Source organism: Carica papaya, chromosome 2 (assembly GCF_054855325.1).
Source record: "Carica papaya isolate Zhongbai chromosome 2, ASM5485532v1, whole genome shotgun sequence".
In the NCBI taxonomy this organism is placed as follows: domain Eukaryota; kingdom Viridiplantae; phylum Streptophyta; class Magnoliopsida; order Brassicales; family Caricaceae; genus Carica; species Carica papaya.
The window spans coordinates 9627387-9689612 of NC_142310.1; the positions used below are offsets into that span (position 1 = coordinate 9627387).

General features: G+C 33.5%; 3 protein-coding genes and 1 long non-coding RNA gene across 5 annotated transcripts; 3 read left to right on the forward strand and 1 right to left on the reverse strand.

Moving 5' to 3' along the window:
- Positions 1-33511: 33511 nt before the first annotated feature.
- LOC110824107 (phosphate transporter PHO1 homolog 3-like) lies at positions 33512-37702 on the forward strand. Its single transcript, XM_022054645.2, has 13 exons — positions 33512-34446; positions 34529-34892; positions 34996-35044; positions 35145-35216; positions 35396-35525; positions 35637-35757; positions 35857-36115; positions 36216-36320; positions 36413-36457; positions 36555-36704; positions 36794-37072; positions 37172-37308; positions 37401-37702. The coding sequence occupies exons 1-13, from the start codon at positions 33843-33845 to the stop codon at positions 37498-37500; spliced, it is 2415 nt and encodes an 804-aa protein (XP_021910337.2). The 5' UTR covers positions 33512-33842; the 3' UTR covers positions 37501-37702.
- A 595-nt stretch (positions 37703-38297) lies between these two features.
- Positions 38298-42104, forward strand: LOC110823951 (fucosyltransferase 2-like). Of its 2 annotated transcripts, XM_088213234.1 has the most exons (3): positions 38298-39105; positions 39564-39912; positions 40469-42104. In XM_088213234.1, the coding sequence occupies exons 2-3, from the start codon at positions 39663-39665 to the stop codon at positions 41911-41913; spliced, it is 1695 nt and encodes a 564-aa protein (XP_088069360.1). In that variant the 5' UTR covers positions 38298-39105; positions 39564-39662; the 3' UTR covers positions 41914-42104. The 2 variants fall into 2 exon arrangements, with proteins under 2 accessions (XP_088069360.1, XP_021910150.2); XM_022054458.2 differs by lacking the exon at positions 38298-39105 and having other exon boundaries at positions 39185-39912.
- Positions 42105-43242: 1138 nt separating this feature from the next.
- Positions 43243-44920, forward strand: LOC110823934 (Arabinanase/levansucrase/invertase). The gene has a single exon (XM_022054438.2). The coding sequence runs from the start codon at positions 43315-43317 to the stop codon at positions 44764-44766; it is 1452 nt and encodes a 483-aa protein (XP_021910130.1). The 5' UTR covers positions 43243-43314; the 3' UTR covers positions 44767-44920.
- A 135-nt stretch (positions 44921-45055) lies between these two features.
- Positions 45056-46554, reverse strand: LOC148268746 (uncharacterized). The gene is made up of 2 exons (XR_015816948.1): positions 45897-46554; positions 45056-45504 (listed from the first exon to the last, which is right to left on the reverse strand). It is a non-coding gene; the product is annotated as an uncharacterized LOC148268746 (long non-coding RNA).
- Positions 46555-62226: the final 15672 nt, after the last annotated feature.

Below are 62226 nucleotides of genomic sequence, written 5' to 3' on the forward strand. Positions count from 1 at the left end.
GATGTCTGCGATTAACTTACTAAACTAAATTAAAAGTAGCAACTTTGCTAAGTTGTAATTGAATCAATTTTGTTTTCCAAATATTGAGTATGGTTAGAATTCTTCTGCAAAAACTTCATTTTGTTCTTTTCATAATTATTGTAATTAAGCCTCTAATGTCCATTTAATCTAATTCAGTTATTCAATTAGATTTGATGATACGTTTTTTAACAGAGCATCCTCTTGTGCCAACCATATCATTAATAATTTGATGATACGTTTGAATTTTCTGAAAAATTTAACTTAAATCAAACCTACTATTCCAAAGTTTTAAGTTTATCTTGTTATTTTTCAACCCAAACTGATCCACTTTCAATTTGGATTGAGACTTATTATTAATGATTTTATATCTATTATAAATTATTTATTTCTAAAGTAAGTAAGTAAGTAATTAAGATTTATACTCAATAAGATAAAAAATTAAAATATGTATTGTAAGATAATTTTAATGGTTAAAATAATTCCTACAAAATTAATTAGGCCAAATACTATTTAAACCTCTGTATCATTATTTTTTATTCAAATTTGCCCTTATATAATTTTTTTTTTTTTTTCTCTTTTGGTCATTCTACTTTTAAAAATTATTTGCATTTCATGTCCATTAATTTCTGTAAACATTATTAACACATTTGTGGCATGATATTAAATTTAACATATAATTTCATTTGATCATATGTTTTTTCAAGATAAAATTTACATGACATATGACATGTAAGAATAATTTAATTTTTAATTGTTTTTAAATAAAAATTTCGAAAAAATTAAAAACTTAAAATAAATTTCCAATATTAATCCCAGTTCAAGTATCGGTTACAAATGGTGGCAACTGCAACTAGATCCGTGCCAGCACCGATATCATTAGCTGCAAATACTCTTGAAGAAAAATCTGTAGAAAGGGAAAAGCAGAAGGACTGCACGAGTGTCGTCTCCATGGGGAAAGCCCAAGACATGAGTTTTGTCACGCACCATACCATGTCTTATAAAGTAATGATCGGAGCATACTTACTTAAATTACATAAACTCGAGTTAAATAAAATAACTTAATTTTATTAATCATAAAAAAATTAAAGAAATGTTACATCTCTTAAATGTAAAATATAAAAATATGTATGAGACTCTAAATTTCCTTATTTACATTACTAAACAAAAGTACGAAACAGTAACCTTAATATCAAAGTCTAACTTCAGAAATTTACTCCATATCACCACTCACTCTACAATAATACCTTTAGTACCAGGAGGGTGATAGGGAGAGGTGAGATAAAATATCCTAATAAGTGATATTATGAAATCATAACATAATACATGCAATATATATAGTTTATTTATACACAACAAAATATATATCGTATAATCTTTTTAAAACATATACGAATCAGAAGACGAAAGCACAAATTAGAAAACAGATTCATGTTGTATACTTCATCACTATTATGTAGGATCAATTGGTTACCATATATTTTGCGTAGGCACAGATACTTATCATTGGTTCTCTATGTACTTGAACACGGAATGACAAACATGAGTACTTTAAGAGCAAATGTGAAAGAAGAAGTGAAAGAGAAGAAAACGGATGTAATGTTAAGTTCTAAATATATATATGTTTCAGAATGCAACATTTACTTAATTTTACAAGCAATTAAAAGTTGATAGCATTTTGATCGTGAAGAAAAATTTATCACAATAAACTTTCGTACTCGATTGGTGATATTCAATATTTTTACTCATTTACCGATTAAATTTGATTTGTCCACCAGCTTCTTTACCTTTTCTGTATACGGCTGCAATTCTCAACCAGTGAGTTGTGAGCTCTAACTTTCAGATGAAATTGGTAATATCTTGTTAAGAATAATTTTGATTGATGTATATTTAATTGAGTATTACAATTATATATATAGTTTTTCTTGAACGGAAATAAAATAAAAAATTAATTATAATTAATTGCAAATTATATAATTTTATCATTTAATTTGATTTACTTCCTTTTTAATAGCCTTATTTATTTCTACTTTAACATTATGATTTGTTTCCTCTATAATACTATGATTTCTTTCCTTTTTAACACCTTAATTTACATTTTCTTTAATATCATGATTTTTTCTAAATCTCTTCTAATGACAATTAATTAGCAATATTTTAAACCGTGTTAAATAAAAATATTTATTAAAAAACAATTTGAGAAAATAAAGATTAATATAATACAAAAAGAAGATACAAAGACCAAATCAGAAAATTTTGAAGAATGGAAGGGTTATTTTACAATTTTTCTCATGTAGACACACACACACACATAACAATCCTAAATTTGAATGTATCTGAAGACATAATCAATTTTTTATATGATGTTACTGATAAGACCTCAATGCAAATAATCATAATAAACTTTTTATTTTTAGATTTTTAGATAAAATTTTAGAATTGATTAATAATTAATCTTAAACTACTAAAGGGCTTACAAGCCTTTCATTAGAAATTTTCAACAACCTTCACGATTCTTTTTATTTCTAAACTTTTAGATAATTTTTTTAATCAGCTAATGACTAAAACAATTAATTTCAAAATTCTCAAGTATATTAAAACCGCAATCATTTTTCCCCGCCATTTAATTGCTACTAAAGTTTAGTTTTTGCTGAAGCAGTATAATTAAATCATTTCCTTAGATTAGTTAATGTGTGTATATATATATATATATATAATATAATGCCATAATAAATGTTATCGATGCCACAAACTATGGTTGTATCCATGGGCAAAGACCAAGGCATGGGTTTAAGCGGCAAGGAGAGTAAGAGTTCACACCACTACTCTTCCAAGCGACTTTCCATCTCTCTTTGAGGCTTCTACTGACAAGCACAAGAAGAAAAACAAGGGCCAAATCCTTGCCCTTGCTGAGTTCACGTGTAACAGCCCCGGAAATTTAAAATGGAATGTATATTAAAAATATCAAATACGGAAGCGAAGTCAAAAATTCGATTAACATTCCTTACACTAAAACCAAAAACGTGCTCACAATATAAAAGATCAAACTACCTAAAGGAGAAACTTGAAAGTAAAAGCTACAAATATGACTATAGAGTCTTTAGGCGTCCCCTTTGTCGTCCTCTTGCGGAACCGGCTCGGGAACAATGTCTTCCTGATCTGAAATGATTAAATAAGGAATGAGCTACACTAGCCCAGTAAAGACATCACGATATCTCACCGTCACGGAGGTAAAGGTGGGTAGAAAACACAAAAAGACCAATGGAGCATAATTTACAACAAAACCTTTTATCAATAATAAAACTTTTACCATTCACTTACCTCGGTGAAATTCATAAGACAATATACGAAAACAATAACATCATCATCATCATGAAATCATATATAAACTATATAACGTAATACTTATCAAGCCTTTCGTAATTCAATCGTTACACAATATATTTTCCTCATTTACCAGCCCACTAGTATCCATGGGGATCCATAGGGGTTCCGCTACCCGTTAACCCTTAACACTTGAAATTATATTCCAGGGCCGTCCCCATACCCCGTCCGGTATGGGCGCCAAAACTATAAACCTCATTACCCCGTCCGGTATGAGGGTGAAACGGGCCGTCCCCATACCCCGTCCGATATGGGCGCCAAAACACATAAGATCTCCATACCCCGTCCGGTATGGGAGACCACAATTCCGGTAGGGTTCCCTACGGATCCGGTCCGTCCACCATCTCCCAGGATATCTAGTCAGGCTGACCACATTATACAATTACTCATTTACATAATCTTTCATTCTCCTTTCCCTCAGTCAGCATTATCAATCCACATACAAACAAGCAAAACGGTAATTTATGCCAAACAGACAATATATAGCATCAATATCCCAGTCATTCAATCCATAATTAGTAAAACAGTAAAATATGCACACGAAACTATAAAATGAAAAATATTAAACCTCATACTGCATTTAAAACTGTAAAACAGGCCAAATAACAGTTAACCGACAAACACACTAGACTCGGGCTCCATTAGCGACTTTAAGCAATTTCACACATTCGTTGGTTCATGAAATACCGTTTTATCATTTATTGAACTTTAATACCGTGATAGAAAATAGGGTGAGGGGTCCTTACACGTTTCGGGGTCTGAACACGGCTTCACAGTGCGCTTACAGGCTGTCCCTAATTTTCCCTGAATTTTTTCCGAGGAACTGAAACGCATTACTGGTACCTGCACGTGTTCCAAAAAATCTCAAATTAGGCTCAGGGCCCCTTTCGGCCAATATCGCATTTCTGGCACGGCGGCGATTCGCCTCGGTTTGGCCGTTTTCAGCCGTTTCCAGTCGAATTCGGCCACACTTGCATCAATCCTTGCAATTAAACAACTCTAGAGCCCTCGGGGGGCAAAAAAATTACGGAAAACCGAAGCTTACCGGCGGCGGTGCTCTCGGGTGCGGCGGCTCTCCGGTGAAGTTCGTGTTTTGGTGATTCGGCTCCGATCAACTTGTAGAGAAAAGAATGATGATCACGGTGATATAAAAATTGCATTAAACGGAGGCCGGGAAGGGCCTCATCGGAGGCAAAAACCGAGGGGCGCGGCGGCGCCGCTGGGCTTCGGCCGGGATTTTGGCTCCGATTTAGCCACAGGAGAAATCAGCGTGGAAAAACGAGTCGGGGGTATGAAATTTACCTCGATCGGCGGTCGAAAATCCCTCCGGTGCGGCAGTGGGTGGCGGCGGCCGGCTTCTGGTTCGTCTTCTCCGGCGAGGGCAGGCGGCTAGGGTTTGTGGTCTGGTGTGTGGGTCTTATTTATACCCTTTTGCCTTTTGATCTCAGCCGTCCATTTTGATTTAATCTGGGCCGTCCGTTTTTGATTGAATCTGGGCCGTCCGTGCGATTGCATCTGGGCCGTCCGATCGCACGTTCGATCTGGACCGTCCGATCGCGCATACGCGGATCGCCAACGTGGCCCGTCCCGGATCGACGTGGTCTTGCCACGTGGCAGATCCCGGTTGGCCGGGACTGCTGACTGGGTCTGCTGACGTGGCTGCTGACGTGGCCCCCCCCCCTTTTTTTTTTCTCTTCTTCTTCAATTTCCCGGGCGCTACATCACGACATTTGGCTCTTCTAAACCCTTGTCATGCCCCGATCATCTCACCCATAAAGAGCTCCTCTACAGTTCATGCCAAAGCTCCGCTGAGAAGTTCGATGCTCATGGCTCCGTGGTAGGTTTAAGTCCTATAGTTGCAACAATATTGATTTGTCGAATTTTAGATGAGAATGACTTCAATTTTTTTAAAAAAACTTTTATTAAAAGACAGTAAAAGTATAAATTACTTTACTAAATTTAATGTGAAAAATTATTTAATAAAATAATCTCACCAACTAAATCTGGTGACACATAATAAATATATTAACGATGTTAATAAATATTAATTGATAAAGAACTAGTGTGAATAACGGTGAAAGAAACCAAAAAAGCAACAAAAGTCATAAAAGCTTTAAAGTAAAAAAAAAAAATACATAGACCAAATTAGTATTTAAGCTAGTTAAATATAAATTAATTAATTTTTTATTATTGTAATATTTACTAATAATTTTACAAAATAATTTTTAAAAAAATGTTATGTCGATTTTGTAGTCCGTTGTAAATCACAAGCAAAAGGATGAGCCGATTGTGCCACATCCTTAAATATGTATATGTATATATGAAAACATTGAAATAATGCAAACTTTTATATATACATACAATATAAGGTTTAGCGGTTTTAGATTAAATTCAAAGTAAATCCACAATACTTCGTGGTCATTAGATAATTAATTATATCTCTATTTGTGTATGTATATGTTTTGAATTCAATAAGATGTTACCGGTCTCATCTAAAAATGAGAGCTCCTAACTCTTTGGTTGAAAATTACACCCATATGCAGAAAAAAGTGAAGAAGCAGGTGCAACAAATCAAAATTCAACCGCTAAAGGAGCAGAAATGTTAATCACCAATCAAGTACAAAAGATCTTAAGACAAGTTTCTCTTCCAATTAAAGTAATGTTGGTTTTGACGATCTCATTTGAATTTATTAAAAGCTGCATTTTTTAATCAAAAGACAGGGAAGGATTTGATAGCAAAGATGAAAAAAGAAGTAAAAGAGAAGAAAACAGGTATAACGTTAAGTTCTGAATATATATCTATTTCAGAATGCAACATTTACTAAAATTCACAAGCAATTAAAAGTTGACAACATTTTGACCGTGAAGAAAATCTACCGCGACAAACTTTCGTACTCGATTGGTGATATTCAATATTTCTACTCATTTACCGATTGAATTTTGATTTGCCCACCAACTTCTTCACCTTTTATACATACGACTGCACTTTTCAACCAGTGAGTTGTGAACTCTAATTTTCAGATGAAAGTAGTGATATCTTGTTAAGAATAATTTTGATTGATGAATATTACAATCATATATATATATATAGGTTTTTTTAGAAGGGAAAGAAAATAAAAAATTAATTGTAATTGATTGCAAATTATACAGTTTTATCATTTAATTTGATTTACTTCCTTTTTATAGCCTTATTTATTTCCGCTTTAACGTCCTGATTTTTTTTCTTTTTTAATACTATGATTTCTTTCCTTTCTAACAACTTAATTTTCTTTTTCTTTAATATCGCGATTTTCTCTCCCCAATCTCTTCCAATGACGTGGTGTTAAAATAAAAGAATTCTTACTCATCGAAGACGAGTCAAACTCCACGTGGCTCATCACATGACATTAAATTAGCAATATTTTAAACTGTGTTAAATAAGAATATTTATTCAGAAACAATTTGGGAAAATAAAGATTAATATAATATAAAAAAAAGAAATAAAGACCAAAGGAGAAAATTTTGAAGAATGGAAGGGTTATTTTACAATTTTCTCATGTAGACGCACGCACGCGCGCACACACACACACACACACACAACAATCCTAAATTTAAATGTATCTGAAGACATAATCTATTTTTTATATGATGTTACTGATAAGATCTCTATGTGAAGTTTTAAATAATCATAATAAACTTTTTACTTTTAGATTTTTAGATAAAATTTTATAATTGATTGATAATTAAAATAATTAATCTTAAAATTCTAAAGTGCTTACAAGTCTATCATGAGAAATTTTCAACAATCTTCATGATTCTTTTTACTTTTAAATTTTTAGATAATTTTTTTAATCAACTAATGACTAAAACAAATGATTTCAAAATTCTCAAGTATGTTAAAACCGCAATCATTTTTTATGCCATCTAATGCTACTGAAGTTTAGTTTTTGCTCAAGCAATATAATTAAATCATTTCTTTAGATTAGTTAGTGTATATATATATATATAGACATCGAGCTCCAAGATCTAAAACGCAACGATTTATATGTCTCCCAATTTCTCTACAAAGCCAAAGCTCTAGTTGATGAACTTGCCTCAGCCAGTCGTCAACTCTCCCTTGCAGAGTTCAATGCGATTATCTATCGTAATATTGGACAAGAATTTAATGGAATCATCATTGCACTCAACATGAAGCTTGAACCAGTTCTATTTCATGAGCTCCATAATGAGTTTTTTGCCCATGAAATTCTGATAAAAAGCATTCAGGATTCCCCCATCACCAACATTGTTTAAAAGACCCCTTATTCCATTGGTGATATCAAATAACCTCAGCTATCTTCCAATTACAACAGGTTCTCTCAATCCAAACGCAAAGGACCATGCCAGATATGTGATTACAGAAACCATACGGTTGATCACTGTCGCAAAAGATACACTCCAAGATAACCTGTTCCAACACAAGCAAACCTCACCTATGCTAATTCAAGAATGAGGACTACTGCTTCTCATTACAATATGGACTCCTATCAAGGTGCTCAATACTTACCATGAAATCCCGGATACAACAGCTTTCCATCATATTACTCCAGATATTGTCTCTCTCAGTATCGTCAATGAATATATTGGGGGTGACCATCTAAGGGTTGACAATGGCCAAAGTATGCAAATTACTCACTCTGGTAAAACAACTTATCATTATTATCCTCATAAATTTCAATTAAATAATGTCCTACATGTCCCAAAAATTATATAACCTTTGCTTTCTGTTCACAAATTCACAAATGATAATCACTACTTCTTTGAGTTTTGGCCGTCACACTTTCTTGTTAAGGATCAGGTGACTAGGAGAATCCTCATACGAGGACCCAGTGAAGACATAATCTATGTACTGCGTCCACTAAAGAAACAAGCAAATGTTAGCACCATTTCAAGTTTTGATGAGTAGCACGCTCAATTTGGACATCCTCATCACCATGTGGTCTCCTCCATTATCAAGTCTAACAATTTGCCAAGCTTGAGCTCATCCTCTTCAGTTCTCTGTCAATCTTGTCCTTTGAGAAAACTATCTAGATTAAGTCTGCACTCTGTTGATCATAAAAGTCTGGTTTCATTTGAGTTAGTTCACTCAGATGTCTGGGGTCCTGCACCAACTCTGTCCAGTCAAGGTCCTCGTTATTTTGCTATCTTTGTTGATGATTTCACTCGGTACACATGGGTGTATTTTGTTAAGAATAAAAGTGAATTAATTTCCAAATTTCTTTAGTTTAATACATACATTGAACGCCAATTTCACACTAAAATTAAATCACTTCAATCTGACTTCGGTGGTGAATATCAACTAGTTAATTAATTCTGCAAATCACATGGTATTAATCATCATCTAGCTTGTCCTCATACATATGAACAAAACGACCTGTTTCAATGAAAAATTCGTCATATTGTGGACATGGGTCTCACTCTTCTTGCCCATGCTAATGCACCTCTTCGTTTTTGGCAATTTTCTTATGAATCTACAGTCTTCTTAATCAACACTTTGCCTACCTCTGTTTTACAGATCTCTTGTCCCTCTAAGAAGCTATTTGATGTTGATCCTCCCTATCATACCTTTAAAATTTTTGGCTACTTCATATTCCCTCTGCTCCCCCATACAATCGTCACAAATTTTCTTACAAATCAAGTCCTTGTGTATACTTGGGTAACTCTCCCTCTTATTCTGGTTTTTAGTGTTTAGACCCTTCTTCTGATATAATCTATATCTGCAGACATGTTAAATTTTAAGAACACATCTTTCCCTTCAAATCCTTTGCAGTTGTGCCCTCATCAACTTTTACTGGTGCAACAACTGCTTCTTCTCCATGGTTAACAGTTGGTACACACTTGGGATCCTTAGGTATGGATAACTCTAATCCCTTATCTCTTAACTCTCCTACATCACCTCTGTCGTCCCCCTCTAAGACTCCTATTTCAACCATACCTCATCACCTTGAATCCACTGCCACATTAAATTCTTCAGACTCATCCTTATCTCATTCTCTACCAACTATACCGCTAACTGTTGATCTTACTGAATTCAATGTTAATAATAATCACACTAACTCCCCAAAACATAGTCACCCTATGACCTTGCACCATTCTACTATGACGAAAAAATATGTCACCTTTCTTGTCAAACATTCCCTCAAACTGGATTATCTTCAAGTTGAGCCTCTCACATACAAACAAGCCTCCCTCTGTCAAGAATGGAAAAATGCTATGGAGACTGAGTTTGATGCACTCCGAGCTACCAACACCTGGATATTAGTTCCTAGTCCAAGTCATACACATGTCATTGGCAGTAAATGGGTTTTTCATGTAAGAAGAAAACCATATGGGAGCATTGATCGCTATAAAGCTCGACTTGTTGTAAATGGTCTCTCACAATAACTAGGTATTGATTACAATAAAACATTCAGCCCTATTATCAAAGCTTATGTCGATTGCTGCCTCTCAGAATTGAGACATTCAACATCTTAATGTCTCAAATGCCTTTCTTCATGGCACCTTACAAGATGAGGTTTACATGGAACAACCGCCAGGCTTTATCTCTGTTGTTCACCCATCTTTTATTTACAGGTTACAAATGTCTTGATATGGCCTCAAACAAGCTCCACGGGCCTGGAACTCGCCTGAGTCACTTCCTCATCTCCATTGGTTTTCACATTTCAAAGGTTGATAACTCACTCTTTATTTATCACCGTGGCACTGACAAGCTCTTTCTTCTTACTTATGTTGATGATTTAATTCTCATAGGGAATAATTCAGCTCTCTTTACTAGAATTATTATATCTTTCAAGGCTGAGTTTCCAGTACGCGACCTTGGTAAACTTCACTATTTTTTAGGCATTGAAGTCAGCTATGAGAAATATGGTCTCCTGCTCACTCAAACAAAGTATATTCAAAGCCTGATTTCTCGAACAGGCCTCGAAGATGCCATGCCATGTCCTTCCTTGATGGTTGGCTCTCCTATCTTATCCAAGTCCATGGCCGACCCCCTTTCAGATGGTACTATGTATCGTCATGTTGTCGGTGCCTTACAATATGCCACCATCACCAGACCAGACATCAGCTACTCAGTCAACAAACTATGTCAGTTCATGCATTCCCCAACCGAGACTCATTGGAAAGCAGTTAAACGCATTCTGTATTAGCTCAAGCACACAACTTCTCTTGGTATTCTGCTATATCGCGATAAAACACTTGACTTCCAATACTTCAGTGAGAGTGAGTGGGGCGGGTGTCCTGATGATCGAAGATCGACCTGTGGTTATGCTATCTACTTCGATAAGAATCTGGTCTCTTGCGTTACAAAGAAACAACCTACCATTGCCCGTTCCCCTACAAAAAATGAATACAAGACTATAGCTAACACCACCTCTGAGTTGCTTTGGTTATAAAGACTGATGCGAGAAATTGGCTTTCTTTCATCCACTCAAGCTACTTTATGGTGCGACAACATCAGTGCCGTTTATATGTCTGCCAATCCTATACTTCATGCTCGCACCAGGTGTGTTGAGCTCGACTATCACTTCGTCCGAGAGCAAGTGGAAAATGGCAATATTAGTGTTCGTTTTTTGCCACCAAAGATCAACTTGCTGATATTTTAACCAAGCCCCTTCTTCGTGATCATTTCTTGTTCATTCGCGATAAGCTTCGTCTACAATCTTCGAAGCATGGGCTTGCCAGGTGGTGTTAAGGACTCCTATTCGTCATCAACTACTCTCCTTATGCTTATCATATCACAGACTGCAACTAACCTCTATATCTTCTATCTTTTCTCCTCTATCTCTTCCCTATAGTTATCCACATCACAAGCCACACTACATCTCTACCTCTTCTATTTTTTCTCTCTTATCTCCTCCCTATAGTTTTCCATATCTTAAGCCGCACTACATATGCTATATATCATAATAAGGAAATATAACAGATTATTTTCACTTAGCTGGTGTAGACCTAACAAGCAATATTTTAAAATATGTTAAATAAGAATATTTATTTAGAAACTATTTTAAAATATAAAGATTAATATAAAATAAAAAGAAGATATAAAGACTAAAGCAGAAAATTTTGTAAAATGGAAGGGTTATTTTACTATTTACTCAAATATAAACACACACACACAACAACCCTAAATTTGAAAGTATATGAGGATCTAGTCTATTTTTATTATAATGCTACTGATAAGATCTCCATATGAAGTTTCAAGTAGTCATAATAAACTTTTTATTTTTAGATTTTTAGATAAAATTTATATTTGATTAGTGATTAAAATAATTAATCTTAAAATTCTAAAGTGTTTACAAGTCTTTCATATGGAATTTTCAACAATCTTCACGATTCTTTTTATTTTTAGATAATTTTTTAAATTCTAAAGTGCTTACAAGTCTTTCATATGAAATTTTCAACAATCTTCATGATTCTTTTTATTTTTAATTTTTTACAAAAAAAAATTCAATTAGCTAGTGACTATAATAATTAATTCAAAATTTACAAGTATATTAAAACTTATGGGTACCGAATCCACAAAAAATAATAGTCCTATTCAACCAACAAAATAAAATTGCAGTAGTAATAAACAGGGTTGAATCCTCAAAAAATTGAGAATCGCTTTTCTTCTGTGACCAGTGAATGAAAAGTAAAGATAGAGGGTTTTCTTTTAGTTTAGAACGATAAAAAGAGATGAACTGTTAAGCTCGATTTTAAATAAAGAAACATTTTAAATAAAGAAACATAAGGTACTTGAAAATAATTAGAGAAACAACCAAATGTAAGAATTATCCCAGTTAAAGAAGTAGCTAGATTCTAGTTATGAAATTAATCATAGATGCAATAATTGGTTTTGCTAAAGCGTGACAAACTAGTTTTAGTTGTCGAAAATGCTCCGACAACCAATTCTTTCTTAAACCTAAATCAACTAAGAAACGTTCATTAGTTGATTTTTGTTGATAGATAATCTTGAAAATGTTCCTACAATTTAATTAGTCAATAGCCTTGAGAATTAAAAGAACCTGGTTTTAGTTGTCGGATTCAACCGTGAACCTCGCTCAACTAAATTAATTATTCTCTTAGTTCAGAGACCAATTTACCACTGGGTATCAAAGCAACCCAAATAATTACGGATTTGGGGTGTTCAAATGGCAGTATGCTGCTGTATCACATGCTTAACAGGCTCTGTTCAGACAGTTAACAAACAACAAAAATAATATGTGCATAGGAATAAAAAATACTTAACTTTAATAAAACCATAATTGAGCCAACTAGATCTCGCAATACAAATTGGAATTTCGTTGAATCTGTAAATGAAAAAGAAAGTTATTAGCCACTCATGGTGGGCTTAGTACATAATAGAGTTTTTGACTATTGAAAAGAGAATAAAGGAAGAAAACTTCAGAAAGCTGCAAACATGGCAGTGAGAGACGGCCAGGATGCCTTCTTTTATGATTTTATGTTTATTTTAAACCCAAGAGGATTAGGGTTTTCTTTTTGCGAACGTAGGGATCTTTTTTAATGGTCTCGACTTCCTTCTAGCTTTCTAAAATATCTCTTCCTTGATTCTTGGTTTTCTCTTCTGGATGCAACAAGATTTCTTCTTTAATTTCAAAATTGCACCTTTTTCAAATATGCTGCTGCACGTGTCTAAGCTTTGGTCGAGACTTAATCGAGTGTAATTGGCATTCCCTGTGTTGGCATGGTGTTAGTTGTGCTCAAGGGTTACCTGTCCTTCAACTGCTCTTCTACTTTCACAGGAATATAAGCCTTGCTAGAGGTATAGTTGGGTGTACCTAAGATCTATAGCCCTTTATGATGCATTAGCCTAGGCTAAGGCTTGATTATGTGCAAGCCAAAGTTTGTTGTTGCTACTAGGTTTAAGCCTTGAACGTGACTTATACCATATCTGACAATGCTTCATGAAATCTACTCTTTTTTTGCTGTTTTTCTAACTTAAGGCTCCATTTTCTATCATGTATCAAAACGAATGAAATAGCTTAAGTTAAATGGCGAACAACTTAATTAAGTACTCAAAAATGACAGTACAGACATTTTTACACACCATCAAACTCCCCCACACTTATCATGTGCTTGCCCTCAAGCATATCACAATACAACCAAATGAGTCTCAACCATGCACCCTCAACCCCACTGGTCTCAATAATTCTTACACAAGCTGCACATTATATTTCAATTGTAAATTTGCAAAGAAAGTCTCTACCAGCAGTTTTAAGCTTGAGTTTCATGGAATCACACCAAGGAATTGTTACTCTGAACAGTGTCCAAACATAAAATGGAAAGGTTTTTGTAGGTTTTTGAACACGTTTTTATCTTGTAATGAAAGCCAACAACTAGGGTAAAATCCACACTAAACCTATCTAAATATAAAGCTTTAATGTAAATGGGTTTTTTTTAGAGTAAAAAATTAAAAGAATTACTTCTCGAGCACTCTTTCACTTACTTGAAATGTCACTAACCTTTTAACACAAGGGAAAACATCTGTAATTAATGCACCAAGTTACTCAACTGGTCACAGTTTCACTTGGCTACTAGCACTACTCATAGTCGATTGAATAGTACTTTTATGGCTATCTTGAAGTGTGGTGGGTGTCGAATCCATCAAAAATAAATTCTTAATTAACTAATAAAATAATATTGTAGTAGTGGTAAGAAATGTTGAATCCACAAGGAATTAGAAACCAATTTTCTTTCTTGACCAACAAATAAAAAACAAACAAAAATGGGGGTTTAGAGAATCCAATATGCAAAATATGGAATAAACACTGAGCAGAATAATATTAAATAAACTTTTGGCTACAAATTAGAAACTAAAACAATTATAAGAAGAATTCCTAGTTGATGAAATAGCTAGCTCTATTATTGTAATTGATCACAGATGCAAGAATTCGTTTCACCCAAAATATGACAAATCAGTTATAGTTGTTAGAAACATTCCGACAACCAATCCTCCCTTATTCCTAGACTAAACAAGAAACATTCGTTAGTTGGTTCTTTACTACTAAGAAATTCTAGGAACACCCACATGATTTAACTTATCAACTGCCTTGAGAGCTAGAAAGACCTAATTCAAGTTGTCGGATTCATCTGTGTGAACTGATCAAGTAGATTACTTACCTCCTCAGTACGAAACTAATCGCCACTAGGTTCTGGAACCACTCAAACAATTACGGATTAGAGGGGTTCGGCTAGCTGCTTGATGTTTTTCCAACATTCAATGGACCCTATTCAAATGAATTCAAAACAACAATTATATATAGGTGCAGGAAGTAAATAAATACCGACTCTAAAATAAAACTCAAATTAATTCGATTAGATCTTACAAATATATTGCTGGAGTTTGCTAGATCTATGAACTAAGAGAAAAAATAAATCAGCCACTCATGGTGGAGTTTTTAACACAAATGAGTTCTTGGTGTAGAAGAAAAAAGAAAGATAAAGAAGAAAAATTACAGAAGCAGCAAAAGCTGCTGTGTGCGAATTTGGGAAGAAGAGAGATGTTCGATCTGCTTGGCGGCCGCATTCTTTATAGAAAATGAGCTAGGATTTGTTGATTAGGATCATTTTTCTTATTTTTGGCTTATTCCAACTTTTTAGAATATTTTCCCCTTAATTTTAGGCCCCAGACCTTGGCTTCAATGACATCTTTTTCCAGATTTAAAAAGTGCATGTTTTCATTTAAATTTGCTACTGTGCACGACTCTTAGCCTTGCCCAAAGCTAAGTTGTCTATGGCAAGACCCAAGCCTTGCCCAATTCTTGTTTTTAGGATGATGACTTTTTTCACGAACTCTTCCTATTTTCATACTATTTTTCCTTGTTTCGTCCTTATATCATGTCCTACAATAAAACATAAGAAATAACTTGGATTAGATAGAATACCATCAGGTTTAATATCTCAAAAGTGGGTAATAATGATGTCATTTTTAAGTACTATCAAACTCCCCCACATTTATCTTGTGTTTGCCCTCGAGCATTAGATAATACACTCTATCATTCTCCATCGCTTTACTTTCAATTCACTTACTCCTCATCATTTCATCACAACTCGTATGTTACACCTCAACCCTCAAGTTGCAAAAATAACCATCAACTAGTAATTTATAAGCTTGAGTTTCATGGAACCACAATAATGTATAACGACTTCGACAACATCCAAACACAACATGAGAGAGTTTTGCAAATTTAGCACATAAAAATTTCATTGAGGGGAATAGTCAATACATAGTAGAATAGCCACTAAACTTATCCAAATATAAGGATTCATGCAATTGGTTCATGCCAAAAACAGTAAAGCTTGAACACCTTTACTTGCTTGAAATGTCACCAACCTTTTGAAGCGAGGGCAAACAATTGTGATGAGTGCACCCAGTTACTCAGTTAATCACAGTTTCAAGTAGCTTCTAGTGCTATTCGTAGTCATTTAACTAGAAGAGTAGATTATTATTCGTGTTCGCTTCTTTTTTTTCCTTTCAATGTGAGTACATTTTACGCTCTCTCTCACTTTTACTCCAACTATTTTTCAAAATGAATGTATTTTACGCTCCATCTCACTCATCACATGATAGTTAATTTAATTAATTTATTTAAAACACATAATTCTGAACAAGTTTTGTAAAAGAGTTCTCTTAAGTATTGATATTCACTCAAAAATAAGAAAAAATTAATTTTTTTAGAATAGGCAACTCTCAAACAAGTCATGTTCAATATATAATCAAAGATAACCATTTATAGTGTGAAAATATGTAAAACAAGCTACAGTTCCTAGGAGATGGTTATAAGTACAAATGACTTTTGAAATGCCTCATTAGAGTTATTTAAAAATAATAAAGATAGTTAAGAAGATTGTACTAAAACAAAATTGTTGAAGGTGTATGTGTAACTTGGCAAAAATTAGGCAAGGTCTAAATTCCTAGAACAAGATGCTAAAACGAAAAATTAGCTATCTAAGATGCAGAATGTAGAATGCAGAATACCTCTCCCCCAACTTAAACTACCCATGGTCCCCAATGTAATGTAAATAGTGAAAAATAAAAATGAAGTGATAGATTAACTCTCCTAGTTACTTGACTTAGAGGTGGGGTGCATTGGGAAACATCACATTTTGAGAGCTACCAAATGTGTTGCCAAGTGATATAAGCCTTGGGCAAGGTTTGTTCAGCTGTTCCAGAGTTTGGCTTTTTTTTATCCTAGCACCTGAATTCCTTGTCCATGCATCATAGAACTCATATTAACTAAGAAAAGAAAAATGTTATAAATAAATTGACATCACTAATGCAAATAATGAAAATAAAAAAAAATGAAGAAAAATGGATGAGTTGCCTCCCATCAAGTGTCATTGTTTAATGTTCTATGCCAGACATTGTCAATTTTTAAGCACTCAAATCAATTTGTCTTCTTATAGCATGCATAGCTCATTAGAACTTATCACTGGAATGATCTTCTATCCTCCCAAGAACACATATTTCAAATGTTCAGGCAACCATTTGGGCTTCAGTTTTGGTGCCTACAAAACAGAAGGTAAACATTTTGTATCAGAAATAGAAAGATCAACACACGATTCATTGCTCCTTTGAGGTTTAAGTGTCTTCAATTCGAACACCATATGTTGTGGATTCTCTTCAGCAACAAGATCATCTTCTAACATTTTTGAGCTGTCCACATCAAAATCATTAGAAAGCATAATGTTCAACTTATCATCATGGCTTCAATTAAAATATTTTTGACTTAGAGAACCTACAGTATCCACTCCATACACACAAGACACATCATTAGGATACTTCATGTCATCATAAACATTACATCTTGCCATTTCTCCATCAAATTCCATAGTGAGTGTACCATCCTGCACATCTATCTTTGTTTTGGTTATACTAAGAAAATGTCTTCCTAGAAAAATATCGGAGGGGTTAGATGATTTATAATCTTCTATGTCTAACACATAAAAATTAGTAGGAAAAATGAGATTATCAATTTTAACAAGAATAATGGATCTATCAACTAGCTGAATTATAATACCTAGTTCTTTTAATGGACAAGCAGTTAACCTTGAATAAATGGATAAAGGCATGACATTTATTGATTCTCATAAATCACACATGACTTTCTTTATTTTTAAAGTGTATATCTTGTAAGAAATAGCAAACATACCTTGGTCCTTGCATTTGGGGGGTAGTTTCCTTTGAATTATACATGAAATACTTTTCCTCACACTTACTCTTTCATTGCAGCTCAGCTTTTCTTGTTGGTGCACAGCTCCTTTAAAAACTTTGGCATATCGAGGTACCTACTTAATTATATTGAGTAAATGAATGTTTACATCAACTTTGTGAAAAGTTTCTAGAATCTCCTTGTCTTCTCTTTCTTTCTTTAATTGTACAATTCTTTGTGAAAATGGTGGAGGGATTATGAACGATGCTTGCTCGTTAGAATCTGGGTTTGTTTTGTGTATTTTGCCATCAACGGAAGCTTCTGATTCTATGTCTTTTCATAAGCCTTGCCTAAGGCTTAATTGACTTGGATTTTTCAGCAACTCTTTACCACTTTTCAACATGATAGCACTTATATTTTGTCTTGGATTGATCTTAGTTTGAGATGGTAATTTGCCTTGGAATTCCAGCCTACTCATAGATGTTGCTAATTGGCTCGCTTAGGTCTCCAAATTTTGAATGCTAGTTCTTGTCTCCTGTTGAAATTATTGGGTGTTAGTAGCAAGTGATTTAACAATTTCTTCAAGAGATATATCTTGCTTTGGAGGTGCTGGTTATTGTTGTAGAGGTGGTCTTAGCTGATATAGTTAAAAACTTTTTTTGTCTTACTCCATAACTAAAGTTAGGATGATTCCTCCATCCCGAATTATAAGTGTTGGAATAGGGGTCATATCTCCCGTGCAGCTGGCTAGACAATCCTCAAATCGTATTAATTTACTGCTGGTCATCATCTTGAAGTGTAGGACATATGTCTGTAGGATGCCTAGGATGCACACAAATCCCACAAACCTTTACTCGAGGGTTATTCTTTGCAGTCATATTTTTCACCAAATGAGTTCGTTTAGAAATTTGAGACTCAATGGAAGAAATACTGACCTTATTCACTCTTTGAGGGGTGTCACAAGTGGAACCGAATTACTGGAAAGTGGTAGCCATGATTGCTATCAATTCTCTATCTTGTCGAGGTATTTTATTCACTTACTACATCCAACATTCTTCTTTCTGTAGGCAGCAGTCCATCATACAAATAATGAATGAGGGATTATTCAAATATGTCGTATTGTGGGCAGCTTGCGTATAATCACTTGAACCTTTCCCAATAATCATGGAGACTCTCTGACTCTTTTTGTTTTATTCCACTTATTTCCCTCCTTATTTCAGCAACTCTAGAGGCAGGAAAAAATCTATCTAGAAACATTTTTATCATATCAGTCCAAGTAGTAATCGAATCAGGAGTTAAATAAAACAACAAATCTTTAGTTGTATTATTTAGAAAAAGGGGAACGCCCTCAATTTTATTTATTCTCTAGAGACTCCTTGCGGCTTTATGCTTGAGCACACAATATGAAATTCCTTGAGATGCTTGTGCGGGTCTTCATTCTCCAATCCTTGAAACTTGGGCAGCAAATGAATAAACCTAGATTTTAGCTCAAATGCAACTTCCAACGCTGGATAAGTGATGTAAAGGGGCTGCTGGTTGATAGGCAGTGCTGCCAACTCACTCAAGGTGTTCCTCGGCCATCTACTTTGTTTCTGCTTCTGTTTCGATTGTTATGTTGTTTTCTTTAAAAATTGTACTATGTTGACACATTATCTTCTTTAACTTAGTTTGTTTCCTTAGACTCTTAAAAGTTTTCTCAATTTCTAGATCGTAAAGAATAGGTTCTCCATGATCAGATCTAATCATAAAAAAGAAAATAATTAGTAAATTCTCAATTCTCCAGCAACGGTGCCAAAATTTAGTGCGTCGAATCCATAAAAAAAAATTTGTAATTAACTAATAAAATAATATTATAATAGTGGTAAGAATAGTCGAATCTACAGGGAATTGAAAACTAATTTTCTTTCTTGACTAATGAATAAAAAGCAAACAAAAAAAGGGGCCTAGTACATAAAATATAAAATAGACACTAAGCATAATAATATTAAACAAACTCTTGGTTGCAAATTAGGAACTAAAACAATTATAAAAAGAATTCCTAATTGATAAAATAACTAGCTCCAATATCGTAATGGATCATAGATACAAGAATTCGTTTCACGCAAAATATGACAAATCAGTTATAGTTATCAGAAACGTTCTCACAACCAATCCTTTCTTATTCCTAAACTAACCAAGAATCGTTCCTTAATTGGTTCTTCGCTGTCAAACAGTCTTAGAAACATCTATATGATTTAACTTATCAATGACTTTGAGAGCTAGAAGGACCTGATTTAAGTTATCGGATTCATCCGCGTGAACCGGTCAAGTAGATTATTTATCTCCTCAGTGCGACACTGATCGCTACTAGGTGCCGGAACCACTTAAACAATTACGGTTTGGAGGGATTTGGCTAGCTATTTATTATTTTTCCAACATTCAATGGGCCATGTTCAAATGGATTCAAAACAACAATTATATAGGTGTATGAAGTAAATAAATACTGGCTCTGCAATAAAACTCAAATTACTTTGATTACATCTGATAAATACATTGCTAGAATTCGCTATATCTATCAATTAGGAGAAGAAAATAAATCAACCACTCATGGTGGACTTTTTGACACAAATTAGTTCTTAGAGAGTAGAAGAAAGAAGAAAGATAAAGAAGAAAATTTGTAGAAGTAGCAGAAGTTGCTATGTGCGGCTTTGGGAAGAAGAGAGATGTTAGATCTGCTTGGTATCCACCCTTTTTATAGAAAATGAGCTAGGGTTTTCTTCTTTTGTTGATTAGGATATTTTTCGTTGATTTTTGGCTTATCCCAAGCCTTCTAGAATAATTTCCCTTGATTTTTGACCCCATATCTTGGTTGTAATGATATCTTTTTTTAGATTTGAAAAGTGCACGTTTTTATTTAAATCTGCTATTGTACGTGACTCTTACCCTTCCCAAGGCTAAGTTGTCTAAGACAAGACCCAAGCCTTGCCCAAGCCTTGTTTATGTGTTGATAACACTTTTCATAACTCTTCCTCTTTTCATATTGTTTTTTATTTTTTGGTCCTTATATCTTATCTTGCAACAAAATATAGAAAATAACTCGGATTAGATAACATACTGTCAAGTTTAACATTTCAAAAATGGGTAATAATGATGTCATTTTTAGGTGCTATCAAAGTGTTACCAACCTTTTGACGCCAGAACAAACATTTATGATGAATGCACCCAGTTACTCAGCTGGTTACAAATTCATTCGACTAGAAGAATAGTTATGATTCGTGCTTTTTCTCTCTCATTTTTTTGATGAATTTAAACATGCAAATTCAGACAAGCAATTGTGTAAGTTCCTTAGGAACTGACATTCACTTTAGGATTAAAAAAAGTAAGTTGAATGCATTCAAAAACTAGTTATGTTAAGACATATTAACAGAAATAGTTCTTCATGGTGTGAAAAGATAAAAAGCAAGCCAGAAATCCTAGAAGGTTACTGAGAATGTGATTTAATTCTTGAAACATCACAGTTAAATTGTTTTGTAAATAATAAAGCAATAGTGAAAAGATGGGGTTAAAAACAGTTGAAGGTGTATTCATGTGTGACTTGGGCAAGACTAAGAGTGTGTATCAACATGTGTTCAAAAGAAAAATGCTATCCAAAATGAAAACTTGAAAGTGCAATATATGCGTCCCCCACACTTAAATGGCACATTGTCTCCAATGTGATGCAAGTAAGGTAGCATGAAAACCAGAAAATAAGAAATGAAAAAAAAAACAAAATAAGAGAAAAAGAAAGGAGAGAATACTCCCATGGTGTTGGCTACAGCTGGGAGACATTGGAGGCTCATCTGGTGCGTGATCGGGGGGTTGCTCTCATTGTGCAGTGGAACATGTTTTTTGGGTGGAGCCTATGTAGTTCGGGTGTGGTTGATGATACTTGTGCAGTCATCTGGGCATATTGCTTTTGACTCATTTTTCTAATATTTGAATGTACGACTGTTTAGATCTAGTCGGAGAGAGGAGATGTGAAGTGTGGAATTAGGGTGAGAGGTTGCGATTAAGGCAAGGGGTCAGAGGGTGGTTATAAAAGTGAAGTGCAGTGGAGTAGGTTTAGGATTTAAATTTAAAATGGGTGCCAACTGTCACGAGCCCAGACCAAGGCTTAGTGGATAGTTCACAAGAGGGATTCTTTATTTTTTATTTTTTATTTTTATTTTTTATTCACGTTGAAGCCTTGGGAAAGGTTTATAAAATATTGAACTCTTATGTTGCTATGGCAAAAGTCTTGGGCAAGGCTTGCATCCAATCCGAGAAAAGGCTGTGAAGTTATTAACCCTTTGGTGAGGCATATGCTAACCCTTTGGCAAGGTTTGACTTGTTGCTATAGGCTTTAAGCAATGATTGGGTCGCTGCTCTTTGCCTTAAGCAAGGCTAATGTGGTCTTTATAACCTTCTGATCCAGTGGTCTTGCGTGGTTTCTTCGACAACCTGTAAACGAGGAAGAAAATTTTAGTTAGAGTGATCGAGAACCCGATTTCAGTTAAAGTGATCGATGGTACTTTTTAAAGGGGGTTGCCACAACCCGATTACAGAAATGTGTTCCCCTGTCACTTATCATTACACGTGGCACTTTGAATAGGACAAAATTATGGGTTTTGATGAAGTTGACAATAGTTTTGTCATCATCAGTTCTAGTGGCCTTAGCTTCCACCCACTTGGAGACATAGTCCACTGCAAGTAAAATATATGAATTTATAAAGGAGGATGGAAAGGGTCCCATGAAATCAATGGTTGCATGATCGATGTTGTCACTAATTTCTCCTTAAGCATATCAAATGCTTCTCTGCAGGATGCATCAAATTTAAATGTTATTTCTTTTTGCAAAAGCTTACACAGAGGTTATGTGATTTTGGAAAAATTCTTAATGAACCTCCTGTAAAACCCGACATATCCAATAAAGGACCACACTTCTCATACACTAGTGGAGGTAAGGTAGTGATTTAATCACATCTATTTTTTCCTTATCTACCTCAATCCCTTTTGAAGATACTTCCCCCAAGATTAATCATTAATCAACCATAAAATGACATTTTTCGTAGTTCAAGACACGGTTGGATTCATGGCATCATTTTAGCACTTTCATGAGGTTGTTCAAGCATTCATCAAAGGAGTCACCATAAACTGTAAATCATCCATGAAGATCTCTTTAATGTGCTCCATAAAGTCATAAAAGATACTGACCATGTACTTTTGGAACATAACTGGAGAGTTACAAAGCCCGAAAGACATTCTCTTGTAAGTAAAGGTGTTGAAAGGGCATGTAAAGGTGGTTTTCTCTTAATCTTCAAGTGCAACTGGGATTTAATAAAATCCCGAATAACCGTCCAAGCACCAGTAATGTGTTTTCCCAACCAATCTCTCGAACATTTGATCAACGAAATAGAGAGGAAATTGGCCCTTTCTCGTGGAGGCATTCAGCTTCTAGTAATCAATGCAGGCCCTTCATCCATTCTGTACCCTGGTTGATACCTTCTCACCATCTTGGTTTTCTATCACTGTTATCCCAGTTTTCTTCGGCACCACTTGTATTAGACTCACCCACTTGCTATCCGAAATTGGGTAGATGACTCCAGCATCAAGCAATCTTAAGACCTCCTTCTTCACAACCTCCATCACCGGTGGGTTTAAGTGCTTTTGTGCTTGTCTGCTATCTTCTTCTATAAAAATTCTGTGCATGCAAATGGAGGGTGTTATTCCCTTAATGTTTGTTATGATCTACCCAACTGCCTCCTTGTGTTCTTGGAGCACTTTAGTTAGTCTTTCTTCCTCTCTCTCTTGCTTAACTTATTAGAGATTATCATGGGGAGAGTTTCCCTTTTTCCCAGTTCAGGTGTCCAGACAATGGCTTTAGCTCTAACTTGGGTGCCTGCAAAACAGAAGGCGAGTCTTGTGTGAGAAATAGGAAGATTTATTATGGGGTGTTATTTTTCTGTTGTTTAAGTGACTCCAACTCTAACATAGTCTCCTGGATATTCTTATCAATGATATAGTCTTCCTCCAGAATACCTAAGCTGTCAATATTCAAACCATTACAGAGCATAATATTCAACTGATCACCATGACAAAAATCAAAATATTTCTAATTTAAAAAGTCTATAATGTCTATGCCTTATAAACAAGATAAATCAATAGGGTACTTCATAGCATCATAAACATTAAACTTGACTATCTTCCCATCAAATTCCATGGTGATGGTACTATCTTATACATCTATTTTGTTTTTTATAGTACTGAGGAATGGTTTCCCTAACAAAAGATCCACGATGAATAGGGGGATTTGTCATCCTCCATATCTAACATGTAGAAATCAGTTAGAAAAATAAAGTTGTCTACTTGGACTAGAACATCTTATAAAACTCATTTAGTGTAAATGACTGATATGTTGATTAGCTGGATAATGATGCTAGTTTCTTTAAACGATCCGACATTTACTTTGGAGTATATAGAAAACAAAATCACATGTATGGATGCCCCAAGATCACACATGGCTTTCTTATACCTAATATACCAGTTTAACATGATATGACAAACATACCTTGGTTTTTACACTTGAGAGATAGCTTCCTTTGTATGATAGCCAAAACAATCTCCCTCACACTTACTCTTTCATTGCAGCTTAACTTTCTTTTGTTAATACACAGCTCCTTCAGAAACTTAACGTAACGGGATATCTGTTTGATCACCTCAAGTAGGGGAAGGTCACCTCAACCTTGCAAAAATTCTCTAAGATTTCTTTATCTTCCCTCTCTTTCTTTATTTTGGCAAATCTTTCCATGAATGGTGGTTTGACCATGAACGGTGCTGGCTGATCAAATTTTTATTTTGTTTGGTAGATGTCTTCATCATTGGTGGCCTTAAAAACCTTGTCCAAGGCTTTTGACTCAGTGCCCTTTCATAAGTTTTGCCCAAGGCTTACCCAGCGAGAATTATTTTGCAGTTCTTTACTACTTTATAGCATGACTACACTCATATTTAGTTTTGGATTTACTTCTGTCTGAGAGGATAGTTTACCCTGGGACTCCAATTTTCTCATGGACATCGCTAGTTAGTTCATCTAGCTTTTTAGATTCTAGATACTGGCCCTGGTTTCCTATTAAAATTGCTGAGTGTTAGTGACAAAGGATGTAACTATTTCTTCAAGGGACATACCTTACTTTGGGACTATCGGTTATTGCTGTGGAGACGACTTTGTTTGATACTTCTGAAAGTTCTGCTGCCTCGGTCCATAACTGAAGATTAGGTGGTCTCTTCATCCAGGATTATGTGTTATAATACAGGTTGTATATTCTCTGAGGATGGTTTTGGAATCCTCCTATTACTTTAACATGCTGCTAATCATCTTCTTAAAGTGTGAGACACACGTGTTGGGTGTCCCAAGTGTGTAAAAATTCCACAGACCCTCGATTGTTGAGCGTTTTCTACAACTATGTTCTATACCACATGGGTCAGTCTGGAAATTTGAGATTTAATGGAGGAGATACTTACCTCATTCACCCTCTTTAGGGTGTCCGATGTAGCTCCAAATTATTGTGAGGTGGCTGTCATAATCGATACTAACTCCCTAACCTTTTGAGACGTCTTATTTACTATGGCACCTCCATTGAACGTGTCTACCTTTTTTTTCTGAGAGAAGTAATCCCTCATAGAAGTAGTGGATGAGTGACTGCTCTGACATGTCGCCATTGCAAATAGCTTGCGCATAGCCTCTTGAACCTCTCTCAGTAATTATGAAGGCTTTTGGTATCCTTTTGCATGATCCCACATATCTCTCTTCTTATTCATGTAGCTTAGAAAATGGGAAAAAATTGTTCAAAAATGATGTAACCATCTCAGCCCATGTTGTGATCAAACTGAGAGTTAGGTAAAATAGCCATCCTTAGCCACATCATTCAACAAGAAGGGAAATGCCCTTAGCTTAATCTGTCCCTAAAAAATTTCTTACAACCTCATACTTGAACACACCACGTGGAATTCCTTAAGATGCTTGTGTGAATTCTCGTTTTATAACCCTCTGAACTTGGGTAATAGATGAATTGGTTCAGACTTCTGCTCAAAAAGTATATCCAAATCGGGACAGGTAATGCAGAGAGGCTACTGGTTTATAGGTGGAGCAGTCAACTCCCTCAAGGTAAACTCTTGTACCATCTATTCTGGTTCTATTTTGGTCCCAATGATCGAGCTACTTCCTGCTGACACACTTGCCTCCTTAGCTTGGTCTGTTTTCTCAAGCTTATGGTGATCTTTTCTATCTCTGGATCATAGAGAAGGAGTACTCCATGATCAGACTTGGTCATAAACAGAAGAGAACATAGTTAGTTACTTCAATTCTTTAGCAATGATGCCAAAATTTGATGGGCGTCGAATCCACCAAAAATAAAAAAGTCATATTCAAGCAACAAAATAAAATTGCAATAGTGGTAACCAGAGTCAAATCCTCAGGGAATTGAGAATCACTTTTCTTTTGTGACTAACAAATGAAAAATAAAGACAGAGAATTGGTCTTTTACTTTAAAACGATAAAAAAAGATGAACTGCTAAGCTAGACTTTAAATAAAGAAACAAAAGTTACTTAAAAATAATTAAAGAAACAACCAAATGTAAAAATGATCCCAATTAAAGAAGTAGTTAGATTTCAATTATTAAATTGATCATAAATGCAATGATTGATTTTGCTAAAACGTATCATACAAATTCTAGGTGTTGGAAATGTTCCGATAACCAATTCTTCCTTAATCGTAAATCAACTGAGAAATCTTTGTTAGTTGATTCTTGTTAATAGAACTAGGTTCTTAACAATCTTTGTTAGTTGATTCTTGTTAGTGCTGGAAATGTTCTTAAGGTTTAATCTATTAACAACCTTGAGAACTAGAAGAACCTAGTTCTAGTTATCAGATTTAACTGTGTGACCTGCTCAACCAGATTGCCTCTTCTCTTATTCTAAAGACTAATTTACCCTTGGGTATCGAAGCAGCCAAACAATTACGAATTTGGGGTGTTCAAAAGGCAGTATGTTGCTATGTCGCACGCCTAACGACCCCTGTTCAGATGGTTAACAAATAGTAATAATAATATGTGCAAAGAAATAAATGAATATTAAAATTTAATAAAACTAAAATTAAGGCAATTAGATCTCACAATACAAACTGCAATTTTGCTAAATTTGTAACTGGGAAAGAAAGTAATCAACCACTCATGGTGGGCTTAGTACATAATAGAGTTTTTAACCACTAAAAAGGTAAGGAATGAAGAAAACTTCATAAAGCTGCAAGTGTTGCAATGTGCGATAGCCAAAATTCCTTATTCTCTAATTTCTACTCTTTTTAAACCCCAAGAGGATTAGGGTGTTTTTTGCGAAGATACGAATTTTTTCTAATGATCTCGACTTCCTTCTAATTTTCTAAAACATCTCTTCCTTAATTCTTGGTTTCCTCTTCTGGACACAATGAGATTTCTTCTTTAATTTCGAAAGCGCACCTTTTTTCAAATCTGTTGATGCATGTGTCCAAGTCGTGGTTGAGACTTAGTTGAGTGTAACTTGACACTCCCTATGCTGCCATGGTGTTAACTATGCGCAAGGGTTACCTGTGCATGGATCGGTCTTCTACTTTCACGGGAGTGTAAGCCTTGCTCGAGACTTAGTTGGGTGTACTTGAGACTTGTAGCCCTTTCTGATGCATTAGCCTTAGTTGAGGCTTGATTGTGTGCAAGCCAAAGTTTGCCATTGCTATTGGGATTAAGCCTTGACCGAGGCTTATACCATGTCTGATAGTTGTTTCACGAAATCTGCTCTTATTATGTTGTTTTCCTGATTTTGAGCTCCATCTTCTGTCATGTATAAAAATAAAGAAATAGCTTAAATCAAATGACAAACAATTCAATTAAGTACTCAAAAATGGACGAAGAAGGCGTTTTTACGCACTATTAAAAACCTCAATAATTTTTTCTAGCTAGCTAATGCTACTAAAGTTTAATTTTTACTCAAGTAATATAATTTAATCATTTCCTTGTCTTAGTTAATATATATAACATATAATGCCATAATAAATAAAATAAAAATTATTTTAAAAAATAAATAGATGCAATTTTTGTTGCTTAAAAGGTGCAAATTTTTTAGGTTTGTTAAGATATTTGAGTAATAATAGGAACTTAGAGGACCATTACCATATTTTAATGTTTTTTACATTTAAAAAAACTCTATTTAAGGAGCCTAGTTACTGAATTCAAGTGAGTGTGATTTTCAAATATTGAACAAAAGTTCAAGATTCATTCACTCTGTTTCATTGCTTTAGTTCATAACACTCTCTGTTTCATTGCTTTAGTTCATAAAAATGTTCATAATAATGGTATCAGAGCCACCAATTGGTTTTAAAGAGTGAATTGGCACATAAGGAAAAAGAGTGATGTGAGATATGAGTGGTACAACAATATCATTATTTTTGTAGTACTAAATCAATGGTAACCAAGACTTATGTTCAACTAGCATTTCCTTGCTTTGATGGTCACTATGATCATTGGAGAATGCTAATAGAGAATTTTCCTCATATCCAAAGAGTACTGACAAGTCATCTTTGTAGGAATTTTTAAATCAGCAGCTGGTACGACATTAACTGATGCACAAAGAACTAAATAAGAAGCACAACGGTTAAAGGATCTCAAGACAAAGAACTATTTTTTTTCAAGCAAGTGATCGCTCAATCTTGGAGACTATTTAACAGTTATGAAGCCTGATATCACGTATGTTGTAAATCTTATTAACATATACATGGAAAGTTTAAAGGAGATACATCTTCTTACTGCAAAAAGAATTTTTTAATACTTGCAAGGAACTGTAAATTATGGTTTATTCTACAAGAAAAAAAAAAAAGCAAACTTAATTGACTTTACTGACAGTGATTATGTTGAATTTTTGAGTGATAGTAAAAGCACGTCTCGTAATGTTTTCATGGTAGACTTAGGAGCAATTTCATGATTGTCAAGGAAGCAACCAATTGTGACTTTATTAACTACAAAAGTTGAATTTGTAGCAGCAACAACGTGTGTCAATCAAGTAATTGGTTGCGCAAGGTTCTTGAATAAATTCATTTATAGCAAAAGATCAACTCCCATTTATTATGACAGCAGTTCAACAGTAAAACTCTACAAAACTCCTGTTATACATGGGAGCAATAAACATATTGATGTAAAGTTTCGTTTTCGAAAAGACCTTATAAAAGATGGAGTAATTGTTCTCATCTAATGCAGGACTGAAAATCAAGTTGCTGATGTATTGACCAAGTCACTCAAGTTGATATCATTCGTAAAGTTCAGAGAACTACTTAGTGTATGTTCTTTTGAAGGTCAAACAACTTAAAAAGTGTTTAGTAGGTTGTATATATTAAACTGAAAAATATATTTTCAAGTTTAAGGGAGAGATTGTTAAATGTTATTATTTTTTTATTTGTGTTCCCTATTTTGTTTGTCCTAGGTTTTGGTACATGAAGTAGTTTGTTGCTTAAAAAGTGCAGATTTTTTGGGTTTGTTAAGATATTTGAGTAACAATAGAACTTAGTGGGCTATTATTCTATGTTAATGCATTTTACATTAGAAAAACTCTATTTAAGGTGCTCATTTACTAAATTCAACATGATGTAATTCTCAGCCTATTGAGTAAAAGTCCAAGATTCATTCACTCCGCTTTATTATTTTAGTTCATAATTATTTCATTGCTTCAGTTCATAAGAGTGTTCATAATATTTATTTCAGTTCATAATATTTTTTAGATATATTATATATATGAATTTTAATTTTTATAATTTCTTGTGTTGTTTATATACTGTAAATGAAGCATCCAATATAAATTCTAACAATAAAACTGTTTAATGATAAAAACAAAAGAGCACATATCCAAAACGTATTTTAGAATTTTCAATGCAAGTGGTTAATGTAAAGATACCTCTTGTATAAATTTGTTTATTTTTTTTAACATTTTTAAATAAATAATGTTAAGAGATTTTTATTAAAATATTAGTCATTGAATTATAAAAAAAGTAATAAATTAATTATCCGCACCATCCATATAATGATCTAAAAAGATTTTTTTTATAAGTAATAATAAATTTATTTTAGAAATTGAGATTATTTCTCCTTTTTAACTTTTGGCAAATGATTTTATGGTGTTTTGTGCAGAAAAAAAAGAAGAATAAATACATACTCGTTCTTCATCTTCCTGCTCTGTCTAACAGCTTGTTTCCAACACTAATTTTTATTTACTTCAAACTATGCCTCTACATTATTCTCTAATTTTCAAATATCTTTAAGATTTAATGAACATTTCCAAAACGTTGATACTTTTATATATGCATGCAGTTATTTTATCTGATAGCGAGCACCGTTTTAAGTGTATAATTGAAAATGAGTATAAGAGCAGATTAACTATCAATTTGATATTAGACGGAGTTATAAAATTATAAATAAAAATATATCCGACTCAGTCAACGAAATGAATAATTAATAAAATTTTATTTTTATTTTTAATTTTTATTCAAACTAATTAAATTTTAATTAATAAGCGTATGATATTATTAACTAAATAATCCTCCCATTAACTCTTAGCGGAGGTAGAATTTTTGAATTTTACTCTACACTGACCTTACGGTCCTTAGGAAGCAATTCACAGGAGACTTGTGAATTTAGGGAAAATATAGAATTTGAGGGGGGAGGGAAGTCGATTTTTTATCATAGTGAAAGGAAATTTAAAAATTATAGTGATTGGATGGTTGTATGAGTTGACTAATGATTCAGACAAGGTAGTTGGGTTATAACTTATGATGAGTTAATTGTGAAGTGACTGATATCCATCTTGTGGTTGTTAATTAAGTAAATTTAGTTAGTAATAATTTATTTTAGGTGAAAAATAAGAAACTACCATTAATTATTAAATGATTATAATAGTAATCACCATACACACCTAAAACTGAAAAAAAAAGTTATAGGAGCACAAGTGTAGATATTGCAATACCTCGTAAAAGAGAGAGCAAGAGAACTCAAGAAACATTTATTCAAACTGGTCCCTTCCCAAACACCAAACATTTGGAAATCAAATCGGTCCCCCCTCACCCACCCAGCGCCATCTTCTATCATTCTTTCACCTTTGGGAGTCTAAATTTCTTTGAATTTTAAATTTTACATGTAAAACAAATATATATATATATATATGTCGAGAAGGTTCCTCAGATTTCATTTAATAGAAACATATTCTACTGATAATTCATCATAAATGATAAACCACAGATAATATAGTTATCAAATAATTGATGATACATATATGTCAATAAAAAAATTTAAGAAAATGTTAATGTGATATGCAGTTAATTAATTAAGATAGGGCAAACAATCATGATTAAAATCGTCACTTGTTTCTTCATAATTTCTTATAATGTTAATATAATCTTTTAGATAGGTAGTCACTTAAGAGATATATTTATCTATATGTTAATGTATAGTTATCTTATATTATGCAATATAATAAGAATTAAAAAAATAAAATAAAGAATGTGAAAGTATTGAGTGCTGACTAATGTTTAACACGTTAAACATATACATATATATATAGACATACACACACAACACGCACGAGAGAGAGATGAAACATGAATATGAATTAATTAAGCACTACAAAAAGATTATATTAATTGAATGAAAAATGTGAGGGAGCCTTTTTTTGAAGTGAGTCAAGACTCAACATTATATAAATATAAAAATATATAATATAACGCACTATTACTTTGTCATTGACTAACTAACTAACCCGTACATTAATCTAATTAATTTGTAGTAATAAAATCTGCATCCACATAAGCTTGTGGATATATTATGTATCTGAAAGCTGCAAATCAATTACGGAAAATTCAAAACCAATTTCTAAATAAAAAGAGAAAGAGCATGAACCACTATTTCTTTCTCTCGATATTTGGGTTATATAAGTGATTGGAGTGCTTACACGTACGTACGTATTATTTACGTGTCAGTTTTAGCTTCCAAAGGTGCATGCAATAAGTTGAAATTAAATCTGCACATTTAATGATTCTGTTGAAAACACTTTATACATATACGTACATATACATATATAAATATAAATTATGAGATGAAAACTATGAATCGAAATCAGTGTAAAACAAAATCAACAAATTTCTTGGACCAGGCACATGGAGATTGAATTGAACTTTGGTACATTTTTTATTTTGGTCGTAGCACATAGAGAATTAGTAGAAAATCTAGAAAAAAAAAACTAAAGCAAAACGACAATCAAACCAATTAAAGCAAGAGTTGAAAGTTGAACTTTTGACACTGTTCGGTAAAAAACACACAAAAAAGGTGATGTCGACTTATCTAAAATTAATTAATTAATTAACTAGGGTTGATGCATGCGGGTACGTGGAAAAGAGCTGTCGATGCGACCCTGGTCTCTAATATTAATTAATCAGACTTTATTGGAAAGGGTCATGTAGATTTAGTTAAGATAGTCTTAGTTAAAGATACTAAATTTTCAATTAACGAATTAATCTTTCTTTTTGAAATTTTAATATTCAAAGACTTGGAATTTTCTCAGCGCGGACAATTAGTAACCCTACCAGAAAAAAAAAGCCAGATGCCGATGTACGTGTAATTATTACTTTTTATGTAAAATAAGTCATAAGGTTAGTTAGGAAAATTTAAGGGTATTAATTTAGAAATAATATTTAATTTTCTTTTTTTTTTTTGTTTTTTCACAGACTTTGATTATTTTGGACCGTTGACTTTTATCTTTAAAGCACACCTCGATGGAACGAACACAAATTAATTAAACATAATAATATAATTTTTCATGGTCCTTTTCTTTTCGTAAAAGAAATATAAATCATTATAAAGAGTAAACCGCAAGAAAAAGAAAGTAGTTAGTAATAATAATGAGGATGAGATTGTATAAAGACTTTTATTAGCATTAATTGCTAATTAAATGACGTATACTTAGCAATAAAAGTAAAAGAGTAATAATCTTCGGAGATAATGTATTTAATTGGGATATTAAATATTTTTAAAAATAATTATAAGAATATAAATCACTTTTAATTTTTTTTTTTTTTTTTATATAACTTTTAGAACAAATCTAAGATCAATTAGAACTTATCTATATTTTTAAAAGAGACATACCAACTACAAAAAAAAAAAAAAAAAAAAATTTAATGATGTATTATTATTATTATTTATAATCTAAAAAGAATGATTTAGTTGGTGCTGAGAGAAAGAATCATCTGATTGGAGTGGGTTATATTGTCTGATTATTTATATATTAATTATGTTTAACTTGTTAATTGTTGACTCGGTGGTGGTGACTGATAGGTAAAAAAATATCAAATATAAATAGTTGGCAAAAGGGGATGAAGAAGTCTTAGATCGTCAATAGTACCAAATTCCGTCAACAATCGTTTTCGTGCAATTGATAAGTATATATATATATATATATAACACAATCTAGAAGCTGGTCACTTTAATTAATATTTTGAGGTCAATCCTTAAATTGTTTTTATGGGGTGTTTGACTGTAATTTTTAGTTATAATTTATGTGGTGTCAAAATATTTTATGATCCAAATGAAAATAATTTTAATCAAAACTAAAATTAAAATATACATACGTAGAAGGTAGATGTTACATGCTTTTCAAAAATTACTTTCTACTTTCACAAATGAAATGCTTCTTATTGGAATAAACAAATTTATGTAGAAGAGTAAAAATGTGTACTTCGTCAATAGTCTTTTATCAATTCCTTTGCGGTATATGTGGCCCACTTTTACCAACTTTATTTACCAAAGTAAAATGAAAATAATAATATTTTTACAAGCAACAAATTATAAGTAGAGGAGTTGTTCACACTGCTAGCCCACAGGCGCGTTTGTGCGCGTAGGAAAATTGGCCGAGTTGAATGTTCGTATCTGAATTTTCAAGGAATTAGACGAAAGTCCCACAGATCCCTTCACGCCCTCGCGTATATAAATTGCTTCTTCCTGCTCAGGTAGCCGCCATCATCATTAACCTGCATATCTTCATTTCCCCTTCTTCTTTTGTCTTCTGGACATACGATCATATCATCTTCGTCAAGATTCAGGAAATACCAACCTGTGAATTCCATTATTAATTATACTGTATATAAATGAACCAGAGTTCTTTCTCGTGTTCCTGCTAAACTCTTGTCTGTGAATTAAGTGTATATTACATATAAGAAAATGAAGTTTGGGAAAGAATTCGCGTCTCAAATGGTACCAGAATGGCAAGAAGCGTACATGGATTACGGATTTCTCAAGAAACTGTTGAAAGATATCCAACGCTTCAACCATCGAAACAAGCCGCACCCTGGTTCGGCAGCTGCTCTAACGCGCAAGCTCACTCTCTACAGAGCTTTCAGTGGCTTAACACTCCGGCACAACCCCAACTACCAGGCCGTCAGCCCTACCAGCTCCTCCGATGTCGAAAACCAGACCATCTTGGTTAACTCCGTCAATCGGAACGGCAGCGAGAGATACCAGACGACGTTCTTGATGGCGGCCGACGAGGGAGGAGAGTACGAGTTTGTGTACTTCAGGAGACTGGACGATGAGTTCAACAAGGTTGACAAGTTTTACAGGTCTAAAGTGAAGGAGGTGATGAATGAAGCGGAGATCTTGAACAAGCAAATGGATGCTTTAATTGCTTTTAGAATTAAAGTTGATAATCCAACAGTGACTCAATGGGAAGAAAGATCTGCAGAGATGACTCGTTTGGCTTCCGAGGTTCAAACTTCAACTGCAGCATTGGCTGCTAATGTTCCAGCTGGTGCTAGAGCTGGCAGCCGTAAGTTATTGTCTTCTTCTTTTATTTTATATATATATATATATTACAAATAATATAGACAGTAATTGGGTTTGAGGTGCAGGAAGAGTTTATCACGAGCACATGGATGTGATTGATGAAGAAGCTGGGCCAAGCAGCCATGAACAAGCAGATGATAGGAAGATCAAGAGTAGTAGTAATAAAAATGTTGCAGAGAACCATAAAGTTGAGGAAGATAAGGCAAAGGGTATTAGTAGGGCGATAAGACCAGCTCCTTTACAAATACTTGAACGTGTGACGATGAACAATACTCTGGAAACTCCTCGTTCCACCATTAAAAATGTTCTCAGAGTTCCTAACCAAGAAGAGCTCAAGTTCACTAAAGATAATCTTAAAAAAGTCCAGAATCAACTCAAGCGTGCCTTCATTGAATTCTACCTCAAGCTTCGTCTTCTTAAGAGTTACAGGTGAATACATCTCCATATATATTATTAGTAATTTGTTTCTTCATTTTCAGTTTTTAGTGGCTTATTTCTTTAATTAATTTGTGTTTATAAACGTATACAACAGCTTTTTGAATACGCTAGCCTTCTCGAAAATCATGAAGAAATATGACAAGGTAACTAATGATTAAATTCCTCATATATCATAATTTTTCCAGAAAATTCATCCCGGCCGTTTCCTCAAATATATATTTATACGTGTATTTCTTGTTGCAGATAACTTCAAGGAATGCAACAAAAGCTTACATGGAAATGGTGGATAACTCCTACCTCGGCAGCTCTGATGAGGTAAACTTTCTGGATGATTTATAACTTTAATAAATAATGTGTGTAACGATCTCTTGTTTAAAAAGAGATACGATGACAAGAAGATCTAGTTCAGTTGTTTATAACTTTCTTCTCTAGAAAAAGGAGTTACCACTTTAACAACTTGAGTTCGACTGACAAGAATCTGATTCAATGTACAGATTAACAAGCTTATGGAGAGGGTTGAAGCTACATTCATCAAGCATTTTGCAAACTCGAATCGTAGCAAAGGCATGAGCATCTTAAGGCCAAAATCAAAGAAGGAAAGACATGGAGTATCATTTTCAACAGGTAATTTGTTTTTATAAAAAATTTCCCATTTCTGATGGAGTTTTTTTACATTATGAGATTTGACAATTAAGAGAATATATCGCAAATTGATTACTGGTGAAACTTTTTCAGGTTTCTTCGCTGGCTGCATTGCTTCTCTCATTATAGCCCTTGTCCTCATTATACGCGCTCGGCATATATTAAACAAGCCTGGACAGGTGCTGTACATGGAAACCATGTTTCCTCTTTACAGGTATCGTCATCAACTCTTGGTTTTCAGCTTAATAATTCCATTGATATGATGAATATATAAAAACTTACTCAAATTATAAACTTTTAATGTATATTGCAGCTTGTTTGGATTCATTGTTCTGCACATGATCATGTATGCTGCCAACATATACTACTGGAGGAAATACCGAGTCAATTACTCCTTCATATTTAGTTTCAAGAGAGGAACAGAGCTGGGTTACAGAGAAGTTCTTCTTCTAAGTTTCGTTCTTGGAGTATTAGCACTAATCTGCGTGCTTCTAAACCTTGACATGGAGATGGATCCCAAAACAAATGATTACAAAGCCATTACTGAACTTCTTCCTCTCATGTTGGTTGTGGTAATTAATTAACTAAATAAAATCAAATTCCTTTGAATTTTAGTATATTCCAATTCTGACCATTTTTATATAATCCGTTCTCATATATGTATATATGCAGCTTGTCACTGTCACACTCTTTTGCCCTTTCAATATCTTGTATCGCTCAAGTCGCTTCTTTCTCCTCACATGTCTGTTTCATTGCATTGCTGCTCCTCTTTATAAGGTATAAAGTTAAAAAATCTTTTTACTTCTCACAGTTTTGTAAACAGCCATGAAAGAAACAAACAAAAATCTTTTAATTTCCTTGTACTGCAGGTCACACTCCCTGATTTTTTCTTAGCAGATCAGCTTACTAGCCAGGTTGGTGAAATGGGCTACGATTAATTTGCTAATTTCTTCCATTTTTATCTTTACCATAAGTAATCATGAAACTAAGTTTGGTCTGCCATTGTTGAAGGTTCAAGCATTTAGGAGCTTGGAGTTTTATGTGTGCTATTATGGATGGGGAGACTACAGACTCAGAGAAAACAATTGCAGAAGTAACGACGTATTCAACACTTTCCATTTCATAGTTGCCGTGATTCCTTACTGGTCTCGTCTTCTCCAGGTACAGAAATTCATACATTTATTGCTTAATTTATTATAACCCAATAAAGCAGGTAGAAATGACATCGACAAGAAATTCATTAATTACAGTGTCTAAGGCGTCTGTTCGAAGAGAGAGATCCGGTTCAAGGTTACAATGGTTTGAAATATTTCTTGACAATAGTAGCAGTTTGCCTCAGGACTGCTTACAGTCTTAACAAAGGGTTTGGATGGCGAATCATAGCCTGGATTTTCTCAGCCATTGCAGCAATTTTCTGTACTTATTGGGACCTTGTCCATGACTGGGGACTTTTGCAGCGACGCTCCAAGAACTTTATGTTGAGAGACAAGCTACTTATATCTCACAAAACTGTATACTATGCTGCCATGGTAATTGGATCTTATATTTAAGTTGGCATGGAAGAATATATAGATATATATAATTTATGTTTTCCTTGACTGACGATCAAGTGCTTAATTATTTGTCAGGTTTTGAACGTTTTGTTGAGATTTGCATGGCTGCAAACGGTGTTGAATTTTCAGGTGTCTTTCCTGCACAGAGAAACGTTGGTTGCCATTGTCGCGAGCCTGGAGATTATTCGTCGTGGAATGTGGAATTTTTTCCGGTAATTAATTTGCATGAATATAGATATGTATGTATAAATATAGACTCCACGCAATTGTTCTAATTAATCTTGTATTATGTTGATGGATCCAGATTGGAAAACGAACACTTGAATAACGTGGGCAAGTATCGGGCATTCAAATCGGTTCCGCTGCCATTCAATTACGACGAAGATGATGATAAAGATGATTAGTATACAACTTATAATAGGCATACGAGAAATATAACATAGCATACTGTTAAGTAAACAGATTATTTATCTCAAAAATAATAATAATAATAATATCATAGTTACAAAGTTTGAGGAGTAGGAGAAACGAAAAGGAAGAATGAGAAACATATGGATGTATTAATTTGACTAGCTAACTACTAATGAAGACATTGATTTTGTGTAAGTTTTTGTTCAAACATTGGGGGCCATAAGTAAACCCTAGGTCGTACATAGTTGCTTCATTTCTGTGTTTGTTTTATAAATGTGTTTCCTTGGATGTAATTATAAATAATTTTGAAAATCAATGTTGTAGAAAAACATCTTTCATACGTTGACTACACGCGGTGGGTAAGGATGAAAATTTAGACTCTACCTGGCTCGTCTAAGCTTTACATCATGTTTTGAGGGATGGGTGTCGACAGACGTTGCCATGCAAATTGCACAAAAAGACGCTGCAAATTGACTTCATAATTACTTGTTTTATCAAGTCTTCAGAAAACAACATAATTGATTACCAAAACTTCATAATTAACTCAAAGGAGAAAGAGTTTGAAGTAATTAAAAATGTTGAAAGTATAATTGAAATTTAAAATAAGAAATTCTTTGACTCTGGTTTAAAATAGTATTTATATATATATATATATATATTAAGATGTTCTAAAAAATATTAAAAGAAAATTTTAATTATTAAATAGGTTATAAAAATATTTGTTAACGTGTTAAACGTGGTATAACTAAGAGCTTTTTTATTTTCAAAAAAGGTTTTAATTAGGACAAATTAAAAATTTTATATTTGTTACGAGAAGAGATGAGTATTAGGCCCGCATTATTCTGGGCGGTTGCCCACAAAAGAAGTTGCAGAGCCAACCCATTCTCTTCGGGATTCATAAAAAACAACAATTTAACAAAGATGACCTTCGATTCGAAAACAACTCAAAAGAATAAACATCCATGGATTGTATCCGAGTCTCCGGCGTTTTGAAATGTTTCTAATTATATAAGTTGAGAATATTTAGATTTGACTTTAAAACAGTTCAACTATTTCTTTTTCTCATCCTACTTAATCAAAACTTAGCATAATGGTTAATCTTTTAGCTGTAAACCCAGGTTCACCCCCCCTGAAATTTCTGCAAATATACCCGATAAGCATATTTGAGATTTCCATGGCTCTAATTTTCAGCTTTCTTTTTTCCATAGAGAAACATTGAATTTCCCCAAGTTTTCAATCCTGGCCAGTTTAGTCTAAATAAGAAAATTAATCAAAACGAAAAATGACTCTTCAGGAATCTTTAACGGGATGGAAGAGGTTCGGCTGATTTTTTATCATTGCCATAGTTAACAATGTCGTACTATGACTCCCATTTTGAAGAGAAAGCCTTCCTCTCCGCGTGTGTTTATTCCTAAAAATGGGTGATAGCTCAAGGGAAAAGAAGATGCAGAGACGCTCTGTTTTTTCTTTAAATCTTTCCTCAATTCCTTCAGAATAGCTTCCACCCCTGTTGTCGGGCCTTTCGGTTTCGACCCCGCCATTAGTATCAATGACGAATTTGCAGATTCCAGTAGAGCGAGTCAACAGCAGCTCTCAAGGTAATCATATTGACTCATTCCCAATATTTCTCCTCTTATTTTCTGTTATACTTAACAGAAACGAAAAGCAAACTATATATATGTATTATATACTATGGACTCGATGGACTTTTATATGTTGAATTATTCATTCCCTCAGAGTATGGTGGAATGTTTTAGTCAATATTGTTTATATTACACTATGATTTCTTCATTCTTCAGTTGGGTTCCACGATAGTATGATTTTAGGACTTCTAATGGTTCGTTTGTAAAAATAAAAAAATAAAAAAAAAAAAGGAGAGACGGAGCGGAATCCTGAGTTATTTACGCGTAAAATCAAACGTGGCTTTCTCTAGAGAGTTGTTTGTGCTTTCTAAGATTTGGGGTAGTGATTTTCGCAACAAGCAGCATGAAAAATTATTGAAATGAAATAAAGTTTTGGTATTACTGCTGAGATTATCATGTTCTGGATGGACCAGAATTCGTTCAGGAGGAGGCAATCTGCGTCATGGTCCATTGATCAACGGTCCAGGGAAGCCGCTCAAGTCCCAGACAAGAGATTCAGATTTCTTGGAGCCATGAGGATCACTCGGATCTTTACAGTTCTCCTGATAATTCTTCCTGTTGCGCTCATATTATTGATTATCTTTCAATATGAGCCGCATGATCATGTCAGTGCACTTGCAGAAGCCAGAGTTATGGAAGTGAGAGCTCTACCTCAGGTGACGTCAACCCTCCAGGAACCACAATCAAATGTTGCATCACTTGAGGATCAAAAAGGAAATGGCGGATACGTTGATGATCAAAAGAGAAGCGCTGCATCACTTGGTATAATATTTCTTTCTGTCATGTTCCTTTTATTTCCCTGTATTCTTTTTCTTATTCTTCACAACTTCACATTTATTGCAAAATTCATTACCAGAACTTCCCTGTTAAAACTATGATAGCAGCTAAATTTTTTGAAGAAATATAATAAGCTCATTTCAGTGTCTTTAGTGTTGAATATCCTCAACCTGCAAGCTTTCAGCTAGTCCCAACAAATGGACGTTCATTCTTTTAACTGAGCAAATTTATCCTACGGTCTTAGAGGCTTCATAACTGGTAGTATGGACATATGTGTTTGGGAGTGCTACAGGCTGTTGCTTGATGTTGTAAGAGTTCTAGACCATCTAGCTACTGGCTATGAGTCAAAAGATTTGCTTCTGTACTACTACGAACATTGATGCATAGAATAATAAAATCTCTTTTCAGCACCCGGTAGATCTTTTTTCTGTTTGAATTGTGCAACAAAATCTAATTATGCTAGATCTCGAATTTTCAATTTTATTCTCTGTTTCAACTAGTTGATTTTTTAGGTTATAAGTATTTTCTTTCTATTTGACAGGTTTACAGAGTTCCTCACAACATCTTAATGTGTCTATAGACAAACTGCTTGATGGACTTCTTGCTGCTGGTTTTGATGAAGATTCTTGCTTGAGTCGGTACCAATCAATTTTATATCGCAAAATTTCACCCCGCAAGCCTTCTCAATATCTCCTTTCTAAACTTAGAAAATACGAAGATCTTCATAAACGTTGTGGACCCAGTACTCGATCTTATTATAGAGCTACAAAGTTACTTGAGTCCAGTCAGAACATTGGTTCTGCAGACTGTAAATACGTTGTATGGATGTCTTACAGTGGTCTGGGTAACAGGATAATTACCATAGCTTCTGCATTTCTTTATGCTCTTCTGACAGATAGAGTCCTCCTTGTCGAAGGCGGAGAGCAGATATCTGGTCTCTTCTGTGAACCATTTCTAGATACATCGTGGTTACTACCTTCCAATTTCCCTATAATCAGTCAATTTAGTAGCTTTGATCAGAACTCTGCCCGCTGCTATGGGAAGATGCTGAAGAAAAACATGATAAATGCTTCAATTAAATCATTGCCACCTTATATATATCTTCATCTGGCTCACAACTATGATGATTATGACAAAATGTTCTTCTGTGACAGGGACCAAGCTTTTATTGGGAAAGTCCCTTGGTTGATTATGAAGACAAATAACTATTTTGTCCCCTCTCTTTTCTTGCTCCCATCTTTTGAGAATGAGCTGCAAAAATTATTTCCAGATAAATCAACCGTTTTCCATCACTTGGGGCGTTATCTTTTTCATCCTACAAATCATGTCTGGGGACTAGTCAAAAGATATTACCAAGCATACCTAGCCAGAGCAGATGAGAGAATTGGCATTCAAGTGAGAGTTTTTGATGAAAAGACTGACAAGTTTTTACGTGCAACTCATCAAATTATTGCCTGTACCACGAAGGAGAAATTGCTACCTGAAGTAGACAAGAAAGAATCTGCGGTTGTTGCATCTGCAAACCCAAAAACGAAGGCTGTTCTAGTTACATCTTTAACTTCTGGGTATTATGAAAATCTAAAAAGCATGTACTGGGAATATCCAACTGTGACAGGGGACGTGATTGCAGTTCATCAGCCAAGTCATGAAGGGCACCAGCAGACAGAAAAGCTTCTGCACAACAAAAAGGCCTGGGCGGAAATCTATCTCCTCAGCTTGACTGATTCATTGGTCACTAGTGCAGGATCCACATTTGGTTATGTGGCTCAGGGTCTTGGGGGTTTGAGGCCGTGGATTCTTTACAAGGCTGAAAATGGAACCAACCCGGATCCTCCTTGTTCTTGGGCTATATCTATGGAACCTTGTTTTCATGCTCCCCCCTTCTATGACTGCAAAGAAAAGAGAGGAATTGACACAGGGAAGCTTGTCCCTCATGTGAGACATTGTGAAGATGTGAGCTGGGGCCTTAAAGTGGTTGATGATTGATGAAGGTTGAAGTGCTACACATCTCCTTTGCATATTGTTTGAGTAGAAGTAGCAATAATTTGCCTGGAAAGGGTTGGTAATTGGTCCATCATAGGATCATTTCTTTAAACGGTATCTTTTAGTATTCTTGCATTGCAAGATACGAATGTAAAATGAAATCAAATAGACTACGTAGAAGCTTGTAGATAGAAGTAGGCACATCGCTAGAGCAGTAAATGAAATATATGCATAATATATTTATATAATACTATAAAAAAATTAACTATATAATAAAAAGTATATGAATAGTCTACTAAAAATCTAAATAATTATTTATCCATTTTCATTCTCATCTATAACCTTAAAATTAATACATTTATTTCTGTATATTCATTTTTAAATCATCTGTCAGATTCTCTTTTTTAAAATAATAATAAAATTTTTTTTAGTGATCGCATATTCAATATCCATATTAATTCTTATAAAAAATTTTATAATTTTGTAACACATATATTATCAATTTAAAAATTAAGAACGATATTTCGTCATTATAGGTAACATATAGAAAAAGCAAGTAGCTTCTAATTTCTTCTTCCTTCCTTTGCAAAAGTGATGAATAAACGCAATATAGTGATTTATTCCCTGTTTTTCTAGTGATGTAGTCATTAGATATCTAATATGGCAACTCATGTGATGATGATGTTGCATCTAAGGATTCCTTAATGTCTTCAAAAAGGAAACTCATCTTTCTATCTATATGTCATAAAAACCAATAATCAAAATTATACAATCAATTCAGTTAGTAATAATAACATCTAAATATAAGTTACAAAAACAGTATATAAATATAAGCTGATAGTTTACTGGTGAATAAGTGAGTACACAATTTAATATCCAACAATATGAACACATAAGTAAACATAGTTCAATGGAGCATTTAACTCAAAATTAAAAGAGAATAATTTAAGAAAATTTTGAAGAGAAAATCAAAATTTTCCAGAATTTGTTAGAATTTCAAAAGCTTAATTAATCAAATAAATCGAATTAATATTAATTTAAGATCCACAATTTTGAAAATCATTTTTTGGGTTTATAAAGGTTTTAATTGTTCATCAACCACGTGGAAAAGATAAATTTTGAAACAAGTTACTTTTCTGAAGTTACTTAATCTTTTATAAAATTATTTAAACTATAAAAAATAGGAAACTAAAATTTAAACTTTCTTTAAATTTCAGAAATAATGGATTAAAAGATTAGTTTAACCACTATTTGATTTTTTTATTTTTTATTTTTATTTCTGTTTTATGTAATTTGTATTTTGTTTATCACAATTCCCGACTATATAATTATGAAAAGTTCCTACACAGGCAACAAGGGTAACCTATAGCCACACACTCGGTTAGAAGAGCACACAATCTCGCCATGGAAGCTGTTGCATCATCTTCAGCAGCGTCGGCAATGAAAGCTGTTAGTTTCCTTGCAACTCCTCTTACCCCGAGAATAGCTGTTCCATCTTCCTTGAAGTCACCCACGACAAAGCCCTACATTCTCACTCTTCACTCTTCAAACCCTCATTTAAGAGGCAGGCCCGGTGTTTTCTGCCTACCCAGATGCTCGTCTCGCCCACACAACGAGACCAGTAAGGAAACAGACCGAGACTCAACCTCCGAGCCCCATTCCTTTTCAAAATCCCAGTACCCAGCGATGCCCCTTTCGACTGAATCAATTTCTGCATCTTCCTCACCGTCATCTTCCAGAACTGGATTGGTTCTTGATTTGGGTCCTTCAGGTTCATGGGACAGTGCAGAGATTGGGTCGCCGGTGGTGAAGAGATTTCTCAGTGACGAAGAAGAGAGGTGGTACATGTGGTATGACGGGCATTCTTGGGAAAGATCGGGTTCGGATTCTATTGGATTAGCTGTTTCAAGCAATGGGATTCATTGGGAGAGAGGTCAAGGCGCAGTAAAATCAAGTGGGGATGTTGGTCTGGTGATGAGTTGCGGTAAAGATTGGTGGGCATTTGATACGGAGAGCATTAGGCCTGCCGAGGTTGTCATCATGTCAAGTACAAAAGTTAGAGCCGCTAGTTCTGTTTATTGGCTCTACTACACCGGTTACAGCAATGAGAAAGTAGATGTATTGGATGATTCTTTGGGATCCTATTTAGAAAACCCAGAGAGATTTCGCTTTGACGATAAAAACGACGGAAAAAGGAGGATTCCAAAGTCCTTGCCTGGTCTAGCAATAAGCCAGGACGGGAGGCATTGGGCTAGAATTGAAGGGGAACATCATAGCGGAGCACTGTTTGATGTGGGATCTGATAGAGACTGGGATTCACTGTTTATAGCCGCACCGCAAGTTGTTTTCCATGGAAACGGTGATCTTAGGATGTATTATCACTCGTTTGACGTTGAAAATGGAGAGTTTGGGATTGGCATTGCTCGGTCCAGAGATGGAATCAAATGGGTTAAACTGGGAAAGGTCATAGGAGGAAGAAGAGGGTTTTTTGATGAGTTTGGAGCAGTGAACCCTTGTGTTGTGAGGAACAAGAAAGATGGCAAGTACTTGATGGCATATGAAGGTATTGGAGGAGATGGGGAGAGGAGCATTGGATTGGCAGTGTCCTGTGAAGGGTTGAAGGATTGGAGGAGGGTGGAAGATGATGATGAGGCAGTGCTTAAGGCAGGGGAGAGAGAAGAATGGGATAATAAGGGGGTTGGATCACCTTGTTTGATCCAAATGGATGGAGATGTTGATGAGTGGAGACTGTACTACAGAGGTATTGGAAATGGAGGAAGAAGTGGGATTGGCATGGCAGTTTCTGAGGGAAGTGAAGCCAGAAGGTTCAGAAGATGGACAGGGTTTCATTTATAACAGGAGAAGGTAGTCCAATGTTGGTTTCATTTATAAATGGAGTTAAGTCATGGTGACTGAGTTTCTTACGGAGTTGCTTGGGCAATGGTGATTCTTTCCTTCTTTTTCTCTGTAATATGTTATTTTTAGTAATAATTCAAAATTGCTTGCTGAATTTATATATTAACCAAAGGAAATCACAACGAATCTCACTGCCACCTTTAGAATCTATCTCCATGGAGGATCTGACTATAAAAATAAATTCTTGTATTGAACAACTTGAAATTAAGAAATTTCATAACGCTCGCACTTTCATAAAAGGTATCCTTGTACTAAATAATTAGATATTTTGAAATTTCACAAGGAAGCACGACAGTATGTGTTTATACACATAAATGTTCATGAGGAAGAATAATTTTTCTTGTTCTTTTATCATGTCTAATGAAGAGATGAATAAGGGAGAGAAACGAAAAGAGAAAAATAGAGAGAAAAGGTGGTTGGCATGGCTAGTGGCCATAACTCACTGACCTCATCGTGCTACTTTCATCCCCAGCATGTTTACCCACCTCAAAACTGATCAAAGGAGGCGGTGAAGTGTCGAATAGTGCCCTCTTAACTCAGAACTTCTAGTATATCTTCCAGAGTTGGACAATACCTCAGCCAAACTGACCTGTGTCATTAGGTAACTCAATATCTACTTGGTTTTGCAACTTTTCCTCCAATTGAAAACGATTGCTTAACACGCATCGACCCATCATCCTGCTTGCATTTCAGAGGCAGAATCATTCCTAAGCTTATAAGCATACAGGTTCCTTTCATTATCCTATTTCTCACAGACAATGTACGGATTGTATCGAATTATTCACAATCATGCAAAATCATTCCTAAGCTCCTATTCAGACTTAACGATCAACACAAGCACATGCAAATCATAATAACAAGCTCCACAAATATGCATCGACAGATCTATTTTATTGATTGTAAAACCTATAATATAACTAACAATAAAGAACAAGGGCAATAATAATGCTACTGAAACAAAAACTAAGTTAGTCTTTCAAAATATTCCATAATCATGTAATCTCATAGAGACACCACTGAAACCCAACTATTCCATAATCCTTGGTACATCTCTTTCTTTGTTTTCTTACTTGCTCTCTCTTTTTCTCTTTCCCCGACTGCCCTCTCCCCAAAAATTCCTCCCACTTTAGCTCTTGGGTCCCCTCAACGCTGAGTCATCACTTCCACCTTTATCGATTCCATTGCTCCAGAAGCTCTCCCGTTGACCTTGGCACTTCTGTCTTCCCCGAGCCAAACGCCTGAAAATGTAGAACGACCAAAAAAAAAGAAGAGCAAAACTCCTTTCACCTTCAGCTTTTACGATTTTTACTCTCGGATTCGGTCTCCCTCACCTTCAATTTTTTCCCTAGATTCTCTCTCTTCCTATCTAGGCATGAAGCAGACAGTTGGAACTCTTCTCCATGCTCGCGTTCTGGGCTGTTCTCGATCACGAAGCCATAACCTGTCCTCACGACCCCCAAAGTTTTCCCCTTTTGTGCTAACATAACCGTGTTGCAGGTGAAGAAGAATAAAAGAGAGAGAGCTCGTCAAACCGGCATCGTTTTGAGGAGCCAGGCTTGAGGTCGGGCAGATGGGGTCGAGTCCTAACTCAACAGTTATAAGAATGAGTTGGACCAAATGGAAACATTTGGGCTACTTTTTGTTATGAGGTGGACTTTTTGGACGACTTTTTTTTTTTTCTTCTCCAATTTTCTCTCTCTCTTTTTCTCTGTCTTTCCCTTTTTTCTTCTTGACCACCGAAAATAAAATTAAAATAATAATTATTATTATCATTGTTATCAAAAGGTAAGTAAATTAAATCTTTTCATCAGATTTTCACAATTGTTTTTACTACTAGTATTGTCATAAATATTTATTTTATGGTAGAAAAAATTGGAATATGATAATTTGGAATGTGATACTTGTTCTTATAGTACTCATTGTAAATTTAAACTATATGTTGAACGCACCACATATGATACCTGAACATATAAAAATAATCACATGATTTCGAGTATGACTCTAAATAATCTTATTTATAGAGAATTTCTTAACCTATTATGTTTTAAAGGAGAGAAAAATATTATAAATAAAAACTACATTTCAAGTTAAAAAATAATTGATTTTGAATTCACGATTAGAATTGCATATAAATAATTTGGCTTTCGAACCAGGTTCGTTACTAAACTGTAAAAGTAATTATTTATTATTTTAAATAAAAATTTATTAATCATTTATTATTTTAAACAGTTGGTACATCTCTTATTTTAGAAGAAATTATTAATTTAAACTAAATTGTATTTCATGTATTATCATTTAAAAGTACTCGAATAAATGTATTTAATTAACAATAATTATATATGTTGTTGTAAATTAATTATTATAAGAGGCGCATAAGTAAGCCTTTTATTGGAAAATTAATTGGGGAGCATTGGCAAACCACTTATATGTAGTAAACTTTTTTGTATTTTTTTCTTCTAAATTGATAGTTAACAACAATGTCTAGTATATCTTAAATTTTAGTTAAGCTTGAGTAAGGAACTCTTTATTTTTATGGTCTTTTGTAAGAAAATTTGACATAAAAGTTAATTAATTTATTTATTTATTGAATTCAACACATTTTAAAAAAATTAACAGAGAGTTAGAGTTACATACAATTCGAAAATGATACAGCCATAACGTGGTTGAAAGACTCATTGATAAAATTTTTAATTTCTTTACTCATTTCTTTCTATCTAAGTATTATACACAAATATTTTAAAACTTTAGTTAATGGAAGACTCCTATGAAAGGGGATTTGTGCACTTTTTATAGATAAAATAGATATCAAAATACATTCATGATAAGTGAATATGTTGATAACCATTTCTAAAATGATTTTTAATTCACATAAAATATAATAATTATATAATTTATTTTAAGATTATTCACTCCATCAATCTATATTTTTTTTATAATGGTTATCTATTATATTAAGTGTCATTTTAGTTGACTTCAACTGTTATGAGTGGATGAGAAAAATAAAATATTAAGTTAGTGGGTCATCCACTTAATTACTGAAATTTCACCATAACAAATATGAGTTAGCTTATTCTTTGATCATAGACTCCTAACCAAATAAATTTTTTATCTTTTTTAAGTATTTTTCAACAGATTATTTTAAATTAAAATATATACAATGTACACATAAGTTTTGTACTTCTATAAACAAAAATCAAGAAAAGAATGTCCGTTAAAACTTGAAGTTATATTCTTCTCTAGACTTTATAGTCATGGGTATAAGAAATTTATTAATGTAGGGAATTTAAGATCTGAATCTGAATCTAAATAAATTCAAAATACTCATCAAATTATCAAGATTTAGTTTGAATCAGAAGCGTAATCGAATCCATAATGGAAAATAACAACACGTTCTGGGTTGATCTTCTAAATTAGCATGTAATCCATTAGAATTCTCTCACTCTCTCTATTTTTTATGATGGTATGTCAAAATAGAAAAATCTTTATATGTAATTTGGAGATCATAACTGCATATTTATAGATTTAATTTTTATTATTTCTAATTTACCCCATCATAAAATTAAAAATTATATTTTGGTCTCTACACATAAAATCTCATACTTTGATTTGATGCATTAAAGTCCAAAATGCACTTAACTTTATCATATCGCTTTAAAAGGACTCAATTAATTTGATAATATTTTATGCACAATATTTTCACGTATGTCCACAGTTAATTAAAACTCAACAATCTCCCACTTGGGCCATGTGTCACCTCGTAATTGTGCATTGAACAAATTTATGAATATTCAGAATTTTGCTATTATTATCTGAATGCATCCCTAAATAATCTAGTCCATCAGTCATATTAATATAGGATCAAAGCGGTTTCGCTACATCTATAGTAACTAAACCCATCAATAGTCATGTATATCAATACAACTAAATAACATGGGTCAAACATAGATATGTAGCATGGAAAATACATGCAATGTGATCCAAGTATACCTATTTCCAACTGGTCCTACCTTAAACCTTAACGAAATCAATTTTAAGGAAGTTCAAAGACAAAATGAATCAAACTCTTTATAATTGAAATATAATAACCAAATGTACATAAGCCATATATAAAATTTAACATAATATATGTTTAAATCTGAAAAGCAACTGAAGTAGAAGCTTCCACTAAAACTACATATCCTTAAGAGATATAAGACCCATATGAGCAGTGTGCTCATGAAAGATCTTAGGTGGAAATCTCTCAGTGAGTGGATCCGCAACCATGGAGTTTGTCTCGATATGCTTTATAAATATCTGTCCACTATGAACTCTTTCTTTAATAACTAGGTACTTGATGTGTATATGTTTTGATTTCATCGAGCTTATGTTGTTATTAGAATATATAACTGCATAATTATTGTCACAAAATAACTTGAGTGGTCTTTCTATGTCATCCATAATGCGCAGTCTAGTGATAAGATTTCACAGCCATATTCCATAATTGGATACTTCATAACATGCTATAAAATTCGCTTCCACGTTGAAAGAAGTTTAGAGTGTTTACTTAGCTATCTTTTAGGAAATAACTCCGCTAACAAGTAGGTAGATGTAGCCTAATATGGATCTTCTACTGTCTTAATATCTGAAAAAATCAAAATCAGAATAACCAATGAGCTCTAACTGATCCGATCTCCTGTATATGAGTATGTAATCTTTTATTTTCTATAAATACCACATGACTCGTTTGGTTGTTTTCTAATGATTCATTTCTGGGTTGTTCAAATATCTCTCTAACATTCCAACAATGTACGCAATATCCAGACACGTACAAACTTGAACGTATATAAGACTTTCTACAACTGAAGCATAAAGAATCTTTTACATTTATTTACTTTTGAAGTCATTCTTAGGACATTAACTTAAATTGAACTTATTTTCCTTAGACACATTGTAACATCTCGAATCCCAATGTCAGTGAGTACGGACGTTAGTACAACATTTTTAACTAGTAGAACATATAAATATTAAATATGCAGCAAAACTACACTTTAATACACATCCCTTGTGACAAAATAATTATTTGTTTACAAATAATTGAAGCATCTAAATTAATTTACAAATCTAAAATAGAAATTAATAAGGTTTTTCTTCACCATCTTCTATTGATCTTGAACTTGTTCCTCATCTCATTTGACATGGATGTGGGTGAATTAGAGTGAGATTCACGAGCTCAGTAAGAAAAAGAATTTTATAATGAAGACTTATATACATACATTCACGCAATATGTTAAATATAATAATTTTTATCATTAAAAAAAATGTCAAACAAGCATTACAATCAAAATACACAACAAAATAAATCATCACACAAAAATATATTCTAATCCTCACTCTTCTAATCTAATTCTTATTATCCTTTCAAATCACACTCATGGATCCACAAATTCCTCAAACCAAAACGAGTTTACTCACACACACATATCACTCCACTTGGATTTATAATTTCACATTATTTAGTCTTTTAAAGCTTAATTAGGTTACCATAGCGCGGTGTCGTTTATATCGTCATCGAGGAGAGGCGAAATGGATCCCTCTATCGTATGGATAGCACACACATACATAAATTTCACAATGACCACAACAGTTACGTTTGTTGGGTGACCCACACTCACAAATACCTATCCACGTATGGATTAGGTTTCAAACTCTATTCATGTGCAGGTTCACCATACCTGCTGAACTTCAGCCACACACACACCCTTCTCTCCTTGATTCAGACTAAACAAATAGGTATTCAAGGTCCTTACACTCTACATTCTTTCCAAATCTCTCTTATTTCTAATTCACTTATCTCTTACCTAAGATCTTAATTTCTATATATAATTAAACATAAACACACACACAAAATACACAATATCATCACGTACATAAGGTTTATACGTTTCAACTCACTTTTTGAATTATTCTGTATCGGATCATACAACAAGTACAGGATCCTCAGATTTCTCGCACAACTGTACCAGATCACACAGCAAGTATAGTGCACCGTACATCTACACCAGATTACACAGCAAGTACAGTGTACTGTACATCTACACCAGATCACACAGCCAATGCAATGCACCCAAATTTCACACGTACACACACTGATTATACATTTCACATGCATAACAAATGTACACACATATATTATAATATACACATATACCATCACTACATGCTTCACACAGAATATATATTTATATTCATACAAACACAATCTCTACTGATATATACACACATGTTCATGCTTAAACACGTATATATAATCACACACAACATAGCATATATATATATATTTATTCACGCATTTGTTCTTATCAGTTATATTCTTATCAATTCTATTCTTATCAATTCATATATATACTCACATGCATAACAACATATATATATACACTATATAAACACAAACAAATATAAATTAGACATACTAAGTATATTCGTATTATACTACACATACATTTAAACATTCACACACAATGCACTGTACATATACACATTTACATAAATATATAATTTATGTCTCCGTACGGAATACATATAATTCTTACCTATGGTGTGATTAGGAAAGCTTTGAGAATCCTTTCTAACTCAATTTATGGTCCTTTCAAAAATCTAGATACCGTTTAGATAATTTTTCTCATTTATAATAGAAAACATAAAGATTAAATTATGAATAATTTTAGAAACTAGATTACGCAAAATTAGAAATGGATTTTACCTTGGGACACGCAGTCCCGGTTGCCAACGTCACCACACACCATTATACTCGTGTTACCGAAAATGGCAGGCATTGATGATCGAATCAGTGCACGTCGTTGCATGCGGTGTTGGTCACCACCCTTCCATTTTTCTTCCTTCATTTTATTTCTTTTATTTCTTTTTTTCCCTCCTTTATTTTATTTTATTTTTTTCTTTTTTTTTTCTTTTCCTTTTTTTTTCTTTCTCTTTTTTTTTCTTTTTTTTTTCTTTTTTTTTTCTTCTTCTTCCTCTTTTCCCGCGAGTCCTCTTCTTCTCTCTTTTTTTTTCCTTCTTTCTTTTTCATTTCTTCTTTTTTTCTTCTTCTTCTTCTTCTTTCTTCTCTCTTTTCTCTTTTTCTCTTTACCCACCGTATGGCTTCTCTCTCTCCCCTCTTTTTTTCTCTCTAACCGATGGCGATTCCTCTCCTCTTTCTTTCTCCTTTGATTACAACATCACGCAACACCGTGCGACCCTTCTCTCTCTCCTATCGATGCTACTCGACCCTCTTTCTATTTTTTTCCTTTTTTTATTTTTTTACTTAATAATATATATGTATATATATTATATATGGCCACGTGTTTTCTTCTTCTGCTCCTAACGTACATTCTAAGTTCTTCTTTTCTTTCTTTCTTTAATTTTTTTGTTTAATTATATATATATAAATACATATACATATATATATATATTCCATAGGTTCTTTTTTTTGTTTTTGTTTTGTTTTTATTTTTGTACTCAGCTGGGTATTACACACAGGAGTGTCACTTAGTTTACAATCCTGCATGCCAAATTTCTTAAATTTTTTTTTGATATAAGTCTTTTGTGATAATCAAAGAATATTCCAAGAACGATCCCAGTATATCTGAATTCCTAAAATAAAAGATTCATCCCCAATATCTTTTATTTTAAATGTTTTTTGGTTACAAATCTCTTGATTTTGTGCAATAAGCTTATATCATTATTGACCAACAATATGTCATCGACATATAAAATTAAAAAAATGTGCTTACTCCCACTGAACTTATGTATATACAATCATTCACTACAGTTATCTCAAAACTAATCGAGATGATAACTTGATGGAATTATGATACCATTGATGAAAAGCCTGTTTGAGTGTATAGATGGATTTTTTTAATTTGCAAATCATTTGTTTTGCATCACTCGATAAAATTTTTTGGTTGCACCATAAAAATAATCTCATCAATGTCACCATTGAGAAACGTAGTCTTAACATCCATATAATATAACTCAAGATCAAAATATGTCATTAAAGCTATTATAGTCCTGAAGGAGTTTTTAGATAAAATCAAAGAGAAAGTCTATTTATAATCGATATTTTCTTTATGTGTGAAGCCCTTAGTGATAAGATGTGCCTAGTACCTCTCCACATCACCTTTCAAGTCCCTCTTGATATTAAATATCTATTTGCAACTAATTGGTCTCGTACTTTCAAGCAATGGGATATGATCACATACGTCTTCATGGACTCGATATCTTCATTCATGCATCAATCTACTTTTGAGAGTTAGAATTTTTCATGATTTGATAGAAGTTGATTGGATCATTTTCCACCATTCCAATGTCAAGCTCATATTCTTGAAGAAATATAATGTAATCATTCAGAGTTTCATTTTTCCTCTTTCTACTAAATCTCCTTAATGGAATTAGTTCTTAAGGTTGTAGAGTTTGTTCCTCTTGAACTACTTCTTGAGCATGCACAAGAGGTAATATGACATTGTCTAAATATGGAATTGTCTCTTAAACAATGTTAGGTATAAGAGTCTGATCATGATCATTGTCAATAGCAATTGAGAGAATATTAATGTATTCCTCTTCAAAGACAAGGTCCTAAACTCTTTCTCCCCCTGTAAACTCAACATCCTCAAAGCACTTGACATTTTTCATTTAAAAAATTAATTTAGTTATCAGATCATAGAATTTGTAACCCTTAGATCTTTCAAAATATCAAATAAAATAGCAATTGACAATTCTTGAGTTCTGTTTTTTTTCATTCGGCCTATAAGGTCTTGCCTCAACTAGTCATCCCTAAATGTGTAAATGCTTTAAACTAGGCTTCTTACCCATCTAAAGCTCATAAGGAGTCTTAGTAGTTGCTTTAGTTGGAACTCTATTGAGTATATATGTTGTGGTCTTTAATACTTCTTCTTAAAGAGATTCAGGTAAGGTAGAATGACTAATCATGCTCCTTACCATATTCTTAAACATTCTGTTTCACTTTTTAGCAACACCATTCATACTAGGTAAATCCAGCATGGTGTACTGTGGGACAACATCGCATTACTCTAGGAATTTAGTAAATAGTCCTATACATTGTTCACCTGATATGTTATATCTACAATAGTATTTACCACTGTGGTCAAATATGACACTTTTAATGATTTTATGAGTTAATTCTCAACTTTAGATTTGTAATTTTTGAACACATCCAGTTACTATGATTTCCCATGAATGAGATAGAGGTAGCCATATCAAGAAAAGTTGTTAATGAACGTTATAAAATATTGTTGGTCATTCCAAGAAGTCGTAGGAAATGGTTCACATATATCTATTTATATAAGTTCTAAAACATCCATATCCTATTAGCACCCAATCTCTTTATATTTGTCTATTTTCTCTTTATGCAATTAACTTACATGTCAAAATCTGCAAAATCAATGGGATCGAGAATTTATCTAACACAAGTATCTCAATTCTCCTTTTGGAGATATAACCTAATCTTTTGTGCCACAAGGAGGCAGAATTCTCATTGGTTAATTTATACTTTACACCTTGTGTACTCACATGTAATGAGTCATTAAAAACAACAACTGGATTAAGTAAATATAAATTATCATAACCTAATAAAGAACCAGTACCAACTAATTTTAAATCATGAAAAATACTAAATGTTTTATTTCCAAATGAATAACAATATCCAAATTTGTCCAAAGTAGAAATAAAAATCAAATTATGTGTAAATGACAGTAAGTCTCATTCAAATCTAAAGATGCCAATTGCCTCAACTTCTATTGACTTTTCATCATCAACAAAGATGTATCTTACATCATTACTTGGTTTTTGACAATTCAGGCAACCCTACATAAACACACTGATGTGAGTTATTACACTAGAATCTATCCATCATGTGTGTTTAGGTACCAAAGTTAAATTAACTTCAGAATAAATAAAGTTAAGAATATACATTTTTTTGTACACCATGCGTGATGGTTGGTGCACTACTTCTGATGATGATCTGTAACTCCATAAAAGAAACAATGATTCACATTTTGTTCTTTTCGTTGTTTCTTTTATGGTGTTTGAATCAAAACATCTTTATCTTTCTTCCTCTTCTTATTCTTATTGTATGTAGAGATAGTGGCTAAGTGAGCACTTTGTGCCTTCTCATGCTTCATCCTTTCTTCTTTTTGGACACATTGTGAGATGAGCTCATTAAGGGACCAAGAGTCTTTTTGACAATTATAGCTCACCTTGAATTGACTAAACCATGGTGGAAGAGATATCAGAATTAAGTGCACTAACAAGTTTTCAGATAATTCCAACTTGAGTACTTTTAGTTTTGGAGTAGTATGAGACATTTCCATAATGTACTCCCTAATATGTGATTTTCCTTTGTACCTTATCAAGATAAGGTTTGCCAAGAGTGACTAGTTTAAGCTTTTTTTATTCTTAGCAAATCGTTTCTCTAGGTCCTCAAGGAAACCCCTAGCTGTAGTAATTTTATCAGACATAGTGCCTTGAAAAGCTTCAGGAATGACACGTTTCATAACCATCAGACATATACGGTTCGCTTGTTTCTACCTTTCCATCTCCCTCTTAGCATTAAAGGTACTCTCATCAGTGAGTTTAGTGAGTTTATCGACCCGTAAAATAAGGTCTAAATCCATAACTCCGAGAACAATTAAAACATTATCTTGTCACACCTTGAAATTAGTGTTATTAAGTATGAGGATTGAATTCACACTTGCAAAGATATTTTGCAGCTGAACTAGAAACTAAACAGAGAACAACCAACAAATGAAACAAACATAACTCACATAAATCTTTAAATTATAAATAATAATAATAAATTTAAATAAAGGTAATTTGATCTTAAGATACCAATTACTCCATTAATATCTTATATTTGGAAAAAATACTAACTTGTAAGTGATCTCTTGGTGCAGTAATCAAATATCAGTAATAAGAGCATACCAAACAATAAACCTTCATTTGGACTGATCTATCATTCACATGTAAAACTGAATAATTATCACGTATCTATTACCATATGTATGAATGCAATTTTGTTATACATTAACCTTCCTTTGAGTTGATTGATATTCTCATAAATTACATCCAAACAATTGTTTATATACTTAAAATAAATGAATTTTTCATAAGAGATGTCACTTCGGTGACATGTTGTGTAATTTGATTCATTTAAAAAAGAAATGTATACACATATATGACATGTCAATATTCAAATTTAAAATTATAGCAAATTTATTTCCTAAAATATCCAAAATAATCATTAAAAGTGGAATCAAAATATAATTTTTTTAAAAAGCCCCTTAATTTTCTTTTTTAATTATGGTTAAGACCGGTCAAAGACAATGATTGGCTGTTGACTGGTCAAAGTCAACAATTAATTGTTGACAAATCAAATCAATAGTCAACATTGACCTATAACCCCCTGGGCCAGGTCGAGTAAAGACAAGTTCAGATCCAAGTCCAACCCCACCCAGTCTCCCTTTTTCTTTAATGCAAACATCAGCCCATGCTCCAAACCTAGAGGCTTCACTCATTTGCCCATAGCCCAAATCCTGCTAGGCCCACAACCCAAACCTAAAGGCCCAAGCTGAAGAAAACCCCTAGGGTTCCCTTTCCCTTTTTTGGTAGCTTGAAGGGATGTCATTCAGCCGTCATCCCCTTCAAGGGGCCAAGCAGCCAACGACTGTACAGGCTTGATGTTGCGGCCAAACTATCATGGTCTCCTTGTCGGCATGGTTGTAGGATTGCGCCGATCCCATTGTGGTGACCTTTAGTTGCCACTTAACAAGTTCTCCTTGTCTTTTCTTTTTTTCTTATGTGGCAGCCTGTGACTCCTATTTAACAAGATTTTACTGCCGCCATAGGCTGCGGTAACTACACCAGCGCAGCTATGAGGTCATGCCTCACTGTTCTGATTAGCCTCACCATCTCGATCGACCTCATAAATTTTCTTTTGTTTCATTTTTTTGTTTAATAAATATGGAAAAAAGAAATCCAAAAAGTAAAAAAATCATATAAATCTCAATGATTTAACATAAAAGAACTCTGATACCACTTATAGAAAATTTATGATATGAATATAAATATGTAATACACAGGCTTGGAATTTGACTCGGGATAAAATTTTAGTATAAAAAAAAATAAATAATTTTTAAAATAATTTAAACTTAATTTTATTAATTAATTGAAAGGAAATAGGTTAGGGATGTAATTGAAAGCAATTTTGAAAGAAATGGATAAAAATTTAAATTCGGGGAGTGTTTTTGAAAGAAAAATTAGAAACAGGGAGTCAAAGTACAAATATGAAAAGTTTGGCAATGTAGGACCACCCAGTCAGCAGTCCCAACGAACCAGAGTACGTCGCGTGGCAAGGCACGCTGATAACGGTGCCACGTGGGAGGCCACGCGGGTGATCCACGTGCCCTATGATTGGATGACTCAGGATCGATCTCGCGTGCGTGGACAGTCCGGATTTGTTTCCTCCTTAAGCACAATCGAACGACTGAGATCAATCGCGATGGACGACCCATATTTGTTTTTTCCTTAGGCGCGATCGGACGGATAAGATCACTCGCGATGGATGACCCAGATCAATGTAGAATGGGTATAAACACTTCACGTCGCATGGGAGCCCAAACCCTAGTCGTCAGCCCCGTCGAAGAAGAAGAACCAGATGTCAGAGAAGGAGGCCGATTACCGCTGCAACAGAGCCACCGTCGGCTGCCAAAAAAAGTAAAAATTTCACCTACCCATGTAGAATTCGATTCTGAGCACCTATGTTGCCAAATTGAAGCAGGAGAGATAGCAGGTTAGCCAGAAACTGCGGGAAAAGTTCAACAGAGTTTGCGCGGCCAAAACTTCAAAATCCCTTCGATGAGCCCCTTCCCGATTCCCGTTTCACGTAATTTTTTTACTATTGTGTTCGCCGTCATTTTCTGTATAGGTTAACAAAAGAAGGAACCCCATCCACGAAGGATGACCGACGGAGCCGCTGTACCTGGTGACCCTCTGCTGGTAGGTTCGGTATTTTTGGTGATTTTCTAGCCAACTAAGACCCCCTAACATGTTTTTTTGCAGGGATACGTGTAAAGCCCGCTAAAACCAGCCAAAATAAGCCTGGTCGAGGTAGACTGTCGCCGTGGGTGGTAGAGTTGGCGCTAGAGCATGGCAGTGGCGCCATGCTAGAACCCTAAATCTGGTTGAAAAGTGTTTTAGACACCAATTTTAGATTTTTAGATACGTGATGAGTGTTTTGAATTTCACAGAAAAAATTTAAGGAACCCGATACCTGTTAGGAGACATGTTAAACAATACAACATCTCGAAATACCGATCCAAGTAAGGATCCCTCACCCTATTCATTGTTATGGTAAATTGAGGCTTAACGATGTATAATTTCATATTTTTATAAAAAATTAAAAATTCTAAAAATAATTATAAGTTATTAGTGGAGACAGAACAAGTTAGTTCACAATTATCTTAATTTCTTGTTTATTTTCTTGTACTATTCTACTTACTTGATTTTCGTATAGTACACGTTCTTAGTTTATAGTTCAATGGTCTTATCAACTTATTTGGTTATTTTGGTTATATACTGTCAGTATGAATGTAGTTTAATTGATCTGTAAATGTGATATAAGATATTGATATGTATTTGTTGGTCATTTTTTGATGAAAATCTGTATGTGAAAGACTTGCTAGTTACCTAGGGAAAGGACCGATAGGCCTAATATATACGAAACCTTACCGTGAACATTATCTTAGTCGGATGGGGTTGGGAAGTTCCTTACCAAAAAGGTTTGGAAGATATGGTTCACCTTCATACCGGATTGAATATCGAGGCGATAGAATATTTGGCGCCCATTACTGGACGGGGTATGGGGACAGCCGGTCAATTATAAATTAGATATTAGGTTCACGAGTATGGGAGACATCCCTATGAACCGTCAAGGGTAGCAGTAAGCAGGTAAGAAATGAAGGTTATTGTCTTTTGTTCTCTTATGCGTGAAAGTAAAAAGTGGTATGGATATAAATCTTCATAGGTTATTTTTAAAAAACTCATTATGATAAGTATCAAACAAACGTCTTCAAGTTTAAAGGTATTTAAATAAAACAAGGGCTCCATTAGTTTTTTTCTAATTTTTATCAATCTTCAGTTTTTCGTATTTGTGATTAGTGTAATAGTCTTATTGGGTTAGTATAGCTTACCATTTCATTAACTATTTCAGATCAAGAGAAGCAGGATCCAGATCCCGATCACCAAAAGAGTTGTGAATAGTTTACCACCAGGACTTCCTTCAAGTGTTAATGAAGGTTGTCTTATGGTACGTTTGTCTTCGCTCTTCTTTTTATTTCTTTAATTACCGTTTGTCTTTCAGAAGAGACGTTCTCGTACTCCTATTGGGCATTCTAAATTATTATGTAAGAAATGTAAACCCTAACTCTATTAATTGCTTTCACATTTAATTTTATAAATTCATTTCCCTTTAAAGTTTCAGGCCTTTACAAAATAAATTTAAAACACTTATATCAAATTATCGAGATTTAATTTGCTAAATATTCTTTATAACGTAAATATATTATTGGAAGTAATGTGTATAATAACGTCTAAGCTAAGATACTTTTGTTTTTGTTTTTTTTAAAAAGAAAAAAAGATAAATTATCTATATATATATATATATACACACACACACACTATAAAGTTACAAGGACCAAGGAAAAAAGTAAAACTCTCCATTGCAGGGAAATATGTCTATATCTATAAATCTCGTCTTGCATGAATGAAGGGCATATATAGATGATGGGTTTTTCATGAAACATATTTCAAACGTTGATTAAAAGTTTTATAGGAAAAAGTAAACTGCAAGGGGAGCCTCAAATAGTTATATAATGTTTAGCATTTTCTAAATGGAAGGATATTTAATTAGCATTTTCCATATGCGATAATTAATTTACTACTCCCCTTTCCAAAAGTTGTGACACGCTGCAGGAATCAATTAAGTCATTGTATGATGCTATCTACATGAAATAAATAACCAATTTTTACCATTATTATTATTATTTTCATTAAATAAAATTAAAATTAAATAAATTAAATTAAAATTATATAAATAATAATTATATTTACATAAAAAAATAATAATAATTAATAAAAATAAAAATAATAAAATGTTAGGTGTTACAAACTACACTAAATTTATATGTTAATTAAATGCGCGTCAGGAGCTTGTTGGATCTCCCTGCAAGCATATTTTCTTCTCCTTGTTTTCTTTTCTGTGTGTATTAACTTTAGGGTGACTGAACATTTATTTTTTGATCTGTCTTTCTTTTTAAATAAATTATTAAGGCAAGTTTCAGATTCGTACGGAAGTACAAGTTTGATGAATCACGACATTAAATGGATAAGCTAACGGTGCCACCGTTGCTCCAATTGAACCAACCACCTTTTTTTTTTTAACTGAATGGGATTAATCCACAACCACTAAATTCATTTTATCTATCAAAATGGCTGGATCGTGAAATGAACAATATACTTTTATTTTTAACATTTTTATAGTAACTTTTATGAATATACTACGTGTTTATGCATAATTTTCTACCAAGAGGAAACACCATTATGTTGTGAGGTTACTAGCATACATCAAATCTATATAAACAAAATTAGTTTTATAGCAAATTAGTCTCTAATATTTTGTATTCATTACAATTTGATTCTTGACTTTTTTTTTTACTACAGTTTACCTTTAATATTTTTTATTTGTTTTAAATATTTTATTTGAATAATTAAGTAAATTAATAATAATATTTGACCTTTTCTGTTGTTAGTAATTTATTCATTGGTCAAAATCAGTTTTTAACTTATTTTTTTTTCAAGGCATTCAAACATGATCTAATTATTTTAACCTTTTTCTACTAAGAAATTAAAGCTTTTAAGATAAATAAAAAATATTGAGGACCAAATTTTATAATAAAAAAATATTAAAAATTAAATAATAATAAGTGTCGAATATCGAGAACTAATTTAATAATTTATCTTATTAAATAATTGTCAGGTAAAAATTATATATAGTGCATATTAGAGACTCTTAGAACTCTACTTTCCAATCAAGCAGGTCAAAATATTTCTCTCATTTTATCTAGAAGAAGCATTATAAATGCTTAATGTACTATAGATTAATGATTGCCGCCTAACAAGCTATGTTGGAACTCATATCAAAATGGTAGGTACAAAATAAATTTTGGATATTATAGAGTATTAAAAGTAGGAATCATAACAAAAGGAATCTCTTCATTAGGGGTCTCAAGCTCCCACTAGAAGAAGTTACAATATGCACCTATAATACCAAGAGTCAATAACATGGATTGGATATTGTATAAGGATATTTTGCCTATTAAACACAATATGGCTTGAAAAAGAATGCAAGTAGACATTATCTGCTCACTAAATAAGGAACATGAGGAAATAGTTTTCCATCAATTTAGGGATCATGATTATGTATAAAAAAATATAGAGAATTAGGAGTGGATGAGATTTGCATTTTCCACTTTTACCAATCCAAGAATGACTTAAAATAGTTTATGTATAAAAAATAAAATATGGTGAGCACGGTTCATGTAATAATATGCATTGTCTAGTGAGTACAGAGTCAATGAATCTAAAAAAAACTTGTGGATAGAATCAATAAAAATGATGTTAAAAATATCAGTTTTTACTTATAAGGAATCACAAGTACATGAATAACATATGTCAACACAAAATATGTGTTCCATAAATGTAAGATGGATTGTCCCACCTGAAGGCATCTACACATAAGTTTAATTGTAATGTTTCGTTGCATGGTGGTGGATAACATTATATATAACTTAGCTAGAAAAGCACAAATGATATCTTTTGATATATTAGCAACAAGAGCCTCGTAATTTTTTAAACTCTCTTGTTTGATTAGAATATCATGACTCTTGATGGATTATTGGAAGGAAACATTTTATATCTAAGCAGAATGCCATGACTTTTGATTGATTATTGGAAGGACATTTTTCTATTAAAAAAAAGTTAAAGAAAAACAGGACATGTGACCATAAGGTACTTCAAATACCAGAGGACATATGATCGTAAGGTACCTACTCTATATTTTAGGTAGGACCCATACAATGAGCCAACATACATATAACTCATATAGAAATTAATTTTTACAAGCTCTCAGAGAAGTATTAAGAAAATAAAAACAAAAATAAAAAATTTACTCCTTTGACACAACTAAAGGCATGCATGAAGTTAAAAATGTTTGATATTAAAATAAATTGGTTATGGTGCACTAATAGATGGATTAGTTGCATATTTTAAAACTTGCTCTAAGGACTCAATACATAT

Bases quoted from the DNA above. Each gene is read 5' to 3' on its own strand.
- LOC110823951 (XM_022054458.2), top strand. From the start codon at position 39,546: ATGTTCTGGATGGACCAGAATTCGTTCAGGAGGAGGCAATCTGCGTCA. The intron at 39,913-40,468 runs GTATAATATTTC...TCTATTTGACAG, and splicing joins GAGAAGCGCTGCATCACTTG to GTTTACAGAGTTCCTCACAA.
- LOC110823934 (XM_022054438.2), top strand. From the start codon at position 43,315: ATGGAAGCTGTTGCATCATCTTCAGCAGCGTCGGCAATGAAAGCTGTT.
- LOC110824107 (XM_022054645.2), top strand. From the start codon at position 33,843: ATGAAGTTTGGGAAAGAATTCGCGTCTCAAATGGTACCAGAATGGCAA. The intron at 35,758-35,856 runs GTATCGTCATCA...TGTATATTGCAG, and splicing joins ACCATGTTTCCTCTTTACAG to CTTGTTTGGATTCATTGTTC. The intron at 37,073-37,171 runs GTAATTGGATCT...ATTATTTGTCAG, and splicing joins CTGTATACTATGCTGCCATG to GTTTTGAACGTTTTGTTGAG.